General features: G+C 35.6%; 4 protein-coding genes across 4 annotated transcripts; all 4 read left to right on the forward strand.

Annotated features, from left to right (window-relative positions):
- Positions 1 to 6,654: 6,654 nt before the first annotated feature.
- LOC105439065 (50 kDa hatching enzyme-like) lies at positions 6,655 to 13,399 on the forward strand. Its single transcript, XM_030983956.1, has 9 exons — positions 6,655 to 7,088; positions 7,833 to 7,947; positions 8,327 to 8,511; positions 9,259 to 9,463; positions 9,749 to 9,910; positions 10,245 to 10,472; positions 11,039 to 11,166; positions 11,650 to 11,788; positions 12,255 to 13,399. The coding sequence occupies exons 1-9, from the start codon at positions 6,756 to 6,758 to the stop codon at positions 12,554 to 12,556; spliced, it is 1,797 nt and encodes a 598-aa protein (XP_030839816.1). The 5' UTR covers positions 6,655 to 6,755; the 3' UTR covers positions 12,557 to 13,399.
- Positions 13,400 to 19,395: 5,996 nt separating this feature from the next.
- LOC115923431 (50 kDa hatching enzyme-like) lies at positions 19,396 to 26,371 on the forward strand. Its single transcript, XM_030983962.1, has 9 exons — positions 19,396 to 19,940; positions 20,671 to 20,785; positions 21,241 to 21,425; positions 22,176 to 22,380; positions 22,532 to 22,693; positions 23,140 to 23,367; positions 23,939 to 24,066; positions 24,535 to 24,673; positions 25,318 to 26,371. The coding sequence occupies exons 1-9, from the start codon at positions 19,608 to 19,610 to the stop codon at positions 25,617 to 25,619; spliced, it is 1,797 nt and encodes a 598-aa protein (XP_030839822.1). The 5' UTR covers positions 19,396 to 19,607; the 3' UTR covers positions 25,620 to 26,371.
- A 5,028-nt stretch (positions 26,372 to 31,399) lies between these two features.
- On the forward strand, positions 31,400 to 37,210 carry HE (hatching enzyme). The gene is given in 9 exon segments (NM_001242703.1): positions 31,400 to 31,735; positions 32,480 to 32,594; positions 32,974 to 33,158; positions 33,900 to 34,104; positions 34,439 to 34,600; positions 34,897 to 35,124; positions 35,674 to 35,801; positions 36,277 to 36,415; positions 36,909 to 37,210. Coding segments are annotated over 9 exon segments (1,800 nt in total).
- Positions 37,211 to 43,798: 6,588 nt separating this feature from the next.
- On the forward strand, positions 43,799 to 50,721 carry LOC752524 (50 kDa hatching enzyme). The gene is made up of 9 exons (XM_001176086.4): positions 43,799 to 44,240; positions 45,068 to 45,182; positions 45,907 to 46,091; positions 46,554 to 46,758; positions 47,098 to 47,259; positions 47,587 to 47,814; positions 48,367 to 48,494; positions 48,970 to 49,108; positions 49,754 to 50,721. Exons 1-9 carry the CDS (start codon positions 43,917 to 43,919, stop codon positions 50,053 to 50,055), a joined length of 1,788 nt encoding a protein of 595 aa, XP_001176086.1. The 5' UTR covers positions 43,799 to 43,916; the 3' UTR covers positions 50,056 to 50,721.
- Positions 50,722 to 65,870: the final 15,149 nt, after the last annotated feature.

A 65,870-nucleotide genomic window follows, 5' to 3' on the forward strand; every position in this document is an offset into this window, starting at 1 on the left:
CCCCCCCCGGACCAAAGGGCACTAGTGCATCGAATTGGTTTCGAACCCAGTACCTCCCAGTTACTAAACCAATGCACAACCGCTGAGTCATTGCCCCCTACCCTAGCCCCCGCTGCGTACAGTCATGATTCAGTGGCAAAGCAATGGCCTTGTATTGTAACTGTGAGGCCCCAGGATCAAAACCGTGTCAATGTGCTATATTAGTGCCCGTTTGTGAGGCATTGATTCTCATTAATTTAAGTTATGACTTAAGGACGTAGGTCCCCTAGTTTATAGGCAAATTAGCACACACACATGCTCTAGCAGTCACGCAAAACAAACACTTGCAAATTATTATTCAATGAAATCTGAGAATGTTTACTGTTATCTAGATCTATTAGGAATAAACCATTGTCAAAATCATTCCATAAATATTTTATTGGAGTTCAACAAATTATGCCACCGTTATGACCAACAGTGTATGTTACTCTCATCTCTCGATGTCAACCCCCTCCCCCGCACCCTATACCCTTTAATTGTTAAGATATTGAGTTATTAAACAAACGTCTATTGGAAATGAGAGTGTATTGGGGTGTGGAAGGCGACATAAAATCGGGTTGGGGGAGGGGGACGGCCCCTCCTCTTTCTACTATCTCTAGATCCATCCTTGATGCTTATTGTACATGTTGTATAGCTAGTACATCTTGAATCTCGATGATGTGCTGTTATGAATTAAAAAAGAAGAAGGCAAACATATAAAAAATGTAATCAGCCGAAACTTTTTTCCGACAAAAGCAATCCAATCCAAGAATGTGAGTGCCAAAGCCGCCAGTACCCAGTTACCCAATCAAAAAAATATACTACATGTGCTGCAGTGTACAGACAAATTAAAATGTATTTACATATAACAGTCAGGCATATAAATGTAGCCTTTTCACCACAGCTCTATGTTCATTATTGTTATCATCAAATTTAGCAATGACGCAATGATGATGTTGACCCTTGCTCAATCTATTTTGTTTTAGTAAACATTTCGACAAAACAAATGGAAGAAAACTACGACCTATCTATCACGTCATTCTCTGTCAATGGTTTCTTTATAAACACAGAACACGTCGTGCATTCAAGCCAAGAAAATAATATAGTTTGAGTAAACATTTTATTTATTCGTCTTTTATCGATTTACTGTAAATCAATTTGATAGGGGAATTACGAGTATAATTAAGTGAACATAAATTCACAATAACACGTTTACATCATATTCATAACACTGAACTCTAGACTATGTAGTGTAGAGTTCAGTGGGCCATAAACAGCAACTACACATGGAACGCCAATAGTCAACATTTCTACCTTTTTTAAATTAGCTCTGTCTGGCTGAAACTCAAAAACTTTTTTTTTAAATGTGTACAAAGTACATGTTCAACCGAGGAAAACAAATCTTATTTTTCTTCTTCTTCTTCTTCTTCTTAATCTTCTTGTAATTGGAGCCCTTTGGCTGCTCATTGCTATGTATTATCTTCGATTAGAATGAATAAGAACAAAGTATTATTGCAAGGGGGGGCGAGTAATTAAGAGAACGAATGATGGGGGGGGGGGGTCTATGTGATGGAGTTAATGCAAGTCTGGAGTCTGGTCATGAAGTCTGGAATTCGTTCGTTCGTACGAATAATAACAAGGAGTGAAACTGAGTTATAAAAACATCACTATGGAGTGATTTACCTCTTTGTTGTGTTGCCGTCCATGTTACACTGGAATAATTAATTACATTACCTCCTGATGTGCTCAATAACCACTGTTCTAATAAGCCAGAGATTGTATAGCCACTGTTTGGTTAGATTTGAGAGTTTTGTGCGACTGTCAGAAACCACTTTTTTTAAATGAATGAAATAGTCGGAAACGACTTGTGTTTTGTATCGCGCCATTAGAAAGAAAATTGTATAGGATTTAAAATAAATATGGTATTGGACCTACCCAAGGAATGACTGCTGTAGCGCCATCTCGTGACATGATCCAGAAAGTAAAAAGATCCAAAATGTTAGCTTACGGTATGTAATTCCTTTCCCATTTTTGAGAAAGCAATTTCAACTTTCAGCCTTTGAAATGTTATTAGCTAATGAAGAAAACATGTGCATATTTCTGCAAATAACCTATTTCAAATAATGTATTTACTGAACGACCTCTGTAGGATATACACGTTAATTTTTAATGATAAGAATTTGGTGAACTCCTAGTAATTAGATGAATGCGACCTGGATAAATGTTGATTATAAAGTTAGAGATAGCTTCATCAGTAGTATCAGGGTTTTGAAAACAGAATGCTATTAATAGTTATTGTTTTCACCTTGTCTTGATGAGGAAACTTAACGGTTATAGAGACTCGCTGTTAAGACCGTTTTTATTGAAAACAACAAATCCACTAAACTGGGAACGGAAGGATTGAAGAAGGAAAGGAGGGGAAGGGAGAACTAAAATGTCAAACCGGTGAAAAGGGATCGACAGTTATATATATATATATATATATATATATATATATATATATATATATATATATATATATAGCCTAGAGAGAGAGAGAGAGAGAGAGAGAGAGAGAGAGAGAGAGCATAGCTTGCACACAGGTTATACCAACGCGACTGACAAGAGATGGAACAACAAAATAATATTAATAAGAGAAAATACATTCCATTTTACATCACTGTCATACCACCAAAGCTACTCGAAACGGACCGAGTCCATCCCATTAAAGTGTCTCGGTAACATTGTTGAAGGTTGATGAAAAAATAATCATTTTATGAAGAAATGTGACTTATTATATTCCTTTTAATGTACTTACCCTCTAACATGCAAAAAAAAAATCAAACCGCAAAGATAATTATGTTTTTTTTAAGGCGTCGCGGTGCAACACCCTCTTTTAATTGAACAGTAAATTTTCCCAACCATTTTTGATTTTTTTTCCAACCGTTTTCCATTGAAAATAAGACATAAGACAGGCTTTATTGTCAACACTTAAATGGCTGTACTAGTACATCATTGCTTCGTGACGATTTGCATTCACCTAAAATGTGATTAAATTGTAATAATATAGTTGAGAGAATTAAGGAATATATCAAATTAGTTTTTCTCAATTGTTTCCATTAATAATGGTCTATGTTCTCTCAAACTTTCAGACTATCTTACATCTAGCATTGAAGTCACTACCTTAGCACCATTTTCTCTCATCTAAAGAATGTTACCAAGTCCCTTTAAAGTAGGATTGGTTTGTTATGGCTACGATATCGATTCGTCTTTATACGTCTGCAGCAGGCAAGGAAAACCGATTTTACATATATATATTAATTTTGAAATTACACAAACTTTCTTCATTTTGTTCTCTCAGTTGTACTGATAATGGAATATGAAACACGGGACAATCAACTGAAATTTGTTATTATTTAAAAATTATTTATATCTTGGACCTGTTGTTAATCGCCCTCTCTCTATAAACAACATACGAAAAGGTTGGTAGAGAGTGCGATTGTCCACCAATATCAATACCAGTTGTCAACCTATGAAGTCAATAGTAGCCTACTAAATTAGCCAAAAAGGATATAGCCGTTAATGATGTTGGATAAGGATTATCATAATAATGACCTTAACCCGGATTTGTCCCACCCATTATATTTCAATGAGAAACTAATCCTTAACTTACAGTTTAAGGATCTACCACTCTTACAATTTAGTAGACAAACTTTTAGACATGTGGCCTCTATAACGATAATCTTTGTGTTGTAAAGAAAGGTCTGCAAAATGAGTAATTCTTTCGTAATGGCCCCTTCACTCTCTATCGCTATATACTACGAACTAAAATACGATCAGCCAATTAAAAAACTTTACCTAGATATATATTTGTTTAGTGTTTATTGTTTTAATAACTCAAAGTATTTATTTCATTATTTTCTTGTTTCACTGACCACAGCGATTAATCTGTTATAATAATAATAATAATAATAGCTCGTTCTTATATAGCGCTTTTCAGGACCGGAGGCCCTCTCAAAGCGCTTTACAGATAAATATGAATAGGTTTTGTATTGATTGTAGTCTAATCGATCAAACTTAAATTTATTTGTGTTTCTAGATCCCCATGATATTGAGGAAATGAATTATAAAAACAAATTAAAGCAAAGTAAAGAAATTGTTAAAAATGGTGGAAATAAAAAAAATCTATTGAAAACATATGTATACTCAAAAGTGAGTTATGTAAGTTAGCTCTAAAATTCCTGTGCCTGAATGGGCCTTCAAAGAAATTGATGAGATTTGTTTCAATTTTCTATGGCGAGGTAGGAATAAAATATGAAGGTGTGCCCTATATCTATAAAAATGCTCAAGTTTAGACTTACTAAGCAGCATCTATTTTTAGACTTGTCGTCAAAATACAAGGGGTGATGTTAATCAAAGACTTGTAAACTGGAGACCAGAAAGCGAAATGGAAAAAATATTCAAATCTATATTTTTTAAATTGAATTTTTATTCCTGAACAAATGATTATAATACCATTACCAAAAAAACTGCCAGGAAATGTTAAAGGGCAAGTCCAGTCCAAAAGTAACTTACTAACAATAGAAGCAGAAAAATTAGACAAACCAATCAAATAAGTTTGGGCAAAATCGGATAACTAATAAGAAAGTTACGAATTTTTGAAAAAGTATGTAAACCATGGAACAATGGAAATCACTACACAAATTATTATTATATGATTTGTATCATATTGCGCGTGTGACATTTCACAAAATCTTTTATGAACTTTGAAGTCCTGAAGACGGACAGTCAACCTGTCCGAAACGTCGAGTCTACTCTCCTGCTCCTGCTCTGCAACTCTACTCGCCGACTCAAGCCAGCTTCTCTCATCTACTCAACTCTCCAACTCAATCCAGTCTTCTACTCAAACCTCTCATCCTGTCTACAACTTTCTGGTTTACAGTCCTTTTCACTCACTTCCGAAAGATACTCTTCCTTCCAACCTCCACTTTCTCGCCTTTCCATTTCACTTCTATTTCTATCCACTTTCCTTAGTCCTTCTAGGACTTTACACATGGTGTGACGTTAACCTCATCCGCGATTGAACTTTGAAGAATTGTTCTTATAGTTTACATTCACATTTTTCATATATTTCTATAACTTTTTCCCGTACATTTGTCTATATTAGTACATCCACACAAAAAAATATTACTATCAATCTAACCTGGATGCTGGTGGGAAGAAATAAGGTTCTTAGGGGGAAAAAAGAAAATTTATGTTATCAATATAAAGACAAAATTAGGGGGTGGTGAGGCAATGACGTCACAGACTCATGAGTGAGTTGCCGATTTATCTTGTGATTTTCAATATTGTTCATGTCATTAAAATTCATGACTTTTTTTTATTAGTTATCCGATTTTGCTCAAGCTTGTTTTGATTGGTTTGTTTGAATTTTTTGCTTCTATTGAAAATAAGTTATTTTTGGAGTGGACTTGCCCTTAAATTATCTGGCGTGATATGAATGTGTTTATTAAAAAAGATACAACTAAGAAAGCAAATGATTTTTTTTTTGATAATAGGTATATTCATAAAGAGGTGAGTGACATTTCTTAATGAATATCTTTTCCTTAAACATACATACATATTGTACCATATTATAGATGAAGGAGAAAACTGAAGCCAGATGCTTATATCAGATGTATGGGATTAACTGAAGAGGAAATATTATTGATTAAATAAAACAGTAGTCATATCTGAGAAATAGAAACTGGATCTCACAAAGAACAAATTATCACATCATGGTCTAACAATAGAGTTTAAGTTTTCAAAGAAATCGTTTCAATTTGATTTAATTTGCTCGAACTGATTTATGAGAGCCTGTATACAAAATACGATTGAGACACCCTGTTAGTTTTCATGATTTGCAATCATTATATTATATGTCGGTAAAGGAAATAGAAAGGTATCAGCTTTATCCCAGAATTTACACATTGGATAAAAGACTAAAAGAATTTCAATTCAAACTGCTGTATAATATTGTTTATGTTAATCACCACTTTACAGGTTTCATTTGATATCATGTGATAAGTGCCCCTCTATGTGGAAAAAATGAAGAAACATATAAGCACATATTTTGTGAAAGTGATATGGTAAAGGATTTATGGGAACAGCGTGGTAACATATTGCATTTTCTAAAGAGATTGGATGGAAGGAAGTTCACATTGGACTAGATGAAATAACTTGTTCATGGCAGATCATTAGTCATTTAATTTGTTTATGTATGATTTATGCAATGCCTGGAATCAATAAAGAATTTTGAGAAAAAAGAAAGAAATGTCTGTGATTTAACTTGCTAGACTCTCTCCCAATTGGATCCGTCCTAAAAATTCCATAGATTTCAATTTCTTTGTCAGGGTAACCCAATTCAAACCCGGAACTACGTAGCTAGGCAACAAGAAACATCATCCGCAGAGTTCCGGGAGAAGATTGACATCCTATAGCGACGTTGGTCAATAGTTTACTATTGTCCGTACAATAGTCGTCCAATCAAAAAGGAGCTTACCAGGTACGCGTACGGAACAGGCCAATCAGAGCAGCGTTCGTTAGGGCGCGGTTAACTAGAAACCCTCTTTTACTGGGAATCAAAATCGCATAAATAGCCAGTGAATTGTTTGTGAAAATCATTATCACTTCTTATCATCAAGCTGTAAACAAGCTCATACAAGTTAGAAGGTTGTTTTCATTTCAACTTAAATCATCGTTCGCTCTTTAGACTGAGAATGGCGAATTTTTGCTTGATATTAGCAGTAGTTTTCTTGACACGGCTAACCACTGTACTAAATACCCCGATCTCGGCCACATTCGGACCGACACAGATAGCTGACATCACAGCATTGGTCAGCGAAGCAGGAGATGATTTCGACTTGACCACTCCGAGATCAGCGATCTTGACTGCTGTCTCCGAAGACGATTCTGATGATGACGATGGCGGTGAATCGATTGAAGATACGACGACACTGCAAACAACAACAACAACACCAACATCTGAAGATGTGGTTTCGGGCATAGTCGTCGACGAGGATATTGACGAGTCAAAAGTCGTAATATTGAAGGTAAGATTCTATTATTACGACATTTATTTTCTTGGTAATGATTCTGCTGTTTATATGGGTGTACTTTCGAGAGGTGGAAGGAAGAGAGAGAGAGAGAGAGAGAGAGAGAGAGAGAGATTAAGCTTGTTAAGATGAAGTTTTGAGCATGTGCTTGTGTCTTCTTTATGAATGTCGTTTCATTGCGAAGTCAAAATTGATCCAGCGAAATCATAATCGTTACAGTTTTAAATACACCTACATGATTACATATTAAACTACAATGATCGCAACAATTAGGTTAATAATTCGTGTTCACTCAATCTTGTTTCCTTGGGGTCCAATCTAATTAAACTACGATCTTATCAATGCGGTTTTGAGTTTGATCCAGTTTCACTAATTCATGATCCCATGTCTAATACTTGATTGCGTTTAGGGCATGAGCTACCGCCAACATTATTTCATTTCGAAGATACAATTTAACTTATGTTAAGCCAAAAGAATGGTTGACACATTTATGCGCTATCTATTCTAATGTAAATTGAACAAGACCTCGTTTTTATTGGTTATCTTGATGTCGCCAAAACTGTGGAGGGAGTTCAGTTGTAGCCGCTTAATCTGAAATACCACCTTTCAGAAGAACGTTATGTTATGAGCAGAATTTTAATTTTAGTAAGCAATTTACAGTGTGATATTCATGTTACTTTCATTCCTTAATTATTCACTTCATTCATAATTATTCTATTGTTAATTAACCTCTTATTTTAGGCCAATCTTGAGCAGTTCGGTTACGTCCCACTCGGTTCAACCTTTGGCGAGGCAAACATCAACTACACATCCGCCATCTTGGAATATCAACAACATGGCGGTATAAACCAAACAGGTGAGTCGCTGATTTGATTTGAACACATTTGCAGTTTAAAGCATCAGTATGTTACAACGTGTAACTCATTAGTTCAGCGTTTTTGGTCGGTGTTTCAAATTACGATTAGTAAACTTGTTTTAGCCTTGCGCATGACACGATGATTTGTGTTAGAGCTAAATATTTATTCTAATATCATTGACAACATTATTGTGATCATTATCACCAACCCCATCATTGTTAAAACCGTTGTCATATTATTACCGTCGTTATGATATCCCCAATTCAATTTCGCATCTTCTATTTTATAGTATTGCTAGTATTATCATTACTTATACTATTATTATTGTTACGTCACTCTTATTCGTGTTGTCACGTTTTATTCCTCCCCGTATGACAGGTATATTGGATGCTGAAACAGCTGAGCTCCTCGATACCCCTCGGTGTGGTGTTCCCGATATCCTACCCTACGTCACAGGTGGCATCGCGTGGCCACGTAACGTAGCTGTGACGTATAGCTTCGGTACACTCACCAATGATCTCAATCAAAACGCGATCAAGAACGAGATAAGGAGAGCCTTTCAGGTGAGCCCATAAAAGTTTAATGTTTGAGTCTGTTTGTTTTTTTGTCGGTGAGGGGGGGGGGGGAGATATTCATACTTTAGAACTGCCGTTCCATATAAGTATGAGTTAGGCATCTAAATGAACATTTCTAAGGCCAAATAAAAAAATAATAACATGTTTAGCGTCCTGTTTTTCGAAAAATAGGAAGGAGGAGGCCCTTTTTTTTCTTCAAAATGGCCGCTCGGTACATTTTCCATGACAGTCGGGGCTATTTTGCAAGATGTCCGCCGACATTTTTTTTTTTTGGTTTTTTTTTTGATCAGAAATAGATCCATTTTAGCAGTGTTTTTCATGTGTTTTTTTCTTAAAAAAACAAAATTAAAAAATTTCAAAAAGGAAGCGGGTGGGGACGCTAAACATGTATATTTTTTTATGGGCTAAGGGTCTTCTTTTAAAGGCTGAACTATTTTGCGAGTATCTTGTAACTCTCTTAAAAGTAACTATTCCATTTTGTTTAGCAAACGCGTCATGCTATTGTATAAATTATCATGTTTGTGATATTGAAAATAATGGAGATATATAATACAAACATGCAGTTAGACAATTTTTGTGGTGCAGGATAATTGAAACGTTTCAGGTAATTATACTATTTTTGTTGATACGCTTAATGATGCCATCAACAAAATTGTTGAATTAATTCTAAATTTCGATTTAAACATGTTGATGATTGGCTTTTATTTATTAATGTCTTTATCATCTTCAATACAGGTTTGGGACGATGTATCCGGTTTGACCTTTCGTGAGGTCGTCGATAGTTCATCTGTCGATATCCGTATCAAGTTCGGGAGCTATGAACACGGTGACGGCATCTCTTTCGATGGCCAAGGCGGCGTCCTCGCCCACGCCTTCCTACCTCGTAACGGTGACGCTCATTTCGACGACTCCGAGACTTGGACAATCGGGACAAACTTTGGTAAGAATTCACATGATTGTCTACGTTTTATTCCCCCTTTTTAAATATAGTTTACTTTAGAATGATGTTGTGATGGGGTGGTTGTGATATTATTTCATTAAAGCTGGTAAATATTTTGAAAAGTTTGGCCTAGTGGAGACATATTCACTATTCTGAATAAAAGAAAGAATAATAGAAACACAGAAAACAATTTTTATTATTTTTATTTATTTGTGATTATTATTATTTTTTCTTAGATGATATTATTTTTCTGTTATGATAATCACATCTTTTTGTATCCATCAGGTACGAACTTGTTTCAGGTTGCAGCTCATGAGTTCGGTCACAGTCTTGGTCTCTACCACTCGGATGTACAGTCAGCTCTTATGTACCCCTATTATCGGGGTTATAATCCCAACTTCAATCTTGATCGTGATGACATTGCTGGTATCACGTCGCTTTATGGAAGTAAGTCATATGGTATTTAATCAATGGAGATATGTATGTTATAAATAAATGTTAACATGACGAGTTCGTCTCTTATTGTTAAAAATGAAGATTTTAATCAGCCTTTCCGTATACCTCTCAACACTTACGTATCAGACAGGTCTCATTTTGAATAATATATGTTTTCATTGATGATTTATTTAGCTTTTGTAAATAATTATTATGGAATCCTGGGGAGGGGCGTGTTGCCCCGTAAATATTTTGTTTTAAAAGGAGCAGTCGTTCCGCCCCTGGACACAAATGTAACATGTAGCATACATAAGATGTAATGTTAATGTATCTTCCTCTTCCTTAGGAAACACTGGCACAACCACAACAACTAGGCGACCCACAATCACCCGTACTACCACACGCCGTACAACCACACGCCGTACAACCACACGCCGTACAACTACACAACCAACCACCACACAGACCACCACCATAAGACCTCCTACGTCCCCTACCCCACCCCGCCAGGCCTGCACGGGATCCTTCGATGCAGTCATCAAAGATTATAGTGGTAGAATATACGCATTGGCCGGTAAGTGGAAATTAATTATGTCTTATTTACAAAAGCAGCTTTCTAAATTATCCCAAACTTCTGTTCTCTAAATTCCTTTTTATTATTCACATGAGCGATGTATTGCTTTGACTTGTCCATATAGCGAATACCACTGTGTCTCTTTCCTACATAATATAATGGATTACATCTTAACTTAATAACCCACTAAGAATAATCGCTCCCATTTTGTACGATAACATAAATGCTAAGCTAAAATTTAATGATAATTATAATCCTTCCTTTGGCAAGCAAGGTAGCATCTTTTCTGTCTATGAATATCAGTTTTTATTACCAAATATGGTACTAATAAACGCTTGTATTGCTAGTTTGACAGGATATTTCTTCCTTAACCCCTTTATCACCCTGATCGGAACAGCAGCATTGGAATATATACTTCTTTTATCGAAGCTCTGCTCTATTTTCCGTCTACGATCCCCTTTACAGCTTATCCAAAAGAAAGAGCTTAATTAATCTAGAAATTTATTTTAATATATCAATTTATATATGTATATTTAATATGCATATTTAATATTTTCATTACACAGGGCGTTACTACTGGCGTCTAGACCAGGCATCACCTTCGTGGGGGGTAGTCCGTAACAGATTTGGATTTGATCTGCCAGAGAACGTGGATGCCAGTTTCCAAAATGGGATCTTTTCATATTTCTTCAGCGTAAGTATTTTATTCGATCTTTATAATCGATGTGAAACTGACAGTACCAATAGTTGTCGATTTCATATTTCGTTACCCTTCATATTCTCTACATCTAACAGTTATTTACTCTATAATTACAAAAGGTGCGCGAAAACTGTATTACCTTCAGTTCTAAAACCTAGTCAACCAAAGATCCAGGAGCATTTCCGTCTACATTAAAATGGATCGAGAATCATCAGTGATTTTAGATTAATTTATTGTTCAAAAATTTCTGGTCCTCGAAACTAGGTACACAACAGCTGAATTTTTGGGGGCCTATTTATAGCTAAATTGTTGAATAAAAAATGCTATGGTCTATAAATACTTTCTCTATTCGGATAATGACCATTTGAATAATTATTACAATCATTCTAACTGTAGCATTCAAGATTGTGTGTAAGAAACTGTTGTGTCGCCGTCACTCTTTTTAATCACTAATCCCTCTTTCTTTTGTTATTATAGGAATGTTATTACTACTACCAGACCTCCACCCAACGCAGATTCTCAAGGATACCAATCAACAGGAGATGGGTTGGTTTACCATGCGACATCGATGCAGCATATAAATCTAGTGACACTGGTCCAACTTTTTTCTTCAAAGGTACATGCTCGTAAAAGTGTATAAATTATGAATTATTTAAATTAAAATATTGAAACGTTTATGATGAAAACAAGTATCCATTTATTTCATCAAGAAATAAAATTAAAAATCTCTTGATTTGTCAAAATAATGATAGTAATACCAAATGGTCTCATCCGAGAATGGATTTTAGACTTTCATCTTTGTTTGTATGAAATACATTACATTATTATGAATACTGACTGACAGGAGATATGAAACTGAAGTTTTGATTTAATAATCTGTTTAACACCTATTTCAAAATCAATATCTCACAAGATATTGATTGATTTATATTTTCACACCAACCTGCGCCGGGAAAGCATTTTATTAGTTAAGTGTCTTTATGACATCATCATCCATACTCCCAGAAGCTTGAATATCAATTTAAATAAACGAAACGATTCGAAATTTAATTAAATCCTTTTGTTTTCCTCTCCATTTTCAGGTGGGTTTGTCTACAAATTTAGCAGCACTAATCGGCTCCAGAGGAGGACTCGCATATCCACTTTTTTCAGGAATACACCTTACGCCCTCCGCGATGGAGTTGAAGCAGTGGTACGCGTCGACAATGATTACCTGCATTTTTACCGAGATGGTCGTTACTACAGGATGAGAGACTCCACTAAGCAGTTTGTCAACTTCCCCAATGGTTTGTCATATCGTAACGTCATTGATACGCTCATTCCACAGTGTCGCAGTCTGAATCTGAGCGTAGAACTCGAGAGTTGCTCGAATTCATCGGAATAAAATGACATTTTTTTAGGGACTTTCCCTTTATCAACGAGCGGTAATGACACCAGCGAAGAAAAGTAACTAAAAAAATTAAGATGGAAAGTTGAAATATGTGTAATGTTCATTGGTTTCTAACTATTTTGTAATACCTTTATGTGCCAATGTACTTACATAAATATAAGCAATATACCATGTATGCAATATCTCTAATTATTACAGCCGAAGCAAAGTTTACTATGATGTCAGCCCAGAAAATTGTAATTCATAACAATTCAATTCTGGTTTATTGTGAATAAAAACATACTGAATAAAAAGTCCGGAGACTCATACAATTCAGTTTACAAATTATAAATACATACAAGAAAAAAAAACTTCAGTTAAAATAGGGGTTCCTTGTTTCATAGCACTCACACTGACCAAATAAAATGACAGTTGAGCCTATATCTTTTAAGAAAATATTTGCATAGATCTTTTTTTAAACGAATGTGTGTATCTTAAATCTTTCTTAGTGCTTAGTGCTCTTAAATGCTTTCAAATATGTTTACACATATAGCCTCTCTACGAATTAATTTCACCTCATGTCGTATTTGTTCACCTCATAATATCACTGTCATCATCAGTTGCATTTATCTTGCGCCATTGTCCTCGAATGTTATAACTTTTATTTATTTATATGTTACGATTTTAATTTGGATATTAATCTGTGAATCTGATTAATGAGATGAAAAAACCCATCAAGTTCTAGGTGAACCTTACTAAATACCCACAGGTGCTGGTTATCTATATTGTTTTCATCTATTACAAGTGGGTTTCTATATTATCTCTCTGTAAATAAAACTAATTATTCAATTGAAGTCACGATTGTCTCGGTTACATGTGTTTACTTTCTTAACATTTCATTTCTATTATTGAACATGGTTGAGAAAGCCATGGAATTCCCCCGTTGTAATATGGGATGAAAAGTGCAGTTACATGTACTTCTCGTTGATATGTAACCTTATGGAGGGAACAAGGAGAGATTACCACAAAAAAGAGCAAGGAGGAGAGAGAGAGAGAGAGAGAGAGAGATAGAGAGAGAGAGAGAGAGAGAGAGAGAGAGAGAGAGAGAGAGAGAGAGAGAGATACGTGTATAATATGACGTTGCCAAATAGTTTGAAGTCTTGTTATCGTGTCAAGTAGTAACACAGATATTCTTTCATAACATGAGTACACACGGAGGCCTGCAATTGAAATGAAGAGTGTACGTGTGCACTAAGTAAATAAAGTAAGACCAACATTCATTGTCCTACTGTTACATTTCATGCTTGAAATGTTCACGAAATATAATCGAAACGGCACCTGCAATCGAAAAAGACGATTCTGTAATTAGAGGTCGATCAGTGTTTTTTTTCCTCGCATAAAAGGGACGGTAAACAATTTCGGAAAACCACTATTAAACGACAAAGGAAAAAAAAAGGTATCAAATTTTGTAGGTGATCACGAACACAAACAAAATCTCAGACACACTCTAAATTTTTACAACGGTTGACCCATTTTGTATGTGCTTCTTTTTGTTTTATTCTTTTTGTTTTTGTTTGTTTGTAAAATAACAATTTCTGGTCTTCTGTATTTCCTCATAATGATATATAGCATACATCTTCACATGTTCAGCATTTGTCTCCATTTCTGGAGGGATATACATAGTTTTCTACATGAAATATTTTCTTTTATCTGTAAACGATAATCCAAGAGGTAAAAAAAAATATGAAGAAGCCTCTGTTTTGTTCTTTTCTTTTAAATTCTGTCTAACAAAGCTTTTGTCAATAGTAAAAAGTGCATAATCTAAAAAAATATCGACATCGTTTTCCTTCTTTTTATTAAATTAAATACCAAACAATAGATGACATGGTTCGAAATTAGAGTTAAATCTTGTTCTCCAGTAAACTTGCGTTTTTTATATTTTTTTGTATGTGCTTGTGTTCAAACGATTCAACCACTGACAATAGTGGTTGTGAACTGTAAGCAGCAGCGTGTCTGCAAACGCTTAAATATCTTGACTAATTTCACAACGGATAAACCATTCAGGGGGGGGGGGGAGGGCTAAACCCCCCTTTGGTATTTTTTGTGTGTAACCCCCCCCCCTAAACCCCCTAAACCCCCCCCCCCCTTTGTATTTTTGTTTTGTATTTTTTTTTTATAAAAAAAAAAAAAGAAAAAAGAAAAAAGATATTCCCATGGCTGACCTAAAATAGCTGACCTTACCCCCCCCCCAACGGAGCAAAATGTCAAATTTTCAAAAAAAAAGTGTCCTCTTAACCCCCCCCCCCCCCCCCCCCCCCCCCCCTCCGCTTATTCAGCGGCTGGCTGAGTCGTTGCGAAATTTTCGGCCCGATTTATAAATGTTAAAACTCCCCCCTTGAACAAAATCCTGCGTACGCGCCTGAAACCATTCAATATCTGACAGTAAGAGACAAAAATGTTTTCAATAACAAACAGATAAACTGATTGTTTTAACAATGAGTGCTTAATTTCCTGCGTTTAAAGTGTTTGAATACTAACATCTAAACACGTATGCGCTAGTGCATGCTTGAGCTAGATTTTGGGGACAAATACATGTTAGTATTACGCTAACATGTTTACAGCTCATGCTTGGGACACGTTTGTCTTTTCATTAACCTCAGTTCCACCACCACACCGACCCCTCACCGATCCCACGCCGACAGATTTTGGCCATATTATGGGGGTAATGTAATTGTTTGATCAACTTTCAACTTGTTTTCACTTTGTCTTGGTGGAGAAAATTAACGGATTTTGAGAAAACAACGGTATATACCGGGAACGGAAGGATTGAAGAGAGTAAGGAGGAGAAGAAAGAAGTTGTACCTTGTATAAAATAATCCCGATGGCAGCTTATCATACAGCAGAGTATGCCAGCAGAGTATTAACAAATATAGGGGATCGACAGTTAGAGAGAGTGAGTGAGTGAGAGAGAGAGAGAGAGAGAGAGGGGAGAGACACACACAGAGAGAGAAAGAGAGTCAGAGAGAGAGAGAGAGAGAAGGAGAGAGAGAGAGAGAGAGCGAGAGAGAGAGAGAGAGAGAGAGAGAGAGAGAGAGAGATATAAAAAATAAAAAATAAAAAAAGCTTGCACCCAAGTTATACCAACGCAACGGATACGAGATGGAACAACAAAGTAATTTTAATAATAGAAAATACTTCAATTTTACATCACTAGCATATCACTAAATCTTATCGAAACCGACCGATTCCTTTCCATAAAAGTAGGATTGGTTCGTCTTTACGTTTGCAGCAGGCAAGGAAAACAGATTTTACATATTCATTTTGAAATTACACAAACTATCTTTATTTCGTTCTGATAATTGAAAATGTGAAACATGGGACTATCAACTGAACTTTGTTATTATTATTCAACAATTATTTATATCTTGGACTTGGAAGTATGTAGTCAATAGTAGCCTACTAAATTAGCCAAACAGGATATAGCCGTTAATGATATGGGGTAAGGATTCTCGTAATAATGACCTTAACCCGGATTTTGTCACATCCATGTAATTCAAATCAGATTATAATCCTTAACTACCACTCTTACAAATAAGTAGACAAACGTTTAGACATGTGGTCTTTATAACGACAATCTTTGTGTTGCAAAGAAAGGTTTGAAAGATGATTAATTGTTTCGTAATGGCCCTCTCACTCTCTCTCTCTCACTCTCTCTCTCACTCTCTCTCTCTCTCTCTCTCTCTCTCTCTCGCTATATGCTACGAACTTAAATATGATCAGCCCATTTTAAAACTTTACCTAGATATATATTTGTTTAGTGTTTATTTGATTATGTTCTTGTCTTACTGACCACATCGATTAATCTGTTATAAATAGATTTCGTATTGATTGTAGTCTAATCGATCAAACTCAAGTTTATCCTTTTCATTTAAAGTGCTTTTAACAGTTTTTCTGGCAGCATTTTGTCTGGCTTTTTAGCTCCTGATTTTTACAACAATTCTGTTTTGTTTTTCTCTTTCAAATACGTGTTTTAGTTTGAAACGGTTTTCAGTAAATCCATACTTATTCCCGACGATTAACATTTTGTACATACACCAGATTGCTATCGTTGTTACAACGTCTATCTCTCTATTAATATTAATCTTAAGTAAACAAGAGATATCCATGCAAAAATCAATATTAAAAGTGTACTTCACAACATGATTGATATAATCAAAGACATTATCATTCTGTTCACATTCGATAAACACATGCACTATTTCCTCTATGACATGGCACTGGGGAGAGAATCTGTCGTCTGCTAATCCCCATTTGTAAATGTTGTTTTTTACAGGTAGTTTATTGTACATCAATTTGAAATTGAAGTCCCTTAATACGATGTTCCCTTGTAAACGTTAAATTCCTTTTGAACACGAAAGACCAGTCAATATTTTTTTGAAGTATATTCCCCCCCCCCCAAAAGACAGCATCTGTTTGTGAATGTAAGTTTAAAAGATATCAGATTGTATAAACGTTTGATGCTTACTGTACGTCACTGATAAGTAAAGACACTCTTCAAAATTGGAAATAAGGAATTTCAGGAGTGGGTATAATATACTGGTTCCGTTACTTCATTTGAAAGATCTCTGAACCATATATTTGGAATAGCTTTCTTCAATTTAGTATAATCGGTCCTTTAGATAAATCATTCCACAACTAAAGTTTTTGTTATGCCATATTATTTGCTTATAAAAAATTGTGTCTTGTATAGAATAATTTTCACTGCAAGTATAACCTTTCACTTAATTCCAGGCTTGTAATATTTCTAGATAGAAATCAGGAAGTTGCCAATCATGGACATCGAATAATTTATGGTCATAGTTACATGTACAGTTTAAAGCCACACTGTACTACTTGTAGCTACTTGCTCCCTCTATATAGAAAACAATGCCTAATCGGTGACCATTGGTCCCCCATGATCCTCTCTTTCTTATGTTAATTGAGAGCTGAGTTGATGAGATAACCACCTGTCCAGTGACCTTGCAGGGGTCTAATCCCTCCTATAAACTAGTACAGATAATCTTTAACAGAAGATTTACGCAACCGAGCAAATCAAACCAATAATTACAAATATCTGTCCATGGACCTTCACTGTCATCCAATGATCTACCAAGCCATCTTAAACGAAAACTCAATATCTGTTTCTCAGTGTTAACCATTAAAAAAAAAAAAACCTTGGCTATAATCTTGAGTAAGGATGGAACTTTTTTCCTTATCGATTTTGGATTTCCAAATAAAATTGAATACTAATTTATTTAATTTCTGCAGACACTTTTGTGGAATTGTGTCTACCATCATTAAGTGAACTATTTGACTTTAAAGTGGTTTAAGGTTTCTGCTTCTCCAGTTATCCAGGATCTAGATCCTCATGATATTGAGGAAAAAATAATTATAAAGAAATGTTAAGTAAAATAAAGAAATTATTAAAATTGGTGGAAATAAATAATTTAAAAAAAACATATGCATACTCAGAAGTGATTTATGTCAGCTCTTTAATTCCTGTGCATGAATGGGTCTTCAAAGAAATTGATGAAATTTTTTTCAATCTGCTATGGCAAGGTAGGAATAAGATTAGAAGGTGTACCCTGTATCTAGATTATAGACAAGGAGGACTGAATATGCTAAATGTTAGACTTTTTGTCGAGATACAAGAGGTGATGTGAATGAAAAGACTTATAACTGGAGACCAGAAAGTGAAATGGAAAAAATATACACATTTCTAATGAGACCCTTTTGGGGTAATCTATTTTAATATTGAATTTTTATTCCTGAAAAATGATTAGAATACCATTACAAAAAACAACAACCAGGAAATGTTAACTATGAGGCGTGATATGAATGTGTTTATTAAAAAAGATACAACTAAGAAAGCAACAGATTTATTACAAATAATTTAGGTATATTCATAGAGAGGGGACTGACATTTTTTAATTAAAATCTTTTTCTTAAAAATACATACATATATTACTATGCGATAGGTGTAGAAGGAAAACTGAAGCCGGGTGCTTATTTCTGAGTTATGAAGAGGAAATATAATTAGTTGAAAAATGTATGTAGTCATACCTGAGAAATGGAAACTGGATCTCACAAAGAACCAGCTATCACATTCTGGTCTAAAAATAGAGTTTAAGTTTTCAAAGAAAACATTTCAATTTGATTTAGTTTGTTCGAAGAATTTATGACAGTCTGTATCAAAATTTGATAAATACACCAATTAGTTTTCAAAATTTGCAATCATTATGATTTGAGAAAACGTGTGACTGATCACTTGGCTTGAGAAAGTCCACAGAAGTGGAAAGGTTTCTGTATCAATCATTATATTACATATCGGTAACGGAAATGGAAAGGTTTCAGCTTCATCCCAGAATTTGCAAATTGGATAAAAAGACTAAAAGAATTTCAATTCAAACTGCTGTATAATATTGTTTGTGTTAGTTAATCACCACTTTACAGGTTTCATTTAATATCATGTGATAAGTGCTTCTCTGTGTGGAAAATTAAATATATGTTATTTCGTAGTAGCGAGAAAAAGAGAAACGAAACATTGCTACTGAACTAAAAAGATTGTTAGGGAAAAAGAAATTCTGAGATTTAACTTCCTAGACTCTCTCCCATTTGTATCCGTCCAATAAATTCCATACACTTTCAATTTCTTTGTCAGGGTAACCCAATTCAAACCCGGAACTACGTAGCTAGGCAACAAGAAACATCATCCGCAGAGTTCCGGGAGAAGATTGACATCCTATATCGCCGTTGGTCAATAGTTTACTATTGTCCGTACAATAGTCGTCCAATCAAAAAGGAGCTTACCAGGTACGCGTACGGAACAGGCCAATCAGAGCAGCGTTTGTTAGGGCGCGGTTAACTAGAAACCCACTTTTACTGGGATTCAAAATCGAATAAATAGCCAGTGAATTGTTTGTGAAAATCATTATCACTTCTTATCATCAAGCTGTAAACAAGCTCATACAAGTTAGAAGGTTGTTTTCATTTCAACTAAAATCATCGTTCGCTCTTTAGACTGAGAATGGCGCAGTTTTGCTTGATATTAGCAGTAGTTTTTTTGACACGGCTAACCACTGTACTAAATACCCCGATCTCGGCCACATTCGGACCGACACAGATAGCTGACATCACAGCATTGGTCAGCGAAGCAGGAGATGATTTCGACTTGACCACTCCGAGATCAGCGATCTTGACTGCTGTCTCCGAAGACGATTCTGATGATGACGATGGCGGTGAATCGGTTGAAGATACGACGACACTGCAAACAACAACAACAACACCAACATCTGAAGATGTGGTTTCGGGCATAGTCGTCGACGAGGATATTGACGAGTCAAAAGTCGTAATATTGAAGGTAAGATTCTATTATTACGACATTTATTTTCTTGGTAATGATTCTGCTGTTTATATGGGTGTACTTTCGAGAGGTGGAAGGAAGAGAGAGAGAGAGAGAGAGAGATTAAGCTTGTTAAGATGAAGTTTTGAGCATGTGCTTGTGTCTTTTTTATGAATGTCGTTTCATTGCGAAGTCAAAATTGATCCAGCGAAATCATAATCGTTACAGTTTTAAATACACCTACATGATTACATATTAAACTACAATGATCGCAACAATTAGGTTAATAATTCGTGTTCACTCAATCTTGTTTCCTTGGGGTCCAATCTAATAACTACGATCTTATCAATGCGGTTTTGAGTTTGATCCAGTTTCACTAATTCATGATCCCATGTCTAATACTTGATTGCGTTTAGGGCATGAGCTACCGCCAACATTATTTCATTTCGAAGATACAATTTAACTTATGTTAAGCCAAAAGAATGGTTGACACATTTATGCGCTCTCTATTCTAATGTAAATTGAACAAGACCTCGTTTTTATTGGTTATCTTGATGTCGCCAAAACTGTGGAGGGAGTTCAGTTGTAGCCGCTTAATCTGAAATACCACCTTTCAGAAGAACGTTATGTTATGAGCAGAATTTTAATTCTAGTAAGCAATTTACAGTATGATATTCATGTTACTTTCATTCCTTAATTATTCACTTCATTCATAATTATTCTATTGTTAATTAACCTCTTATTTTAGGCCAATCTTGAGCAGTTCGGTTACGTCCCACTCGGTTCAACCTTTGGCGAGGCAAACATCAACTACACATCCGCCATCTTGGAATATCAACAACATGGCGGTATAAACCAAACAGGTGAGTCTCTGATTTGATTTGAACACATTTGCAGTTTATAGCATCAGTATGTTACAACGTGTAACTCATTAGTTCAGCGTTTTTGGTCGGTGTTTCAAATTACGATTAGTAAACATGTACAGTAGACTTGCACATGACATGGTGATATGTGTTAGAGCTAAACATGTATTCTAATATTATTGACAACATTATTTTTATCATTATCACCAACCCAATCATTGTTGAAACCGTTCTCATATTATTACCGTCGTTATGATATCCTCAATTTACGTTCGCATCTTCTGTTTTGATTTCTCACATCATCACGGTTTTGAGTAAGTCACAGACCTTGCTGTCATCAATGTCATTACTATTCTCATTATCATTGCTAGTATTATCATTACTTATAATAGCACTATTGTTACGTCACTCTTATTAACATTCTTACGTTTTATTCATCCCCATTCATATGACAGGTATATTGGATGCTGAAACAGCTGAGCTCCTCGATACCCCTCGATGTGGTGTTCCCGATATCCTACCCTACGTCACAGGTGGCATCGCGTGGCCACGTAACGTAGCTGTGACGTATAGCTTCGGTACACTCACCAATGATCTCAATCAAAACGCGATCAAGAACGAGCTAAGGAGAGCCTTTCAGGTGAGCCCATAAATGTTTAATGTTCGAGTCTGTTTTTTTTTTTTTTTGTCGGTGAGGGGGGGGGGGGATATTCATACTTTAGAACTGCCGTTCCATATTAGTATGAGTTAGGCATCTAAATGAACATTTCTAAGGCCAAATAAAAAAATAATAACATGTTTAGCGTCCTGTTTATCGATAAATAGGAAGAAGGAGGCCCTTTTTTTTCTTCAAAATGGCCGCTCGGTACATTTTCCATGACAGTCGGGGCTATTTTGCAAAATGTCCGCCGACCTTTTTTTTTAATTTTTTTAATTTTTTTTATCAGAAATAGATCCATTTTAGCAGTGTTTTTCAAGTGTTTTTTCTTAAACAAACAAAATTTCGAAATTTCAAAAAGGAAGCGGGTGGGGGCGCTAAACATGTATATTTTTTATGGGCTAAGGGTCTTCTTTTAAAGGCTGAACTATTTTGCGAGTATCTTGTAACTCTCTTAAAAGTAACCATTCCATTTTGTTTAGCAAATGCGTCATGCTATTGTATAAATTATCATGTTTGTGATATTGAAAATAATGGAGATTTATAATACAAACATGCAGTTAGACAATTTTTGTGGTGCAGGATAATTGAAACGTTTCAGGTAATTATACTATTTTTGTTGATACGCTTAATGATGCCATCAACAAAATTGTTGAATTAATTCTGAATTTCGATTTAAACATGTTGATGATTGGCTTTTATTTATTAATGTCTTTATCATCTTCAATACAGGTTTGGGACGATGTATCCGGTTTGACCTTTCGTGAGGTCGTCGATAGTTCATCTGTCGATATCCGTATCAAGTTCGGGAGCTATGAACACGGTGACGGCATCTCTTTCGATGGCCAAGGCGGCGTCCTCGCCCACGCCTTCCTACCTCGTAACGGTGACGCTCATTTCGACGACTCCGAGACTTGGACAATCGGGACAAACTTTGGTAAGAATTCACATGATTGTCTACGTTTTATTCCCCCTTTTTTAAATACATCTTCAGGATGCTAGTGTTTGTGATTGTCATTTTTTTTTCTTTCCACAATGCTCACCGACATTTTCTGTTACTGATAATCACATCATTTCCTATCCATCAGGTACGAACTTGTTCCAGGTTGCAGCTCATGAGTTCGGTCACAGTCTTGGTCTCTACCACTCGGATGTACAGGCAGCTCTTATGTACCCCTATTATCGGGGTTATAATCCCAACTTCAATCTTGATCGTGATGACATTGCTGGTATCACGTCGCTTTATGGAAGTAAGTCATGTGGAATTAATCAATAGAGATATTTATGTTATAATTTTTAAAATGACGATTTCGTCTCTTATTGTTAAAAATGAAGATTTTAATCAACCTACCTATAGACGTCTCAACACTTACATATCCGACAGATATCATTTTTAATACTATTTGTTCACCTGACGAAGTGTTGCAGCGGCGCACGAAACGTCGTAATTTTTTTGATCCCTTGTTGACCATAAATTGCGAGACAAACGAATATAACTAGAGATATTATTTCTGATAATATTTGTTATCATTAATGATTTATTTAGCTTTGGAAAAATATATATTAAGGAATCCTGGTCGTGTTTTTGACCCGTAAATATTTTGTTTTAAAAGGAGCATTTGCTCCGCTCCTGGACCCAAATAAAAAAATGTAGCATAAATAAGATGAAATGTTAATGTATCTTCCTCTTCCATAGGAAACACTGGCACAACCACAACAACAAGGCGACCCACAATCACCCGTACTACCACACGCCGTACAACCACACGCCGTACCACCACACGCCGTACAACTACACAACCTACCACCACACAGACTACCACAATAAGACCTCCTACGTCCCCTACCCCACCCCGCCAGGCCTGCACGGGATCCTTCGATGCAGTCATCAAAGATTATAGTGGTAGAATATACGCATTGGCCGGTAAGAAGAAATTAATGATGTCTTATGTTCAAAAGCAGCTTTCTAAGTTATCCCAAACTTCTGTTCTCTAAATTCCTTTTCATTATTTACATGAGCGATGTATTGATTTGACTTTTCTATATAGCGAATACCACTGTGTCTCTTCGCTGCATATAGAATGGATTGCATCTTAACTTCTACATTAATAACCCACTTAGGATTTGATCGCTCCAATTTTGGACGATAAAATAAATGCTAAGCTAAAATTTGATGATAATTATAATCCATCCTTTAGCAAGCAAGTTAAAAACTTAACCTATTTACAAAAAAAAATCTTTTCATTACTTGAATATCAGTTCTTATCACCAAATATGGTAGTACAGTGACCGCTTGTAATGATAATTTGAAAGGATATTGCTCATTACCCTTTTATCACCCTGGTATGAATGTGTTAAAGCAGCATAGACTATATACTTCTGTTATCGAAGCTCTGCTCCATTTCTGTCTACGATCCCCTATACAGCTTATCCTAGAGAAAAAGGTTTATTTAATCTAGACATTGATTTACTAATTTAATATTTTCATTACACAGGGCGTTACTACTGGCGTCTAGACCAGGCTTCACCTTCATGGGGGGTAGTTCGTAACAGATTTGGATTTGATCTGCCAGAGAACGTGGATGCCAGTTTCCAAAATGGGATCTTTTCATATTTCTTCAGCGTAAGTACTTTATTCGATTTTTATAATCGATGTAAAACTGGCAGTACATAATAGTTCATTACCCTTCATATTCTCTACATCTAACAGTTATTTATTCTATAATTACAAAAGGTGCGCGAAAACTGTATTACCTTCAGTTTTATTACCTCGTTCACCAAAGGCCCAGGAGCATCTCCGTCTACATTTAATGGGCCGAGGATCATAAATGATTTTAGATCAATGGTCAAAGCTTCTGCTTCTCGAAACCAAGTACATATTTTAAAGCAGCTTAATTTTGGGGGCCTATTTATAGCTAAATTGTTGAATAAAAAACGCTATGGTTTATAAATATTTTCTCTAGTCGGATAATGACCATTTGAATAATGATTACAATCATTCTAACTGTAGCATTCAAGATTGTGTGTAAGAAACTGTTGCGTCTCCGTCACTCTTTTTAATCACTAATCCCTCTTTCTTTTGTTATTACAGGAATGTTATTACTACTACCAGACCTCGACCCAACGCAGATTCTCAAGGATACCAATCAACAGGAGATGGGTTGGTTTACCATGCGACATCGATGCAGCATATAAATCTAGTGACACTGGTCCAACTTTTTTCTTCAAAGGTACATTTTTTTAAAATTGTATAAATTATGATTTATTTAAAATAAAACATTACAGCGTTTCACATACCGCAAAATCTGTCCCGTCTGATGAAAACAAGTATCCATTTATTTCATCAAGAAAAAAAGTCTTGATTTGACAATTAAATAATTATAGTAATACCAAATGGTTTCATCCGAGAATGGATTTTAGACTTTCGTCTTTGTATGTATGAAATACATTTCAGAGAATCTCCCTTTGTGTATTTAATTTTACTATTGACAATTATTATGAATACTGACTGACAGCAGAAATGGAACTGAAATCTGATTTAATAATCTGTTTAACACCTGTGATTTATCCGTGATTGAGCACTATTTTGTGAATAGTCAAGAGATTTCATAACGAATGAAGTTCATTATTAACCTCAGGATGCATTAATAACCGAAGTCTCTTTACAAGTCATCAACTATTTCAAAATCAATATCTCACAAGATATTGATTGATTTCCATTTTCACACCAACATGCGCCGGGAAAGCATTTTATTGGTGAAGTATCTTTATGACAATACCATCATCCATATTCCCAGAAGCTTGAATATCAATATAAATAAACTAAATGATTCGAAAATTAATGAAATCCTTTTGTTTCCCTTTCCATTTTCAGGTGGGTTTGTCTACAAATTTAGCAGCACAAATCGGCTCCAAAGGAGGACTCGCATATCCACTTTTTTCAGGAATACACCTTACGCCCTCCGCGATGGAGTTGAAGCAGTGGTACGCGTCGACGATGTTTACCTGCATTTTTACCGAGATGGTCGATACTACAGGATGAGAGACTCCACTAAGCAGTTTGTCAACTTCCCCAATGGTTTGTCATATCGTAACGTCATTGATACGCTCATTCCACAGTGTCGCAGTCTGAATCTGAGCGTAGAAATCGAGAGTTGCTCGAATTCCTCGGAATGAAATGACATTTTTTTTAGGGACTTTCCCTTTATCAACGAGCGGTAATGACCCCAGCGAAGAATAGTAACTAAAAGTGTTAAGATGGAAAGTTTAAATATGGGTAATTTTCATTGCTTACTTACTATTTTGTATAAGACCTCTATGCGCCAATGTACTTTCATAAATATAAGCAATATACCATGTATCCAATATCTATAATAATATATGTTACAGCTGAAGCATAGTTCATTATGATTTCAGCCCAGAAAATTGTAATTCATAACAAAGTTGAAAGAGTGGTACTTTGTTTCAAAGCACTCGCACTGACCGAATGAAATGTCAGTTGAGCATAACTTTTAAGAAAATATTTGTATAGATCCTTTTTTTTAAACGAATGTGTGTATTTATTACGCAAATCTTTCTTAGTGCTTATTGCTCTTAAATGCTTTCAACTATGTTTACACATAGCCTCTCTACGAATTAATTTCACCTCACGTCGTATTTGTTCACCTCATAATATCGCTGTAATCATCAGTTGCATTTATCTTGCGCCATTGTCCTCGAATGTTATAACTCTTATTTATTTATATGTTTAGATTTTAATTTGGATATTAATTTATGAATCTGATTAATGAGATGAAAAAACCCATCAAGTTTTAGGTGAACCTTACTAAATACCCACAGGTGCTGGTTATCTATATTGTTTTCATCTATTACAAGTGGGTTTCTATATTATCTCTCTGTAAATAAAACTAATTATTCAATTGAAGTCACGATTGTCTCGGATACATGTGTTGACTTTCTCTACATTTCATTTCTATTATTGAACATGGTTGAGAAAGCGTGTCATTTTTAATTGCGCCATGGAATTCCCCCGTTGTACTATGGGATGAAAAGTGCAGTTACATGTACTTTTCGTTGATATGTAACCTTATGAAGGGAACAAGGAGAGATTACCACAAAAAAGAGCAAGGAGGAGAGAGAGAGAGAGAGAGAGAGAGAGAGAGAGAGAGAGAGAGAGAGAGAGAGATAGAGAGGGAGAGAGAGAGAGAGAGAGAGAGAGAGAGAGAGAGAGAGAGAGAGATACGTGTATAATATGAAGTTGCCAAATAGTTTGAACTCTTGTTATCATGTCAAGTAGTAACACAGATATTCTTTCATAACATGAGTACACACGGAGGCCTGCAATTGAAATGAAGAGTGTACGTGTGCACTAAGTAAATAAAGTAAGACCAACATTTATTTTCCTACTGTTACATTTCATGCTTGAAATGTTCACGAAATATAATCGAAACGGCACCTGCAATCGAAATAGACGATTCTGTTAGAGGCCGATCAGTGTTTTTTTTTCCTCGTATAAAAGGGGCGGTAAACAATTTCGGAAAACCAGTATAAAAACGAGAAAGGATAAAAAAAAAGGTTATCACATTTTGTAGGTAATCACGAACAAAAACAAATCTCAGACACACTCTAAATTTTTACAACGGTTGACCCATTTTGTATGTGCTTCTTTTTGTTTTATTCTTTTTGTTTTTGTTTGTTTGTAAAATAACAATTTCTGGTTTTCTTTATTTCCTCATAATGATATATACATCTTCATATTTTCAGCATTTGCCTCCATTTCTGGAGGGATATACATAGTTTTCTACAAGAAATATTTTCTTTTATCTGTAAACGATAATCCAAGAGGTAAAACAAAATATGAAGAAGCCTCTGTTTGTTCTTTTCTTTTAAATTCTTTCCAACAAAGCTTTTGTAAATAGTAAAAAGTGCATAATCTAAAATAATATCGACATCGTTTTCCTTCTTTTCATTAAATTAAATACCAAACAATAGATGACATGGTTCGAAATTAGAGTTAAACATAGAATATTTTTTTATATTCTTTTCAACTTCTTTCCAAAATCTTGTTTTCCAGAAAACTTGCGTTTTTTATATTTTGTTGTATGTGCTTGTGTTCAAACGATCCAACCACTGACAATAGTGCTTGTGAACTGTTAGCTGCAGCGTGTCTGCCAACCGCTTAATTATCTTGACTAATTTCACAACGGATAAACCATTCAATATCTGACAGTAAGAGACAAAAATGTTTGCTATGACAAGCAGATAAACTGTTTGTTTTAACAATGAGTGCTTAATTTCCTGCGTTTGAAGTATTTGAATACTAACACCTACACTATGTATGCGTTAGTGCATGATCAGGCTCGATTTTGGGGACAAATACATGTTAGTAAACAAACGCTAACATGTTTACAGTGCATGCTTGGGACACGTTTGTCAGTTCCACCACCACACCGACCCCCCACCGATCCCACGCCGAACCCTCACCGATCCCACGCCGACCCCACACCGATCCCACGCCAACAGATTTTTGGCCATATTATGGGGGTAATGTAATTGTTTGATCAACTTTCAGCCTTTGAAATGTTATTAGCTAATGACGAAAACATGTGCATATTTCTGCAAATAACACATTTCAAATGATATATTTGCTGAACGATCTTCGTCCGATATACACGTGATTTGTTTAATGATAATGATTTAGATCACCCCTAGTAATTAAATGCGTAAAACCTGGATAAATGTTGATTATAATGTTAAAGATAGCTTCGTCAGTAATAACTGGATTTCAAAAACAGAATGATATTATTAGTTATTGTTTTCAAATTGTCTTGGTGGAGAAAATTAACGGATTTTGAAAAAACAACGGTATATACCGGGAACGGAAGGATTGAAGAGAGTAAGGAGGAGAAGAAAGAAGTTGTACCTTGTATAAAATAATCCCGATGTCAGCTTATCATACAGCAGAGTATGCCAGCAGAGTATGCCAGCAGAGTATTAACAAATTTAGGGGATCGACAGTTAGAGAGAGTGAGAGAGAGAGAGAGAGAGAGAGAGAGGGGGGAGACAGAGAGAGAGAGAGAGAAAGAGAGTGAGAGAGAGAGAAGGAGAGAGAGAGAGAGAAAGAGAGTGAGAGAGAGAGAAGGAGAGAGAGAGAGAGAGAGAGAGAGAGAGAGAGAGAGAGAGAGAGAAAGAGAAAAGAAAGAAGCTGGCACCCAAGTAATACCAACACAACCGATACGAGATGGAACAACAAAGTAATTTTAATAATATAAAATAACTTCCACTTTACATCACTAGGATCACAAAATCTAATCGAAACCGACCCGATTCCTTTCCATAAAAATAGAATTGGTTCGTCATGGCTACGATTTGTTTCGACTTTACGTGTGCAGCAGGCAAGGAGAACCGATTTTACATATTAATTTTGAAATTACACAAACTATCTTTATTTCGTTCTGATAGAGGTACTGATAATTGAAAATGTGAAACACGGGACTATCAACTGAACTTTTTTATTATTATTTAAAAATTATTTATATCTTGGACCTGTTGTTGATCACCCTGTCTTTGAAAGACACAACATAATAAATGGTTGGTAGAGATTGTAATTGTCCACCAATATCAATACTAGTATCATTAGCAGTTGTCAACCTTTAATAAGTATGTAGTCAATAGTAGCCTACTAAATTAGCCAAACAGGATATAGCCGTTAATCATGTGGGGTAAGGATTCTCATAATAATGACCTTAACCCGGATTTTGTCACACCATGTAATTGTAAACTCAAATCAGATTATAATCCTTAACTACCACTCTTACAATTTAGTAGACTAACGTTTAGACATGTGGCCTTTATAAGGATAATCTTTGTGTTGTAAAGAAGGGTTTGGAAGATGATTAATTGTTTCGTAATGGCCCTCTCACTCTCTCTCTATCGCTATATGCTACGAACTAAAATATGATCAGCCCATAAAAAAAACTTTACCTATATATATATTTGTTTAGTGTTTATTATTTTTTAATAAATTTATGTATTTTTTAAATTATATTCTTGTCTTACTGGCCACAGCGATTAATCTGTTATTAATAGGTTTTGTATTGATTGTAGTGTAATCGATCAAACTCAAATTTATTTGTGTTTCTAGATCCTCATAATATAGAGGAAACGAATTATAAATAAATTTTAAGCAAAATAAGGAAATTGTTAAAAATGGTGGAATAAATCAAAACCGTTAAAACATATGCATACTCAAAAATGATTTATGTTAGCTCTTAAATTCATTTGCCTGAATGGGTCTTCAAAGAAATTAATGGTATTTGTTTCCATTTTCTATGGCAAGGTAGGAATAAGATTAGAAGGTGTACCCTATATCTAGATTAAAGGCAAGGAGGACTGAAATGTCAAGATACAAGGGGTGATGTGAATTAAAAGACTTATAACTGGAGACCAGAAAATATATTCAAATTTCAAATGAGACCCTTCTGGGATATTCTATTTTTTATATTGAAATTTTATTCCTGAAAAATGATTAGAATACCATTACCAAAAACAACCAGGAAATGTTAACTATCTGGCGTGATATGAAGAATGTGTTTATTAAAAAAGAAACAACTAAGAAAGCAAGTGATTAAAAAAAAAAAAAAAAAAAGTATATTCATAAAGAGGGGAGTGACATTTTTTAATGAAAATCTTTTCCTTAAACATACTTGTACCATGTTATAGATGTAGAAGGAAAATTAAAGCCGAATGCTTATTTCAGATGTATGGTATTAAATGAAGAGAAAATATTATTAATTAAAAAATGTATGTAGTCATACTTGAGAAATGGAAAGTGCCGGATCTCACAAAGCACCAGCTATCACATTCTGGTCTAAGAATAGAGTTTTCAAAGAAAACATTTCGATTTGATTTAGTTTGTTCGAAGAATTTATGACAGTCTGTATCAAAATATAATAAATACACCTGTTAGTTTTCATAATTTGCGATCATTATAATTATGAGAAAACGTGTGACTGATCACTTGGCTTGAGAAAGTCCACAGAAGTGGAAAGGTTTCTGTATAAATCATTATATTACATATCGGTAACGGAAATGGAAAGGTTTCAGCTTCATCCCAGAATTTGCAAATTGGATAAAAAGACTAAAAGAATTTCAATTCAAACTGCTGTATAATATTGTTTGTGTTAGTTAATCACCACTTTACAGGTTTCATTTAATATCATGTGATAAGTGCTCCTCTGTGTGGAAAAGATGAAGAAACATATAAATACATATTTGTTGAATGTGATATGGTAAAGGATTTATGGGAACAGCATAATAACATATTGAGTCTCCCACTTTCTTAAGAGATTGGATGGAAGGAAGTTCACATTGGACTAGATGAAATAATTGGATCATGGCAGATAATTAATCATGTTATTTTATTAATTAAACATATGTTATTTCATAGTAGCGAGAAAAAGAGAAACGAAACATTGCTACTGAACAAAAAAGATTGTTAGGGAAAAAGAAATTCTGAGATTTAACTTCCTAGACTCTCTCCCATTTGTATCCGTTTAATAAATTCCATACACTTTCAATTTCTTTATCAGGGTAACCCAATTCAAACCCGGAACTACGTAGCTAGGCAACAAGAAACATCATCCGCAGAGTTCCGGGAGAAGATTGACATCCTATATCGCCGTTGGTCAATAGTTCACTATTGTCCGTACAATAGTCGTCCAACCAAAAAGGAGCTTACCAGGTACGCGTACGGAACAGGCCAATCAGAACAGCGTTCGTTAGGGCGCGGTTAACTAGAAACCCGCTTTTACAGGGATTCAAAATCGAATAAATAGCCAGTGAATTGTTTGTGAAAATCATTATCACTTCTTATCATCAAGCTGTAAACAAGCTCATACAAGTTAGAAGGTCGTTTTCATTTCAACTAAAATCATCGTTCGCTCTTTAGACTGAGAATGGCGAATTTTTGCTTGATATTAGCAGTAGTTTTCTTGACACGGCTAACCACTGTACTAAATACCCCGATCTCGGCCACATTCGGACCGACACAGATAGCTGACATCACAGCATTGGTCAGCGAAGCAGGAGATGATTTCGACTTGACCACTCCGAGATCAGCGATCTTGACTGCTGTCTCCGAAGACGATTCTGATGATGACGATGGCGGTGAATCGATTGAAGATACGACGACACTGCAAACAACAACAACAACAACACCAACATCTGAAGATGTGGTTTCGGGCATAGTCGTCGACGAGGATATTGACGAGTCAAAAGTCGTAATATTGAAGGTAAGATTCTATTATTACGACATCTATTTTCTTGGTAATGATTCTGCTGTTTATATGGGTGTACTTTCGAGAGGTGGAAGGAAGAGAGAGAGAGAGAGAGAGAGAGAGAGAGAGAGATTAAGCTTGTTAAGATGAAGTTTTGAGCATGTGCTTGTGTCTTCTTTATGAATGTCGTTTCATTGCGAAGTCAAAATTGATCCAGCGAAATCATAATCGTTACAGTTTTAAATACACCTACATGATTACATATTAAACTACAATGATCGCAACAATTAGGTTAATAATTCGTGTTCACTCAATCTTGTTTCCTTGGGGTCCAATCTAATTAAACTACGATCTTATCAATGCGGTTTTGAGTTTGATCCAGTTTCACTAATTCATGATCCCATGTCTAATACTTGATTGCGTTTAGGGCATGAGCTACCGCCAACATTATTTCATTTCGAAGATACAATTTAACTTATGTTAAGCCAAAAGAATGGTTGACACATTTATGCGCTATCTATTCTAATGTAAATTGAACAAGACCTCGTTTTTATTGGTTATCTTGATGTCGCCAAAACTGTGGAGGGAGTTCAGTTGTAGCCGCTTAATCTGAAATACCACCTTTCAGAAGAACGTTATGTTATGAGCAGAATTTTAATTCTAGTAAGCAATTTACAGTGTGATATTCATGTTACTTTCATTCCTTAATTATTCACTTCATTCATAATTATTCTATTGTTAATTAACCTCTTATTTTAGGCCAATCTTGAGCAGTTCGGTTACGTCCCACTCGGTTCAACCTTTGGCGAGGCAAACATCAACTACACATCCGCCATCTTGGAATATCAACAACATGGCGGTATAAACCAAACAGGTGAGTCGCTGATTTGATTTGAACACATTTGCAGTTTAAAGCATCAGTATGTTACAACGTGTAACTCATTAGTTCAGCGTTTTTGGTCGGTGTTTCAAATTACGATTAGTAAACTTGTTTTAGCCTTGCGCATGACACGATGATTTGTGTTAGAGCTAAATATTTATTCTAATATCATTGACAACATTATTGTGATCATTATCACTAACCCCATCATTGTTAAAACCGTTGTCACATTATTACCGTCGTTATGATATCCCCAATTCAATTTCGCATCTTCTATTTTATAGTATTGCTAGTATTATCATTACTTATACTATTATTATTGTTACGTCACTCTTATTCGTGTTGTCACGTTTTATTCCTCCCCGTATGACAGGTATATTGGATGCTGAAACAGTTGAGCTCCTCGATACCCCTCGATGTGGTGTTCCCGATATCCTACCCTACGTCACAGGTGGCATCGCGTGGCCACGTAACGTAGCTGTGACGTATAGCTTCGGTACACTCACCAATGATCTCAATCAAAACGCGATCAAGAACGAGATAAGGAGAGCCTTTCAGGTGAGCCCATAAATGTTTAATGTTTGAGTCTGTTTTTTTTTTTTGTCGGTGAGGGGGGGGGGGAGATATTCATACTTTAGAACTGCCGTTCCATATTAGTATGAGTTAGGCATCTAAATGAACATTTCTAAGGCCAAATAAAAAAATAATAACATGTTTAGCGTCCTGTTTTTCGAAAAATAGGAAGGAGGAGGCCCTTTTTTTCTTCAAAATGGCCGCTCGGTACATTTTCCATGACAGTCGGGGCTATTTTGCAAGATGTCCGCCGACATTTTTTTTTTCTTTATTTTTTATCAGAAAAAGATCCATTTTAGCAGTGTTTTTTATGTGTTTTTTTCTTAAACAAACAAAATTAAAAAATTTCAAAAAGGAAGCGGGTGGGGACGCTAAACATGTATATTTTTTATGGGCTAAGGGTCTTCTTTTAAAGGCTGAACTATTTTGCGAGTATCTTGTAACTCTCTTAAAAGTAACCATTCCATTTTGTTTAGCAAACGCGTCGTGCTATTGTATAAATTATCATGTTTGTGATATTGAAAATAATGGAGATTTATAATACAAACATGCAGTTAGACAATTTTTGTGGTGCAGGATAATTGAAACGTTTCAGGTAATTATACCATTTTTGTTGATACGCCTAATGATGCCATCAACAAAATTGTTGAATTAATTCTAAATTTCGATTTAAACATGTTAATGATTGGCTTTTATTTATTAATGTCTTTATCATCTTCAATACAGGTTTGGGACGATGTATCCGGTTTGACCTTTCGTGAGGTCGTCGATAGTTCATCTGTCGATATCCGTATCAAGTTCGGGAGCTATGAACACGGTGACGGCATCTCTTTCGATGGCCAAGGCGGCGTCCTCGCCCACGCCTTCCTACCTCGTAACGGTGACGCTCATTTCGACGACTCCGAGACTTGGACAATCGGGACAAACTTTGGTAAGAATTCACATGATTGTCTACGTTTTATTCCCCCTTTTTAAAATATAGATTTATTAAAAATAATGTTTGGATCGCAAGGTTGTGATATTCTTTCATTAAAACTGCTGAATATGTTTGAAAAGTTGGCCCAAAGGAGACATATATATTATGCTAAATGAAAGGAAGAATAATATATAAACACAGTAACGAACGATCAAAAGAAGTTAAAATACTAAAATCCATGGTACATCTTCAGGATGCCAGTGTTTGTGATTGTCATTTTTTTTTCTTACCACTGAATGCTCACCGACATTTTCTGTTATGATAATCACATCATTTTTCTATCCATCAGGTACGAACTTGTTTCAGGTAGCAGCCCATGAGTTTGGTCACAGTCTTGGTCTCTACCACTCGGATGTACAGGCAGCTCTTATGTACCCCTATTATCGGGGTTATAATCCCAACTTCAATCTTGATCGTGATGACATTGCTGGTATCACGTCGCTTTATGGAAGTAAGTCATATGGTATTTAATCAATAGAGATGTATGTTTTAATTTTTAAAATGACGGGTCTTTATCTTATTGTTAAACATGAAGATTTTAATCAACCTACCTATATACCTCTCAACACTTACATACCCGATAGGTATTTTAAATAATACATATTTCACGATAATTTATTAAGCTTTTGTAAATAGGGGAGGGTGTGTTTTTGTTTTAAAAGGAGCAGTCGTTTCGCCCCTGGACCTAAATGTAAAATAATGAAGCATAAATAAGATCTAATGTTTATGTATCTTACTCTTCCTTAGGAAACACTGGCACAACCACAACAACTAGGCGACCCACAATCACCCGTACTACCACACGCCGTACAACCACACGCCGTACAACCACACGCCGTACAACTACACAACCAACCACCACACAGACTACCACAATAAGACCTCCTACGTCACCTACCCCACCACGCCAGGCCTGCACGGGATCCTTCGATGCAGTCATCAAAGATTATAGTGGTAGAATATACGCCTTGGCCGGTAAGAGCATATTAATGATGTCTTAGTTTCAAAAGCAGCTTTCTAAATTATCCCAAACTTCTGTTCTCTAAATTCCTTTTCATTATTTACATGAGCGATGTATTGTTTTGACTTTTCTATAAAGCGAATACCACTGTGTCTCTTCGCTGCATATAGAATGGATTGCATCTTAACTTCTACATTAATAACCCACTTAGGATTTAATCGCTCCTATTTTGTACGATTAAATAAATGCTAAGCTCGAATTTGATGATAATTATAATCCTTCCTCTGGCAAGCAAGTAAAAAAAACTTTACCTATTTAAAAAAAAAAATGTTTTCTGTCTATGAATATCAGTTTTTATTACCAAATATGGTACTATAATAAACGCTTGTATTGCTAGTTCGACAAGATATTTTTTCCTTTATTACCCTTTTATCGAAGCTCTGCTCTATTTTCCGTCTACGATCCCCTTTACAGCTTATCCAAAAGAAAGAGCTTAATTAATCTAGAAATGTATTTAATATATCAATTAATATATGTATATTTAATATATTTTCGTTACAAAGGGCGTTACTACTGGCGTCTAGATCAGGCATCACCTTCGTGGGGGGTAGTTCGTAACAGATTTGGATTTGATCTGCCAGAGAACGTGGATGCCAGTTTCCAAAATGGGATCTTTTCATATTTCTTCAGCGTAAGTATTTTATTCGATCTTTATAATCGTTGTGAAACTGGCAGTACATAATAGTTCATTACCCTTCGTATTCTCTACATCTAACATTTATTTACTCTATACTTACAAAAGGTGCGCGAAAACTGTATTATCTTCAGTTTTATTACCTCGTTCACCAAAGACGCAGGAGCATTTCCGTCTAAATTTAATGAATCGAGAATCTTCAATGATTTTAGATCAATGATCAAAGCTTCCGGTTGCTCGAAACCGAGTACATATTTAATAGCAGCTTAATTTGTTGGGGGCGTATTTATAGCTAAATTGTTGAATAAAAAACGCTATGGTATATAAATATATCTCTTATTTGGAATGACCATTAATCATTGAATATCTATTAAAATCATTCTAATTGTAGCATTCAAGATTGTGTGTAAGAAACTGTTGCGCCTCCGTCACACTTTCTGATCACTAATCCCTCTTTCTTTTGTTATTACAGGAATGTTATTACTACTACCAGACCTCCACCCAACGCAGATTCTCAAGGATACCAATCAACAGGAGATGGGTTGGTTTACCATGCGACATCGATGCAGCATATAAATCTAGTGACACTGGTCCAACTTTTTTCTTCAAAGGTACATTTTTTGTTAAATTGTATAAATTATGAATTTTTTAAAACAAAACATTAAATGTTTAAATACCGCGCAATCGGTCCCGTATTTGATGAAAACATGTATCCATTTATTTCATTAAAAAATAAAACAATCTCCTGATTTGACATTTAAATAATAATGATAGTAATACTAAATGGTCTCATGCGAGAATGGATTTTAGACTTTCGTCTTTGTTTGTATGAAATACATTACATTATTATGAATACTGACTGACAGGAGATGTGAAACTGAAGTTTTGATTTAATAATCTGTTTAACACCTATTTCAAAATCAATATCTCACAAGATATTGATTGATTTATATTTTCACACCAACCTGCGTCGAGAAAGCATTTTATTGGTAAAGTGTCTTTATGACATCATCATCCATACTCCCAGAAGCTTGAATATCAATTTAAATAAACGAAACGATTCGAAAATTAATGAAATCCTTTTGTTTTCCTTTCCATTTTCAGGTGGGTTTGTCTACAAATTTAGCAGCAGTAATCGGCTCCAAAGGAGGACTCGCATATCCACTTTTTTCAGGAATACACCTTACGCCCTCCGCGATGGAGTTGAAGCAGTGGTGCGCGTCGACAATGATTACCTGCATTTTTACCGAGATGGTCGTTATTACAGGATGAGAGACTCCACTAAGCAGTTTGTCAACTTCCCCAATGGTTTGTCATATCGTGACGTCATTGATACACTTATTCCACAGTGTCGCAGTCTGAATCTGAGCGTAGAAATCGAGAGTTGCTCGAATTCATCGGAATGAAATGAGAGACTTTCCCTTTATCAACGTGAGAGGGAATGACCCCAGCGAGGAATAGTAACTAAAAAAATTAAGATGGAAAGTTGAAATGTGTGTAATTTCATTGGTTACTAACTATTTTGTAAGACCTCTATGTGCCAATGTACTTATATAAATATAAGTAACATACCATGTATGCAATATCTCTAATTATTACAACCGAAGTTTACTATGATATCAGCCCAGAAATTGCAATTCATAACAATTCAATTCAATTCTGGTTTATTGTAAATGAAAACATACTGAATAAAATGTCCGGAGACTCATACAATTCAGTTTACAAATTATAAATACACACAAGAATAAAGAAACTTCAGTTAAAATAGTGGTTCCTTGTTTCATAGCACTCACACTGACTAAATGAAATGGCAGTTGAGCCTATATGTCTTTTAAGAAAATATTTGCATAGATCCTTTTTTTAAACGAATGTGTGTATTTATTACGTAAATCTTTCTTAGTGCTTATTGCTCTTAAATGCTTTCAACTATGTTTACACATAGCCTCTCTAGGAATTAATTTCAAACCACGTCGTATTTGTTCACCTCATAGTATCGCTGTCATCATCAGTTGCATTTTACTTGCGTTATTGTACTCGAATTGTATTACTTTTTATTTATTTATATGTTTAAATCTTAATTTGGATACTAATTTATGTATCTAATGTATTTATTACAAGTATGCTTCTGTATCTCTCTGTAAATAAAAGTAATTATTCAATTGAAGTCACGATTGTCTCGGATACATGTGTTTACTTTCTCTACATTTCATTTCTATTGTTGAACACGGTTGAGAAAGCGTGTCATTTTTAATTGCGCCATAGTGTTACCTCGCTGTAATATGGGATGAAAAGTGCAGCTATTTCTTTTTGGTATGTAATAAGGAAAGATTACCAAAAAAATAACAAGGGAGAGAGAGAGAGAGAGAGAAAGAAAGAGAGATACGTGTATAATATGAAGTTGCCAAATAGTTTGAACTCTTGTTATCGTGTCAAGTAGTAACACATATATTCTTTCATAACATGAGTACACACGGAGGCCTGCAATTGAAATGAAGAGTGTACGCGTGCACTAAGTAAATAAAGTAAGACCAACATTTATTGTCCCACTGTTACATTTCATGCTTGAAATGTTCACGAAATATAATCGAAACGGCACCTGCAATCGAAAAAGACGATTCTGTTAGAGGCCGATCCTTTTTTTTTTCCTCGTATAAAAGGGGCGGTAAACAATTTCGGAAAACCACTATATTAAACGAAAAAGGACAAAAAAAAGGTATCAAATTTTGTAGGTGATCACGAACACAAACAAATCTCAGACACACTCTAAATTTTTACAACGGTTGACCCATTTTGTATGTGCTTCTTTTTGTTTTATTCTTTTTGTTTTTGTTTGTTTGTAAAATAACAATTTCTGGTCTTCTTTATTTCCTCATAATGATATATACATCTTCACAGTTTCAGCGTTTGCCTCCATTTCTGGAGGGATATAGTCTTCTACATGAAATATTTTCTTTTATCTGTAAACGATAATCCAAGAGGTAAAACAAAATATGAAGAAGCCTCTGTTTTGTTCTTTTAAGTTTTGTAAATAGTAAAAAGTGCATATAATATCGACATCGTTTTCCTTCTTTTCATTAAATTAAATACAAAACAATACCAAACAATAGATGACATGGTTCGAAATTAGAGTTAAACATACAATATTTTTTTTATATACTTTTCAACTTCTTTCCAAAATCTTGTTTTCCAGAAAACTTGCGTTTTTATATTTTGTTGTATGTGCTTGTGTTCATACGATCCAACCACTGACAATTATAGTGCTTGTGAACTGTTAGCTGCAGCGTGTCTGCAAAAACTTAATAATCTTGACAAATTTCACCACTGATACACCATTCAATATTTGACAGTAAGAGACGAAAATGTTTGCAATAACAAATAGATAAACTGATTGTTTTAACAATGAGTGCTTAATTTTCTGCGTTTGAAGTGTTTGAATACTAACACCTACACAATGTATGCGCTAGTGTATGATTAGGCTGGATTTAAGGGACAAATACATGTTAGTAAACAAACGCTAATATGTTTACAGCGCATGCTTGGGACACGTTTGTCTTTTCATTAACCTCAGTTCCGCCACCACACAGACCCCTCACCGATCCCACGCCGACAGATTTTTGGCCATATTATGGGGGTAATGTAATTGTTTGATCAACTTTCAGCCTTTGAAATGTCATTAGCTAATGACGAAAACATGTGCATTTTCTGCAAATAACATATTTCAAATGATATATTAGAGAGAGTGAGTGAGAGAGAGAGAGAGAGAGAGAGAGAGAGAGAGAGAGGGAGAGACAGAGAGAGAGAGAGAGAGAGAAAGAGAGTGAGAGAGAGAGAGAGAGAAGGAGAGAGAGAGAGAGAGAGAGAGAGAGAAAAAAAAAAGCTAGCACCCAAGTTATACAAACGCAACCGATACGAGATGGAACAACAAAGTAATTTTAATAATATAAAATAACTTCCACTTTACATCACTAGCATATCACCAAATCTAATCGAAACCGACCCGATTCCTTTCCATAAAAATAGAATTGGTTCGTCATGGCTACGATTTGTTTCGTCTTTACGTGTGCAGCAGGCAAGGAAAACCGATTTTACATATTAATTTTGAAATTACACAAACTATCTTTATTTCGTTCTGATAGAGGTACTGCTAATTGAAAATGTGAAACACGGGACTATCAACTGAACTTTGTTATTATTATTTAAAAATTATTTATATCTTGGACCTGTTGTTGATCACCCTTTCTTTGAAAGACACAACATAATAAATGGTTGGTAGAGATTGTAATTGTCCACCAATATCAATACTAGTATCATTAGCAGTTGTCAACCTTTAATAAGTATGTAGTCAATAGTAGCCTACTAAATTAGCCAAACAGGATATAGCCGTTAATGATGTGGGGTAAGGATTCTCATCATAATGACCTTAACCCGGATTTTGTCACACCCATTATATTTAAATCAGAATATAATCCTTAACTACCACTCTTACAAATTAGTAGACAAACGTCCAGCCATGCGGCCTTTATAACGATAATATTTGTGTTGTAAAGAAGGGTTTGAAAGATGATTAATTGTTTCGTAATGACCCTCTCACTCTCTCTCTCTCTCTCTCTCTCTCTCTCTCTCTCTCTCTCTCTCTCTCTCTCTCTCTCGCTATATGCTACGAACTAAAATATGATCAGCCCATTTTAAAACTTTACCTAGATATATATTTGTTTAGTGTTTATTTGATTATGTTCTTGTCTTACTGACCACATCGATTAATCTGTTATAAATAGATTTCGTATTGATTGTAGTCTAATCGATCAAACTCAAGTTTATCCTTTTCATTTAAAGTGCTTTTAACAGTTATTCTGGCAGCCTTTTGTCTGGCTTTTTAGCTCCTGATTTTACAACAATTCTGTTTTGTTTTTCTCTTTCAAATACGTGTTTTAGTTTGAAACGGTTTTCAGTAAATCCATACTTATTCCCGACGATTAACATTTTGTACATACACCAGATTGCTATCGTTGTTACAACGTCTATCTCTCTATTAATATTAATCTTAAGTAAACAAGAGATATCCATGCAAAAATCAATATTAAAAGTGTACTTCACAACATGATTGATATAATCAAAGACATTATCATTCTGTTCACATTCGATAAACACATGCACTATTTCCTCTATGACATGGCACTGGGGAGAGAATCTGTCGTCTGCTAATCCCCATTTGTAAATGTTGTTTTTTACAGGTAGTTTATTGTACATCAATTTAAAATTGAAGTCCCTTAATACGATGTTCCCTTGTAAACGTTAAATTCCTTTTGAACAGTCAATATTTTTTGAAGTATATTCCCCCCAAAAGACAGCATCTGTTGGTGAATGTAAGTTTAAAAGATATCAGATTGTATAAACGTTTGATGCTTACTGTACGTCACTGATAAGTAAAGACACTCTTCAAAATTGGAAATAAGGAATTTCAGGAGTGGGTATAATATACTGGTTCCGTTACTTCATTTGAAAGATCTCTGAACCATATATTTGGAATAGCTTTCTTCAATTTAGTATAATCGGTCCTTTAGATAAATCATTCCACAACTAAAGTTTTTGTTATGCCATAATATTTGCTTATAAAAAATTGTGTCTTGTATAGAATAATTTTCACTGCAAGTATAACCTTTCACATAATTCCAGGCTTGTAATATTTCTAGATAGAAATCAGGAAGTTGCCAATCATGGACATCGAATAATTTATGGTCATAGTTACATGTACAGTTTAAAGCCACACTGTACTACTTGTAGCTACTTGCTCCCTCTATATAGAAAACAATGCCTAATCGGTGACCATTGGTCCCCCATGATCCTCTCTTTCTTATGTTAATTGAGAGCTGAGTTGATGAGATAACCACCTGTCCAGTGACCTTGCAGGGGTCTAATCCCTCCTATAAACTAGTACAGATAATCTTTAACAGAAGATTTACGCAACCGAGCAAATCAAACCAATAATTACAAATATCTGTCCATGGACCTTCACTGTCATCCAATGATCTACCAAGCCATCTTAAACGAAAACTCAATATCTGTTTCTCAGTGTTAACCATTAAAAAAAAAACCTTGGCTATAATCTTGAGTAAGGATGGAACTTTTTTCCTTATCGATTTTGGATTTCCAAATAAAATTGAATACTAATTTATTTAATTTCTGCAGACACTTTTGTTGAATTGTGTCTACCATCATTAAGTGAACTATTTGACTTTAATTGGTTTAAGGTTTCTGCTTCTCCAGTTATCCAGGATCTAGATCCTCATGATATTGAGGAAAAAATAGTTATAAAGAAATGTTAAGTAAAATAAAGAAATTATTAAAATTGGTGGAAATAAATAATTTTAAAAAAACATATGCATACTCAGAAGTGATTTATGTCAGCTCTTTAATTCCTGTGCATGAATGGGTCTTCAAAGAAATTGATGAAATTTGTTTCAATCTGCTATGGCAAGGTAGGAATAAGATAAGAAGGTGTACCCTATATCTAGATTATAGACAAGGAGGACTCAATATGCTAAATGTTAGACTTTTTGTCGAGATACAAGAGATGATGTGAATGAAAAGACTTATAACTGGAGACCAGAAAGTGAAATGGAAAAAATATACACATTTCTAATGAGACCCTTTTGGGGTAATCTATTTTAATATTGAATTTTTATTCCTGAAAAATGATTAGAATACCATTACAAAAAAACAACAACCAGGAAATGTTAACTATGAGGCGTGATATGAATGTGTTTATTAAAAAACATACAACTAAGAAAGCAACAGATTTATTACAAATAATTTAGGTATATTCATAAAGAGGGGACTGACATTTTTTAATGAAAATCTTTTTCTTAAAAATACATACATATATTACTATGCGATAGGTGTAGAAGGAAAACTGAAGCCGGGTGCTTATTTATGAGTTATGAAGAGGAAATATAATTAGTTAAAAAATGTATGTAGTCATACCTGAGAAATGGAAACTGGATCTCACAAAGAACCAGCTATCACATTCTGGTCTAAAAATAGAGTTTAAGTTTTCAAAGAAAACATTTCAATTTGATTTAGTTTGTTCGAAGAATTTATGACAGTCTGTATCAAAATTTGATAAATACACCAGTTAGTTTTCAAAATTTGCAATCATTATGATTTGAGAAAACGTGTGACTGATCACTTGGCTTGAGAAAGTCCACAGAAGTGGAAAGGTTTCTGTATCAATCATTATATTACATATCGGTAACGGAAATGGAAAGGTTTCAGCTTCATCCCAGAATTTGCAAATTGGATAAAAAGACTAAAAGAATTTCAATTCAAACTGCTGTATAATATTGTTTGTGTTAGTTAATCACCACTTTACAGGTTTCATTTAATATCATGTGATAAGTGCTCCTCTGTGTGGAAAAGATGAAGAAACATATAAATACATATTTGTTGAATGTGATATGGTAAAGGATTTATGGGAACAGCATAATAACATATTGAATCTCCCAATTTCTTAAGAGATTGGATGGAAGGAAGTTCACATTGGACTAGATGAAATAATTGGATCATGGCAGATAATTAATCATGTTATTTTATTAATTAAATATATATTATTTCGTAGTAGCGAAAAAAAGAGAAACGAAACATTGCTACTGAAATAAAAAGATTGTTAGGGAAAAAGAAATTCTGAGATTTAACTTCCTAGACTCTCTCCCATTTGTATCCGTCCAATAATTTCAATTTCTTTGTCAGGGTAACCCAATTCAAACCCGGAACTACGTAGCTAGGCAACAAGAAACATCATCCGCAGAGTTCCGGGAGAAGATTGACATCCTATATCGCCGTTGGTCAATAGTTTACTATTGTCCGTACAATAGTCGTCCAACCAAAAAGGAGCTTACCAGGTACGCGTACGGAACAGGCCAATCAGAACAGCGTTCGTTAGGGCGCGGTTAACTAGAAACCCACTTTTACTGGGATTCAAAATCGAATAAATAGCCAGTGAATTGTTTGTGAAAATCATTATCACTTCTTATCATCAAGCTGTAAACAAGCTCATACAAGTTAGAAGGTTGTTTTCATTTCAACTAAAATCATCGTTCGCTCTTTAGACTGAGAATGGCGAATTTTTGCTTGATATTAGCAGTAGTTTTCTTGACACGGCTAACCACTGTACTAAATACCCCGATTTCGGTCACGTTTGAGCCGACACAGTTAACTGACATCACGGCTTTGGTCAGCGAAGTTGGAGATGATTTCGGCTCGACCACTCCGAGATCAGAGATCTTGACTACTGTCTCCGAGGACGATTCTGATGATGACGATGGCGATGAATCGGTTGAAGATATGACGATACTGCAAACAACAACATCATCTGAACATGTGATTGCGGGCATAGTCGTCGACGAGGACATTGACGAGTCAAAAGTCGTAATATTGAAGGTAAGACTCTATTATTACGACATTTATTTTCTTGGTAATGATTCTGCTGTTTAAATGGGTGTACTTTCGAGAGGTAGAAGGGAGAGAGAGAGAGAGAGAGAGAGAGAGAGAGAGAGAGAGAGAGAGAGAGATTAAGCATGTTAAGATGATAAAATAGAGAGGGAGAAAGAAACGTGATGATACAACCTCCCTCACTCAATAGCCTCGCTCTGCCACATTATTTTCAGCCAACTTTTAAACAGCTGTGACCAGTTTCCTCACCCTTCATGCCTGGTCTGACCTATCCTGCCTATGCTAGGTCACGCAAACAAAATTGTATTAAACCTGCTAAAGTTTTGAGCATATGCTTATGTCTTCTTTATGAATATCGTTTCATTGCAAACTCAAAATTGATCCAGCGAAATCATAATCGTTCGAGTTACAGTTTTTAAAACACCTTCATGATTATATTGAAAATACAATGGTCGAAACAATTAGGTTAATAATTCGTGTTCACTCAGTCTCGTTACGTTAGGGTCCTATCTAATTAAACTGCGATCTTATCAATGTGGTTTTGAGTTTGATCCAGCTTCACTAATTCATATTCCCATGTCTAATACTGGATTGCGTTCAGGGTATGTGCTACCGCCAACATTATTTCATTTCGACGGTACAATTTTATTCATTTAAGGCATAAATCTGAAATACCACTTTTCAGAAAAACGTTATGTTATGAGCAGAATTTTAATTTTAGTAAGCAATATAATGTGTGATATTCATGTTACTTTCATTCCTCATCGTTCACTTCATTCATAATTATTCTATTGTTACTTGACCCCTTATTTTAGGCCAATCTTGAGCAGTTTGGTTACGTCCCCCTCGGTTCAACTTTTGGCGAGGCAAACATCAACTACACATCCGCCATCTTGGAATATCAACGAAATGGCGGTCTTAACCAAACAGGTGAGTCGCTGATTTGATTTGATCAAATTTGCAGTTTGAAGCATCAGTGTGTTACAACGTGTAGTTTCGATTTTTTCTGTGAGTCGTCCAATTTGAAAACATTACATAAAATTATCCTTGTCCTCAGAGTAGGTACCAGAATCTAGAGTAGGTATACCAGGATCTATCGTGAGGTGTTGAGGGGACATTTCTTGACTCCACCCAGAATCATTTCATCGGTTATCCTAAACTTTTTCTAGCAATAGTTTTCTGCCTAGTGTACAGCTTTTTGTGCATGCCTAGTATATAGCGCCAGTGTCGGCCTCCGTTTGGCATGTACTATACAAAAACTCACTAATTCAACGTTTTTGTTTAGTGTTTCGAATTAAGATTAGTAAACTTGTATAGTAGCCTTGCACTTGACATGATTAAATATGTTAAAACTAAATATGTATTCTAATATTATTGACAACATCATTATGATCATTATCACCAACCTCATCATTGTTGAAACCTTTGACATGTTATTACCGTCGTTATGATAAACCTAATCCACGTTTGCATCTTCTATTTTCATTTCCTCCAATCATGACTGTTTTGATTAAAGTCAAAGACCTTGCTGTCATCAATGTCATTACTATTCTCATTAGTATTGCTAGTATTATATCATTACTTATACTATTACTATTGTTACGTCACTCTTATTCGTGTTCTCACGTTTTATTCATCCCCATTCATATGACAGGTATATTGGATGCTGAAACAGCTGAACTCCTCGATACACCTCGATGTGGTGTTCCCGATATCCTACCCTACGTCACAGGTGGCATCGCGTGGCCACGTAACGTAGCCGTGACGTATAGCTTCGGTACACTCACCAATGATCTCAATCAAAACGCAATCAAGAACGAGCTAAGGAGAGCCTTTCAGGTAGGTCTATCATTTTATCATGCTTGAGTCTGTTTTTGTGTGTCGGTGAGGGGGTAGGGGGATAGCTGTTCTATATCATTGTGAGTTAGGCATCTAACTGAACATTTCTAAGGGTCTTCTTTTAAAGGATGTTCTATTTTGCAAGTATCTTGTAACTCTTTAAAAAGTTTTTAACAATCATTATCTGCTACTGCTATTCCATTTTGTTTAGCAAATGCGTCATGCTGTTGTAGGAATTATTATGTTTGTGAAATTGAAAATAATGGAGATTTTATATAATGCAAACATGCAGTTAGACAATTCTTGTTGTGAAGGATAATTTAAACGTTTCAGGTAATCATACTATTTCTGTTGATACGTTTAATGATGTCATCAATAAGATTATGGGAATTAATTCTAAATTTCAATTTAAACATGTTGATGATTGTTTTATTATCAATGTCTTTATCGTCATCATTACAGGTTTGGGTCGATGTATCTGGTTTGACCTTTCGCGAGGTCGTCGATAGTTCATCTGTGGATATCCGTATCAAGTTCGGGAGCTATGAACACGGTGACGGCATCTCTTTCGATGGTCAAGGCGGCGTCCTCGCCCACGCCTTCTTACCTCGTAACGGTGACGCTCATTTCGACGACTCCGAGAGTTGGACAATCGGGACTAACTTTGGTAAGAATTCAATTTATTGTCTACGATTTATTCCCCCTTTTTTAAATATAGATTAATTAAAAATAATATTTGGATTGCATGGTTGTGATATTCTTTCATTAAATCTGGTAAATATTTTGAAAAGTTTGGCCCAGTGGAGACATATTCACTATTCTGAATAAAAGAAAGAATATTAATAGAAACACAGAAAACAATTAAAAAAAAAAAAAAAAAAAATATGCTATGTACCTCTTCAGGATGCTAGCGTGTGTGATCGTCATTTTTGATTATTATTATTATGTTTTCTTAGATGATATTATTTTTCTGATATGATAATCACATCTTTTTCCTATCCCTCAGGTACGAACTTGTTTCAGGTTGCAGCTCATGAGTTCGGTCACAGTCTTGGTCTCTACCACTCGGATGTACAGGCAGCTCTCATGTACCCCTATTATCGGGGTTATAATCCCAACTTTAATCTTGATCGTGATGACATTGCTGGTATCACGTCGCTTTATGGAAGTAAGTCATATGGTATTTAATCAATAGAGATGTATGTTTTAACTTTTAAAATGACGAGTCTTTATCTTATTGTTAAAAAACGAAGACCTTAATCAACCCAACCTATCTCTCAACACTTACGTATCAGACAGATCTTATTTTGAATAATATGTATTTTCATTGATGATTAATTTAGCTTTTGTAAAATAATTATTATGGAATCCTGGGAAGGGGCGTGTTGCCCCGTAAATATTTTGTTTTAAAAGGAGCAGTCGTTCCGCCCCTGGACACAAATGTAACATGTAGCATACATAAGATGTAATGTTAATGTATCTTCCTCTTTCATAGGAAACACTGGCACAACCACAACAACAAGGCGACCCACAATCACCCGTACTACCACACGCCGTACAACCCAACGCCGTACAACCACACGCCGTACAACTACACAACCAACCACCACACAGACTACCACAATAAGACCTCCTACGTCCCCTACCCCACCCCGCCAGGCCTGCACGGGATCCTTCGATGCAGTCATCAAAGATTATAGTGGTAGAATATACGCATTGGCCGGTAAGTGGAAATTAATTATGTCTTATTTACAAAAGCAACTTTCTAAATTATCCCAAACTTCTGTTCTCTAAATTCCTTTTCATTATTCACATGAGCAATGTATTGATTTGACTTTCCCATAGCGAATACCACTGTGCCTCTTCGCTGCATATACAATGAATTGCATCTTAACTTACTAACCCACTTAGGATTTAATCGCTCCAATTTTGGACGATAAAATAAATGCTAAGCTAAAATTTGATGATAATTATAATCCTACCTATGGCAAGCAAGTTAAAAAACATTACCTATTTAAAAAAAAAAAAATCTGTCCATGAATATCAGTTTTTATTACCAAAAAATGGTACTATAATAAACACTTGTATTGCTAGTTTGACAGGATATTGCTTATCACCCATGTGTTACCCTGTTTGGAACAGTAGGATGGACTATGTATATACTTGTGTTATCTAAGCTCTGCTCCATTTCTGTCTACGATACCTTTACAGCTTATCCAATAGAAAAAGTTTAATAAATCTAGACATTTACTAATTTAATATTTTCATTACACAGGGCGTTACTACTGGCGTTTAGACCAGGCATCACCTTCGTGGGGTGTAGTTCGTAACAGATTTGGATTTGATCTGCCAGAGAACGTGGATGCCAGTTTCCAAAATGGGATCTTTTCATATTTCTTCAGCGTAAGTATTTTATTCAATCTTTATAATCGATGTGAAACTGGCAGTACATAATAGTTCATTACCCTTCATATTCTCTACATCTAACAGTTATTTACTCTATAATTACAAAAGGTGCGCGAAAACTGTATTACCTTCAGTTTTATTACCTCGTTCACCAAAGACCCAGGAGCATCTCCGTCTACACTTAATGGGCCGAGAATCTTCAATGATTTTAGATCAATGATCAAAGCTTCCGGCTGCTCGAAACCGAGTACATATTTAATAGCAGCTTAATTTGTTGGGGGCCTATTTATAGTTAAATTGTCGAATAAAAAACGCTATGGTATATAAATATATCTCTTATTTGGAATGACCATTAATCATTGAATATCTATTAAAATCATTCTAACTGTAGCATTCAAGATTGTGTGTAAGAAACTGTTGTGTCGCCATCACTCTTTTTAATCACTAATCCCTCTTTCTTTTGTTATTCTAGGAATGTTATTACTACTACCAGACCTCAACACAACGCAGATTCTCAAGGATACCAATCAACAGGAGATGGGTTGGTTTACCATGCGACATCGATGCAGCATATAAATCTAGTGACACTGGTCCAACTTTTTTCTTCAAAGGTACATTTTTTTAAAATTGTATAAATTATGATTTATTTAAAATAAAACATTACAGCGTTTCACATACCGCAAAATCTGTCCCGTCTGATGAAAACAAGTATCCATTTATTTCATCAAGAAAAAAGTCTTGATTTGACAATTAAATAATTATAGTAATACCAAATGGTCTCATCCGAGAATGGATTTTAGACTTTCGTCTTTGTATGTATGAAATACATTTCAGAGAATCTCCCTTTGTGTATTTAATTTTACTATTGACAATTATTATGAATACTGACTGACAGCAGAAATGGATCTGAAATCTTGATTTAATAATCTGTTTAACACCTGTGATTTATCCGTGATTGAGCACTATTTTGTGAATAGTCAAGAGATTTCATAACGAATTGTAGTTCATTATTAACCTCAGGATGCATTAATAACCGAAGTCTCTTTACAAGTCATCAACTATTTCAAAATCAATATTTCACAAGATATTGATTGATTTCCATTTTCACACCAACATGCGCCGGGAAAGCATTTTATTGGTGAAGTATCTTTATGACAATACCATCATCCATATTCCCAGAAGCTTGAATATCAATATAAATAAACGAAATGATTCGAAAATTAATGAAATCCTTTTGTTTCCCTCTCCATTTTCAGGTGGGTTTGTCTACAAATTTAGCAGCAGTAATCGGCTCCAGAGGAGGACTCGCATATCCACTTTTTTCAGGAATACACCTTACGCCCTCCGCGATGGAGTTGAAGCAGTGGTGCGCGTCGACGATGTTTACCTGCATTTTTACCGAGATGGCCGTTACTACAGGATGAGAGACTCCACTAAGCAGTTTGTCAACTTCCCCAATGGTTTGTCATATCGTAACGTCATTGATACGCTCATTCCACAGTGTCGCAGTCTGAATCTGAGCGTAGAAATCGAGAGTTGCTCGAATTCATCGGAATGAAATGACATTTTTTTTAGGGACTTTCCCTTTATCAACGAGCGGTAATGACCCCAGCGAAGAATAGTAACTAAAAGTGTTAAGATGGAAAGTTTAAATATGGGTAATTTTCATTGCTTATTTACTATTTTGTATAAGACCTCTATGTGCCAATGTACTTTCATAAATATAAGCAATATACTATGTATCCAATATCTATAATAATATATGTTACAGCTGAAGCATAGTTTATTATGATGTCAGCCCAGAAAATTGTAATTCATAACAAAGTTGAAAGAGTGGTACTTTGTTTCAAAGCACTCGCACTGACCGAATGAAATGTCAGTTGAGCATAACTTTTAAGAAAATATTTGTATAGATCCTTTTTTAAACGAATGTGTGTATTTATTACGTAAATCTTTCTTAGTGATTAGTGCTCTTAAATGCCTTCAACTATGTTTACACATAGCCTCTCTACGAATTAATTTCACCTCACGTCGTATTCGGTCACCTCATGATATCGCTGTCATCATCAATTGCATTTTACTTGCGTTACTCGAATTGAATTACTTTTTATTTATTTATATGTTTAAATCTTAATTTGGGTACTAATTTATGTATCTAATATATTTATTACAAGTGTGCTTCTGTATTACTTCTTAAATAAAACTAATTATTCAATTGAAGTCACGATTGTCTCGGATACATGTGTTTATTTTCTCTACATAGAGATAGAGATAGAGAGGGAGGGAGAGATATATATATATATATATATATATATATACGTGTATAATATGAAGTTGCCAAATAGTTTGAACTCTTGTTATCGTGTCAAGTAGAAACACAGATATTCTTTCATAACATGAGTACACACGGAGGCCTGCAATTGAAATGAAGAGTGTACGTGTGCACTAAGTAAATAAAGTAAGACCAACATTTATTGTCCCACTGTTACATTTCATGCTTGAAATGTTCACGAAATATAATCAAAACGGCACCTGCAATCGAAATAGACATTTCTGTTAGAGGCCGATCAGTGTTTTTTTCCCTCGTATAAAAGGGGCGGTAAACAATTTCGGAAAACCACTATTAAATGAGAAAGGATAAAAAAGGTTATCACATTTTGTAGGTGATCACGAACAAAATCAAATCTTAGACACACTCTAAATGTTTACAACGGTTGACCCATTTTGTATGTGCTTCTTTTTGTTTTATTCTTTTTTGTTTTTGTTTGTTTGTAAAATAACATTTTCTGGTCTTCTTTATTTCCTCATAATGATATATACATCTTCATTTTCAGCATTTGCCTCCATTACTGGAGGGATATACATAGTTTTCTACATGAAATGTTTTCTTTTATCTGTAAACTATAATCCAAGAGGTAAAACAAAATATGAAGAAGCCTCTGTTTTGTTTTTTTTTCTTTTAAATTTTTTCCAACAAAGCTTTTGTAAATAGTAAAAAGTGCATAATATCGACATCGTTTTCCTTCTTTTTATTGAATTAAATACCAAACAATAGATGACATGATCCGAAATTAGAGCTAAACAGAATATTTTTTTATATTCTTTTCAACTTCTTTCCAAAATCTTGTTTTCCAGAAAACTTGCGTTTTTTTATATTTTGCTGTATGTGCTTGTGTTCAAATGATTCAACCACTGACAATAGTGCTTGTGAACTGTAAGCAGCAGCGTGTCTGCAAACGCTTAATTATCTTGACTAATTTCACAACGGATAAACCATTCAATATCTGACAGTAAGAGACAAAAATGTTTGCAATAACAAACAGATAAACTGATTGTTTTAACAATGAGTGCTTAATTTCCGGCGTTTGAAGTGTTTGAATACTAACACCTACACAATGTATGCGCTAGTGCATGATCAGGCTAGATTTTGGGGACAAATACATGTTAGTAAACAAACGCTAACATGTTTACAGTGCATGCTTGGGACACGTTTGTCTTTTCATTAACCTCAGTTCCACCACCACACCGACCCCTCACCGATCCCACGCTGAAAGAGCTTTGGCCATATTATGGGGGTAATGTAATTGTTTGATCGGTCGGTTGTTGGTCCCGTTGGTGGGACTAGGGTATTACGGGGTGTATCTATCCTAGTTATTGAGTGTTTCAAGAAGTCTCATTCTACAAGGTCTTTACTCTCAACAAGGGGCTCATTCTACTAAGTCTTTAATCTCTTCATGTATGCTCATTCTACTAGGTCTTTACTCTCTTCACAATTTCAAGAAGATTTCATACACGATAATATAATTCTATTACCCCTACTCCCATCACCACCATCATCAATTAAAACTTTTCACCCTCGCGGATTTTAGGCTTTCTCAGAAATACCCCTTCATTTTCGATATTTTATTTCAGATCATCGTCGCTCGCATAATTCTGGGAAATGTATGCAGATAAACACATTTCAATCTTGGATACATTCGCTGGTATTAAATGGTACAACCTTCTTTCAAAGGCTGACAGAACGTTTAAAACATCGCACCGTTGACTCGCCGCACTTGCGCACTGATATGCGTACACAGGTACACAGCATTACGCTGATCACGTGATCACACACTTTACAGCCAATCAGAGGCCGCGTTTAGCTGTATAGCACCCTGGCACGTTAACACACGGCCATTGACAGGCTCATTTCCTGTGTCTGTGTAGGTTTATAGGTTATCAACAACCTCACGCACACCCTTCACTCACACTTCCCCGGTCTGTGTCGTCTCCGTGCCACAAGACCTGTTTATTCGCATGCCTTTCAAGTCACGACCGCCCCACGTAGCACCACCCGTAGTGTATTTTGTTATATCCAATATTAGACGTATGCAGCTCGCATTGTTAGAAAGCGCGCGCCTGGTTAGCTGCCCACTTAGTCCTTTGTAATTGTGTATGTATGAACCTCGCCGAGGCTTTCCTCTGAAATTCACGGTTTGTCTGGTTTTGCTCTAATTTGTTTTTAATGTTAATATCATGACGGGTGGATGGGGGAAACACGTGTTTTCGAGTAAACCACGCTCGTGTATTACGACGTGAAGAGGATGTGGGGGTAACGGGTACAATATAATGAGAATTGTATTGTTATAGCTATCATAGATGGACTAAACTGATGGATGATATCGATGTTATGCCGAAAGCTATCACTCTATATAATCTTTATAAAAGAGAATAGTATGCGACAACGACGAAAATAGTGAGAAGTAGGGGGGGGGGGTGGAGGAGGAGCAAGACATCTAGGAGGGAGAGATAGACAGATTGGCGGGGGCAGATAGACATGATATGGGATGAGGATAGACGGTGTATGCTTGAGAATTCAGTAAAACGAAGAGGTATGTATAAGAATTAAGAGCAGGAATTAGCCAACACTTTTCAAGGATTAGAAAAACAAAATGATAGCCAGAGATAATGATAAATAGAGAAAGAGAGAGAGAGAGAGAGAGAAAGAAAGAGAGAGAGAGAGAGAGAGAGAGAGAGACGGAGAGAGAAATAAAAGTAGATAATAAACACTTGAGAACAGGTTGCAATTTCCTCATCAGAAATCGTGTCTGCTTCTCTGATGATCATGGTGTGAAAGATTTCTGAATGAGCAACCCTTCCCTAAGCTGAATGCTCAATAATGACGATTATCTAGATCAATGAGCATTAGTGATGACCTTGAGATATGCCCTCCGTTCATCGAGCACCCATTCCCCCATCCAATCCATTGTTTCCAGGGATGCAAGATCATGCTCGGAGGTGAAAATTCTCACGCGAAAGCCTCTGGATGGCCGTCGAATGTGGATAAGATGTTCAGTCAACACGGTGAATAAATCATGATGCCTAATGCTTCATTTAATACATATTTTCCCACAGACTTCGTTGTATCAAAACTTGGGAAGGAGAGTGGTTTTCTTTCCCTTTTTTAGGATCATGTCTCACTATATCTGTCTGTCTGGCTGCCGTTGACTCCCCCCCCCCCCCCCAACCCCCCCCCCCCCTCTCTCTCTCTCTCTCTCTCTCTCTCTCTCACACTTCTGTCGCTGTCTCCTCTCTCTCTCTCTCTCTCTCTCTCTCTCTCTCTCTCTCTCTCTCACACTTCTGTCGCTGTCTCACCTCTCTCTCTTTCACCCCTCTCTTTCCCTCCCTATCTCTCCATTTGCAATTTCGCTTCCTCTCTCCATTTAGCTTCCCAATCATAATATTTATCATCGAACAGTCCAATCAACGCCATGCTTCCTTACTTTGCCTGATAAAGGAACATCACAATACGTGCGCGATGGATTTCATCCAAAGAGATACATAACGTATGAATCAAGAAGTTCGTTAGCATTCTGGGAAGCCATATCCATGATTGAGAAGACATGATTATGAAGACGATAACTGGTTTTATCACATGCAGTAACTCTATTAAATGGGAATATTTGGGGAAAATGTAACTTTTTGTAGGAATTCGCGAACTTCCAAGATGACGTGAAAAGGACAAGAATGAAAATCTCGATTGCGATAATTTTTTAACAAATATTTATTGTAGACTTTATTTACAAATATTGTAATCACGATACATTGATAAGTTTGGTGTAACATGCAAGACCTCATATTGCACAAAAAGAAAATAGAGCAAATGCATACAAATCATTATCCACAATTGACCATCAAAAACTCAGTCGCAATATGCCTTATAAATCAACGGGTTTCAGTAAATATTCGAATACATTTAGAACATATACTTCATGAAGGAGTAGGAAGACTAATTACAATGAAAGATGTATTATTGCACAAGACTGTGTAAAACGAATGTTTAGTTGTGTCAAGATGCTGATTCACAAGGGTTAGATAAAATAAAAAACGGTAAAGATTTTTTTTCTTCACGCTATTCATGAGGAATGACGTCTGAACCAGAGTAAACTAAAGTTTTGGTGGCTATAGAAACAATACGCTAACAATATCGGATGAAATTTTCCAGGACTCTTTTAACAAGGCTTCAATGAAAAGAACATGGTAAAACGAGAAAGAAAAAAAAATGGTCACTGTCAGAACAGTCTTTTTGTTAAAGCGTAGAAACCAAGAGACCATGATGACCTGGCCATTATTCGGAAAATATATTTTTCTTTCTAGCTGAGTAATAATGATTTTGTGAAACTTTTGTCAACTACCATGACTACTGATAACTGTACAAAAAACATTTTAAAGTGACTCGGTAGCATTGTTGAAGGTCGTCGAAAAAACTGCGTAAATTTTGTATTAAATGTTACTTATTATATTCCTTCTACCGTGCAACACCCTCTAACAGTAGATTCTTCCAACCATTTTTGGATTTTCCCAAGGAAATAAGACAGTAAACAGGCTTTAAAAATTCTTTCAACACTTAAATGTCTGGAATGGTTTAAAGAGCCATTTCATTGCTTTGTGACGATTTATATTCGCCTAAAATGAAATTAAATTGTTAATAATATAGTTGGGAGAGTTAAGGAATCGATCAGAGATCATTTTCTCCATTTGTTATCATTAATATTGGTCTGTTTTCACTCAATCTTTCAGATTATCTTTAATTGTACATTTAGCATTGAAGTCACTACCTGAGCACCATTTTTTCTCATCTGAACAATGTTACCAAGTCCCTTTAACAGTATGTTCGAGTTAAAAAATCATTTTGAAGTATGTTTTTCTTCAGGTATATTTAGGAATTCTCAAACAATTATTAAAGACCCATGAAGTATTTGATAATCAATCATTAATAATTTTGAATTCATTTGAATATAACCAAGAGACGATTATTGAAAATTGCTAATATTATTACAATTCCGTCCCCGTTATGTGTAATTACTACATACATTATACAAATGGTTTATAAATATTGCACAAAACATTCGAACTGTCATGTTCTTTCCTTCTGCATATTGCGTATACAATTGTATAATGATTGCATTCACTATTCATCATAATTAAGACTATACTGGAAGAAGAAGAAAAACAAATCATTTATAATGCCACTACAGTTTATTAGAAAGATCACCGTATGTTCGTTTGGAAATTGTAATTTTACAATTGGTTGATTAATAATTAAGTTGTCATGCATATATACGGCTTTAAAATACAATTTTATATTCATTTTTTTTTTCTGGAAGCAAATTATCTTTCCAAAACTTGAACGTCGCAGATGAAAAAAGAACATATTTCCGTTAGAAAAAGATTATTCATGATAAAGTAACAAAGCACTTTCTTGTTTCTGAAAACACGCTGTAAACATCCATTCGATTAAAGAGAAACGTATGAGGATAGAGTCAAACAGATCAGCTGAAAAGCGTTACTTTTGTAAAACGTGGTTAATACAATGTTTCATAAATTCTCACGTTCGTATACAATTTCTTCGGAGAACACTTGCATTTGTTAATTGTATATAAAAACAGAATTGATACGCTCTAGATGTGCCCCAGTAACCTCGTTGCATTTCGGAGCATATGAATTAATTAAAATGCGATAACAGAATTTTGCAATAAATAACCCAATGTCAAATTATTGATGAATACTATATTTAACAGAATTCATTTTTATCAAGGTCAAGCTAATGCTTAGAAAAGGATGACTGCTGAGCGAGTTAAAAAAAGGGGGCATTCAAAGCCAATTATCTCATTTGCATAACGATTGGATTCAACATAAACTACAATGTCATTATCACATTATTACAAGTTCCCGTTCACACAATGTCGTGTTTGCTATAGCTCGATTATTTTTTGTTGAAATTATCCTGTTTGCATCACAAAACACATTTAAAATATTCTTTTTGTAATTGCTTGGCATTCCAATCTATCACACTGGTTCATTTAACCGTTTCTGTAATGAAAGTTTAGAGTCCGCATAAGGCATGGCTGTAGTCTGGTAGAGAAATCTAGCTTCGGTTTTACCATTGGAAGCCTGGTATTACGAAACGTGCCAGCTAGAGCATCCGTTCTTCTTAAAGATTAATATTATCGTAAGTTTGAATACTCTTATTCATAATAATAGGCATTTCTATTGCGCCGTCTATATAAAAAATTCTATTCCGAGACGCATTTATTATTACCCCGGCTTTAGCCTAGCTGTCATTACAACACTCCAGCATTTCAAGGAATTAATTCCTGCCAGGTACCCATTAACATCACCTGGGTTGAGTGTGGCAAATGTAGATCAATGTCTTCATTCACCCTTCTTGCTTGTGGATCATCGTGAGTCCCTCTCCGCATGTTCAGCACGTTGGAAACGCTAGAGTTAAATTTCCCCGCAACAGAATGAAGCAATGTGTCCACCAGCTCCACCGAAGCTATGCAGCCAGCTAGGTCCGTAACCATCTAGGGAGACATTCATCCATGCACAGGCTCATCCAGGTTCTACTCAATGTTTCCTGTAGAAAGAAAAGAAGTAAAAAGAAAAGAATGAATAAGAAACGTAGAAAAATATTTTTTCTTTTCTTGTGCAAAATCATGCTCTTCTTAGATAAAACTACTTTCTAAATATATATTTTTTTATAACTTGATGGTAACATCTTGTCTGAAGTTTTTAATCTCGTTTGTAATCTTTTAACAGAAATCACGAAGCCGCCCCCCCCCAAAAAAAAAAAAAACTACAATAGAAAGTTAAATTTGTACTGTTGAACTATCAATATCGCAAGAAAAGTCATTCTCAATGACGAATATTTACCATATCTTTATGTACTTTTTTTGTATGTCACTTTTAGATTTTGTACTCTTCAAATTGTCATTTTTTCAAAATAAACTATACCTTCGTCTCCTGAATAACAATTGGAATCATCTATAATGAGCAGACTACTTTTAGTTATTCTGAAGTACATTGATGATCCATCTGTTACACTGCTATCATACTAAATTAATAGTCATTGTGTTTTTTTGTGAATATAACAATAATGAATAGCATTTCCGTTTTTCTATTTTTGTTGTGTTTATTTGTTGTTTTCTTAATTTGAGTTTCTCTTTGCCATGAACATAAATTCCCCCATTATAATGAGCAAAATAGTCTTACTGTTTTCTTTGAGCACGTCAGGTCTGTATCACTTGGCAGTCCAAACAGGTGATTCACATCTCATACTTTCGCTACTCTCCGAGTCCGTTTCCTCCAACATACATCTCAATGCAGAAATATAGTTAACTGCCATCAGCAAAGTGTCATGTTTTGAAAGCGAACTGTCTCCGTTAAAATTTGTCACTTTACAGCGTAGCGCGTGGAAGGCTGCATTTAGTCCGTTCATGCGTTTGCGCTCTCTTGCGTTCGCCGCCAGACGTCGTCGTTTTCGTCTTGCCTCAACGACTGGTGCGCGTCGTTCTATTGTCTGTAAGTACACACATGATGACATAACGTCGTTTACAGGAGGATGGAGTCTCGACGACGCAGGTGATGACGACGACGAGAACGATGATGATGAAGAAGATGATGGTGGTGATGACTGGATGCAAAAGGTGGTTGATTCTGCTGTAGTAGGTGCCATATCTTGCATAGTCATATTTTTCTTAGAGATGTGCCATATAAACCGCGCTTCTTATTTTCATTAACACTATATCAACACTTAAGTTGACGCAATGGAGGTACGAGATCGTATAGATGTGCACCACTTCTTTCCCAAATATCATGTCCTCCCCATTTTCATGAGATATGAGTCTCGAGACAAGAATATTGTGAATTTTAAGCGATTTTATATAATAAGTCCAACCAGTTGACCAATCAGCGAGCGAAATGTACGAGTTGCACGATGACACCCCCCCCCCCCCCTCACTCCCTCCCTCCTTACTGAGGTGAAATTATAGGATTATCATTTGTAATTCGACGAAAAAGAAGAGTGGAGAATTGAAACAGGGATCACTGAAAAGGACCTGTGCATAAAAGAGAGCCGATGACTAATTAGACTTTGTTGTCCGATCGTGCTGCGTAATAATCAACGTTGTATTGTATTTATGCATGAGTCCTCTCACAATCGAAAAATGAAAGAAATAACTAGACAGTATTAATGGTAGAGAAGGTGAGAGAGTGTGAGAGAGAAATTGTAAGAGAGAGAGAGAGAGAGAGAGAGAGAGAGAGAGAGAGAGAGAGAGGGGGGGGGGGGGGAAGAGAAGGAGTGAATAACAGGAAGAGAGAGTGATAATATTTTTGCAAGCGCAATCCCACTGTTTCCATGTTAAACGAGTAAGACGAATTTGGAGATCAGGATTTGTGTATAATGTGCTAATTACATGTATGTACTTTATTAAATTCAATGTCCTGTCAGAGCAATTATGATGAGTGTGACTCTACTCGGATGCATGCGTTCAAGAAAGAGCCTTGGGATGTTGCAGGGCCGATACAAAATAGAGGAAGTAGAAGTTGACTCATCCCATTTCAATATCTTTCGAATAGCTTCTTTGACCTCTCCTTTCTCTCCCTCCTCCTTCTCTCTCTTTTCTTCTTTTTTTTTCTTTATCTCTCTCTCTCGCTCTCTCTCTCTCTTTCCCTCCTCCATCATTCTCTTTCCCTACCCCCTCTCTCTTTCTCTATACCTCTATCTTTGTCTCTTTCTCTATATCTCTTACCCTCCTCCCTCATTCCTCTACCCTCTCTCCCTCTATACCTCCATCTTTGTCTCTCTCGCTCTCTATCTCTCTCTCTCTTCCCCTCCTCCATTATTCCTCCCCTCTCCCATCTCTCTTTCTCTATACCTCCATCTTTCTCTCTCTCTCTCTCTCTCTCTCTCTCTCTCTCTCTCTCCCCCCTCTCTCTCTCCCTCTCTCTCTATTACTCCCTTCTCATCCTTCCTCATTCTCTTCTCCTACTCTCTCTCTCCCCTCCTCCCTCATTGTCTCCCTTGCTTTCTCTCTCTCTCTCTCTCCCTCTCTCTCCCCTCCTCCCGTATTATCTTCCCCTACTCTCTCCCTCTCTCTCTCTCTCTCTCTCTCTCTCTCTCTCTCTTCCCCCTCATCCCTCACTGTCTCCCCCTACTCTCCCCTCTCTCTTCTCATACATTCATCTCTGTCTTTTGCATCTCTCTCCATTCCCATCTTCGACCCTCTCTTTCTTCTCCCTCCGTTTTCTCCCCTTTTATTTTACATGCTACCCATTTATCATGTTGTTAACTATTTTGTTAACCATGTCAGCAATCGTCGTCCGTGATTGTAAGGAGCTGAGAGGATCTCAATCAAATGCCTGAAGGGCTATTTATTGGATCCCCCAGTTCTATGAATAATGTAATGGTGCAACATTTTGAAATGCACACGGATGCAGATGGCGATTTACGAGTTTCAAATTGAGAATTTCTTGGAAGACTGGGTGCGCCCATCATAATACACCCCCTCCTCCGCCATCTTCTTGAACCACTAATGAAACCTTTAATTTAATATTTTTATATCGTATCTTGCAATGATGCATGGTAGTTGTAAAGCAATCTGTTGATGTACAGCCTATTATGATTGTTAAAAATCTTTATAGAATTGAATGATGTATTGATAATCCCACAAACTCATTAATTTGTATTGAAAACTTTTGACCTGACAGTTCGCCGTCAAGAGTAGAAATGTTAAAAAATTTAAATATCATGGTGGAAATATCAGTGTTAGGTGTTGTTGAAAAACCTGGAAATTTCTTTGAAAATCAAGCTGTATCTTAAAGCTATTTCCTTCTCGTTGTGCTCTCTTTTCTTTCTTTGTCTATTTTACAGAACTAGAAATGGCGTTAAGAGTTAGCCAATTGCCAAACATTGATAAAGAGGGGCATATACACAGCTTTTACCACGCCCTGGTTTTATTATCCATGCTAGGTGAATGCTATTAGAATTAACAAGGTCATCGATGGGGGAGGGGGGGGGGGGTGCATGGAGAAGTTGTCTGATTATTTATTTTTCCTTTTTTCTTTACACTCCCTTTCGTTTTTCTTTCCTTCTCTTTAAAATTGTTAATTTTTTCGCCATACGACTTGTGAGCACGCGCCCGAGCACCGCCGCTGTCAGTGAATGAAATGTGCTCTTAATTTCAGCTTGGTGTTAGTTAGACGTTCTTAGGATAATCGTGACATCTTGGCAACGGCATTGCACTTTAGGGGCTTCCTAGTCAGATTATAGATATGTGGCATGTGGATATAATAATAAGCACCAGAAATGACAGCGTTCTGATCATTAGGAAATAAGTAAATATATTGGTAACCAAAGGAAATGGATTTGTAAAAGGATTTAAACCATTTTGCTTTCTCACACCCGCTTTCTATCTTCTCCTTTTTTTTTTTTTTCTTTAAAAAAAAAATCTATTTGCCCCTTTCTTTTTATTTTATATCTATATCACACATACTCACACAAATAATATATATATACCTCTCTCTTTCTTTTTTTTCTCTCTCTCTATATATATATCATTAGACTCTACAAGGATTTGTAACGAGATTCTTTCTTAAGACCCCTGTCTATTAAATTTGCTTACTTTCACAGTCACACAAAATAATGAATATAGGCATAATTCTGTCGATCCTCTACCTAAGTATTTTAGATCATTTCTTCACTCAATGAAAGTTATTCACATTTAATAATATTTCGATAAGTTATACATCGACGTTATTGCTAAAAATCATTGTCTATCATGTTTTCCCTTTACAGGTTACATTAATTAAGTATCATTGCAAAGAAGTCGATATTAACAAAGGGAGGATAAAGATATAATGTTAGTGAATATTTTATATACAAGTCTTATAGGGCGATGACTTTAAAATGTATTTGAATGATAAAAGATACCGTCCTCTCCCTCCCGTGAAACACAGAACCTTCTTGGTAAATTATTGTTCTACACACGTTTGAACTTTCTCATGACATTTTAACAAACCTCATGGGCACGATGTGTGTTAGCTGGATCTCACTATACAGTGCGTCCCAGAAAAAACGAAATCGAGAATTATCGATGTTTTATCATAACCTAATCACATTTATAATTAGTAAATGACACATAATTTGGAAAGCTTGGTTCCTCCTCTTTTATTTAATGCATCTCGTATAATGCATATTTCACGCATGAGTGATTAAAATGAATTTGAAGAGAGGAAACCAAAAAGGCATTTGGCGGACGGTATCTGAATTTCAAAGAGTTAAGTTTGTTTTCAATTTTGCTTGTTGCTACGGCAGACAGCGAGTGAAAACGAATTCGTTTGATAAAATTATGGAAATGCAAGCACTACTTTAAACAACCAGAACTTTGTCATTCCTTGCTCATTTTTCCTGATTGAGGTGTCATATAAAAGGGCAGAAACTCAAATTTCTAGAAATGGGATTTTCCCTTTGAAATTCAGGTACCGTCCGCCAAATGACTTTTTGGTTTCCTCTTTTCAAATTGATTTGAATCACTCATGCATGAAATATGCATTATATGAGATGCATCAAATGAAAGAGGAGGATCTTAGCTTTCCAAATATGTGTCACTACTAATTATAAATGTGACTAAGTTATGATGAAACATCGATAATTCTCGGTTTCGTTTTTTTCTGGGACGCACTGTACATTATCTAGTTTAATCCTATACCAAAATTGTTTGTCCTCTATTTTATTTCTCAAATCTCTGACATTTCTAGCAAAACATAAGAGGGGCGTGTGAAAAAATATTGCCATTCTTATTACCACATGTAGCTTTTAGTGAATAATTAAGCACCACTATAGGTGGGTAAAAGCGCCTTAATCGCTTGAATTCTTTAAAGAAAAAAAAACACCGATTTTTATGCAGTCAGTGCACCCTCAAAAGTGCACCCATACTCGAATCTCACAATCATAATGTTCACTTATTTGACGACCCATTTTTTTGTTTTGTTCAAGTTTATCGACGAGTTATTTTCATTTATTCAAACAGTCAAACAGGGTGTACACTTTCCCTTTTTGTTTCCGATCAATGCAATCTTTTTCGCCCATTCGTTCAGCGAGTTCTGTATACAAGAAACCCGCTGCGCGCGTTATGACCAGGCGGTGACACGAAGAGATATACAACACAATTCTGAAGCCGAGTTGAAAATCGCGCGCACCGCCCGCTCAGCAGCTTCACAGCGTGTTAGCTCTATTTGTGTAACGCGACGCCCGCATATTTGTTTTCTTGGAGTAAAGCATATAAGTCGGCGGCTGTAAAAAAAAGCGCCGTGCTCAGTATTGAATTAAAGAAAAATACCAGGTTTTCTCGACCTTGTTCGCAACACAGGTCATTGATTTCTGCCACCATCACTAATATCGCTTTATTCAGTTTTATTTTCTGAAGAGGTGTGAGATTGAAACGATTTGAAATTTAGTAATTAAGAAATATAATCAATGAAAAGATAAAATGGGTGCTTCTGTGTCAAATCGTATATTCCTTGAAATCTGTCTCCTTCTAGTTGGTTTTAAAATAAAGTTTAAATGCCTAGCAAACATTTTGCAGTCACCCGCATCAATGTAGCAGAAACATTCGTTTTTGTCTGTTTTGTTTTGTTTTGTTTTGTTTTGTTTTTCAAAGCTCCAAAACGGAAGCCAAAGTTAACATAGCCTTTATAACATTCTTAATCAAGTTATCGTATTTATTATTGTTTATTGCGTTTTGTACCTTTTCAAAGTATCATAACTCTTTATGATTCAAATAAAAAGGCGACGAAGGCCCCCAATTTGGGAGCAGTATATTTCGGAAATTGAGGGGCGTATCCAACATTGAATGGACCCGGCGTACGCCCCCTCCGTTAGTCGTCGGGCCTATCCTAACTTCTCGATTAAACTTTGAATGAGTGTTGGCACGTGGGGCTGCTCAAATCTCGGTTGGTATTTATCCAGCCAGCCCCCCCCCCCTCCACCACTGCCTCGCCTTCAAATGATTTAGTGTCAATAAAACATATTGTGTTTGTGACGGCATGTTCTGCGTGGTAGGAGAACATTCTTTCTTTTTATATATTTTTGGTTGATATGCGATACATTACAATGTATGTGAGAAACAATCATACCATGATACAAATTTAGGCCATATGAAGTTAAGGCACCCATCTGGAAGGTGACCCCGCCCCCTCGCTCCGCCCCCTTCTCTTAACCATAAATGTTCTGGAGCATAATTGTTCCGTGAAATAGGGTAGGTGTAGGGAATTGGAGACCGTAGGGAATTGGAGACCACCAAGCTTGAACCCACCACTGTCTGTCCGTGTTGGCTCCAATATTGCTATAGTGCCATATAATTATGGCCTTTAACAACACTACTGCATAATATCCAATTAATTTCGAAGACTACAATGCGTTCTTTCTCCGAGAAAATTGGCAAAATTGACCAAGATAAGCAATTTTGATCGTAAAATTTTGCTCTGATATTAAAACAAATTTTCACTGCATGTTGTGGTGTATGCAGATATTTAGGGTGGCTCTTAAAAAGTAGTTTTAAAAGGAAGTTTATGAAGTGTGCCAACCATCACAGAAAACTTATGGCCATTGTGTGTTGTGAATGGGTATTGCAATGCACATTATGAATGGTGTCTGATCATAAATTTGTGTAGGCAATGGGGGACACCAGGTCCCAGATGCGGGCCTACTTTTCCTCAGTTGTTCATTTCATGTTGAAAGGCACTATCATGAAACATATTCGGTTGTTCGTGTCACCATTCTGAAAGCATTTCATTTTAAGAAGTAGTTTCTATGCTGTGAGTTTGATCAATGTATAAGTCACATTGCCAGAACATTATTCTGAGAGTATTTAAACACCTTTATTACTGTAAACAAAAATCTACAGAAATATTTTGGGCCACATTGTTTTAAAATCGTTTCAAAATTAAAGTAAGTTCATTGGCTGCATGTATCTCTTTCAAAAAGTGTTGAACTATCTATAACAATCCCATTTTCATTCAAATTGTATTTAAAATGTCTTGATTTGTAACTGTCCCTTATTTCCTACACATGTAGGTAATTAGAGTTTTTTTTTAGAGACCTTTGGTGATGACGTCATTGATCATTGTTATCTTATTAATCAGTTACATCATGACCACAATTGTGTTACTAAATAAAGAGAAGAAGTTACTGAAGAGAATACAAAACTTTATGTATGTGTAACATTGTTCATGTTTATGCAAATGTGCTTAAGGGTCTCCAATTCCCCCACACCTACCCTAAACCATGACAAATAAAATATGCATTTTTTTGTTAAAGGAAAGTCCAGTGCACCCTGTATCAAGTTCAGATCCGATAAAAAGAAAATTTGAGAGAAATTTAGAAAAGGTTCCCATATTTAAAGACGTTTGATCCACCCAACAGCAAGGGGTCGCCTATCTCTTTGATTCAACCTCTAGCTATCAGCTCCCTTAATTCTTTTTTCCTAAATAAAATCTCACAATTGTAAAAACATGCTATATACTCCAAAAGAATTGTTATTTATAACTGTGTTTAAAACCAAATGACGAAGAGTAGCACATGGAAATCATAGAGGTTTGATCGATAACCAAATATTCAAATAGGGCCTACATTTTATGTGTATCATCTGTATAATACTGCATTTATCACAATCATTCAATGATCTGTGCATAAATGGGAACAAAAATCACAACGGACTTATATATACTCTTCAATCGATCATAATATTTTCGGGCAACTTGTAGAACTGTTGCTTACTACAAAAAAACTCATGTTAGGCCTTTATTGTTTTTTTTTCTTGGAAACGTAGCCTACGACGAGACGAAGTCCTTCGGTCATTTGGCTCTACATCGTAATAATCCATCATTAAATTTTCATGGCCAATTATATTGAATAACTGGGTAATGTCATCGTTTGAAGGTACCCTCGAGACCACAGACAGGTTCATCATATCATTTAAATCGTAGACGGGTGTTCCCCTCTCATTATTTAATTCTTATTCAATCGTTTTCCTGATGATGGTCGTGTGCAGG

Source organism: Strongylocentrotus purpuratus, unplaced genomic scaffold (genome assembly GCF_000002235.5).
Source record: "Strongylocentrotus purpuratus isolate Spur 01 unplaced genomic scaffold, Spur_5.0 spur5_contig_832, whole genome shotgun sequence".
Classification (NCBI taxonomy): domain Eukaryota; kingdom Metazoa; phylum Echinodermata; class Echinoidea; order Camarodonta; family Strongylocentrotidae; genus Strongylocentrotus; species Strongylocentrotus purpuratus.

What these genes read in the sequence shown, in the direction of transcription:
- LOC105439065 (XM_030983956.1), top strand. Translation starts at nt 6,756, where the DNA reads ATGGCGAATTTTTGCTTGATATTAGCAGTAGTTTTCTTGACACGGCTA. An exon ending in GACAATCGGGACAAACTTTG is followed by an intron (nt 9,464 to 9,748) that starts GTAAGAATTCAC and finishes TGTATCCATCAG; the next exon opens with GTACGAACTTGTTTCAGGTT. An exon ending in TCCAACTTTTTTCTTCAAAG is followed by an intron (nt 11,789 to 12,254) that starts GTACATGCTCGT and finishes CTCCATTTTCAG; the next exon opens with GTGGGTTTGTCTACAAATTT.
- LOC115923431 (XM_030983962.1), top strand. Translation starts at nt 19,608, where the DNA reads ATGGCGCAGTTTTGCTTGATATTAGCAGTAGTTTTTTTGACACGGCTA. An exon ending in CAAAAGTCGTAATATTGAAG is followed by an intron (nt 19,941 to 20,670) that starts GTAAGATTCTAT and finishes CTCTTATTTTAG; the next exon opens with GCCAATCTTGAGCAGTTCGG. An exon ending in GACAATCGGGACAAACTTTG is followed by an intron (nt 22,381 to 22,531) that starts GTAAGAATTCAC and finishes CCTATCCATCAG; the next exon opens with GTACGAACTTGTTCCAGGTT.
- LOC752524 (XM_001176086.4), top strand. Translation starts at nt 43,917, where the DNA reads ATGGCGAATTTTTGCTTGATATTAGCAGTAGTTTTCTTGACACGGCTA. An exon ending in TAGAATATACGCATTGGCCG is followed by an intron (nt 47,815 to 48,366) that starts GTAAGTGGAAAT and finishes TTCATTACACAG; the next exon opens with GGCGTTACTACTGGCGTTTA. An exon ending in TCTTTTCATATTTCTTCAGC is followed by an intron (nt 48,495 to 48,969) that starts GTAAGTATTTTA and finishes TTGTTATTCTAG; the next exon opens with GAATGTTATTACTACTACCA.